This window comes from Taudactylus pleione, unplaced genomic scaffold (assembly GCF_031769625.1).
Source record: "Taudactylus pleione unplaced genomic scaffold, aTauple2 ptg000115l, whole genome shotgun sequence".
Lineage (NCBI taxonomy): Eukaryota > Metazoa > Chordata > Amphibia > Anura > Myobatrachidae > Taudactylus > Taudactylus pleione.
The window spans coordinates 3,410,071-3,482,159 of record NW_028284517.1 but is presented as its reverse complement, the minus strand read 5'-3'; the positions used below and the strand labels follow the sequence as shown (position 1 = coordinate 3,482,159).

Sequence of the window (72,089 nt, the reverse complement as noted above, 5' to 3'; positions counted from 1 at the left end):
AGCAGTTCCTCTTCTGGGGTATGTTCTCTGATATGTGCTTTTGACCTTACTTAAAACTAAATTTGTTGGCATTTGAAAAGTAGCAAACAAAAAATCTAATACAAACTATGTATAATCTATCTATAATTACAATAACATAACTTATCAAAAAAGATTTCATTAATTCAAAACAATCATTATCATTAAAGAAAGATAAAAAATAAAAAAAGTAATCATAATTTTCATCTTCCTGTGTCTCACTAGTCCCCTGTGGTTGCTAGCTGAACTACATATAGTATTTGCATTAGGGATGTGCAGACTGAGAACAGCTCAGATCCTCCCAATTTGCATATGCTGTGCTGCTGGATCTTCTCTCATATGCCAGCATCATCCCCCACAGTACATCTCCCTCCTCTTGAATACATGAGAAACAAAGTGATATCTGGATTCAATCTTAACTAACTGCTGTAATGTAGCAGAGTTAACACAAGAACTAAGTTACAGTACTTTTAAATTCCTGCTGTCTATCACCTTTTAAGTTTAATACAATATACAATAAGACCTAAAAATCCTCTCAATTGTTTAAATATCTTTAGTACAGGCACTTTTTGTACGACTTTTTCCCTCCCCCGACCTTGGGGTCCAGACATAACCTTTTGGTTAGGTTGGGTTGGAGCTTTGAACCAAAAAAATTGTTTCTGTTTATCTTACTTAATCCTAATCTTTAATATTGATCTGAGTATCTTAACCAAATCAGTTAGAAGCATACAAAAAAAAATGTCCTGGCATGTTTTAAGTAGTGTCAGTGTAATTCTAGTTACATTCCTGTAAACAAATAAAGTTTCAACATCCTGACTTTTCCAAGGGTGAAAGTACCTATTAATCCATCAATCCCTTGATCTGTGTCTATTTTAACAGTTTCACATGATATTATACAACTGAGGATAATTTCTCTTCTATAACGGGTATATTACCACATTCCCTTACACTCCAGAACTTGGAACATCTGGAGTGGATTATTGGATTTTTTTTCTTTTCATTTAAAGCTTACTTGACCTGCGCAACTGTATTGGCAATATGCATTCCTATGGCTGCCTCTGATTAATTAAGTCCAGTCATATCTAAACAACAGCCCCTATTCAACCTATATTCTTAGATTTGTAAAATTATGTTCTTGTTGGTCGTCTAAAACCATTAACACTTTAATTTGTAAGCATGCATCATTCAACAGTTTAAAGAAATCATGAACTGATAAAACATTTTGTTAGGGAAATTTTACATCACTTTTACTATTATTAATCCCTTCTGCAGCAATCAAATATAATTACTGTTTATTTTAGAATTATAATATGTCTCTGCATTCTTTTGATCTCACAAGTTACAGAAACAATATCCATTTTCCTAGAAAATAACAAATAAAGCATTTTGTTAATAATGCATTCAACATCAATCCTTTTTCCAATCTTGCAATGCACATTTTTTTATTTATGGGCGTCCCCATGAAAAAATGGCAACTCACTCGCACTATCACATTAACCCTTTCAATTCCTGCACAACTTCTCCACAATTCCCTTAGTACACCTTCACTACGCACAATCATTCACACACGTCACATCTGATCAACACAATTGTTCCAACCAACTCTACTTTCTCAAGTTCACTCAACTCTCTTTTATCACATACACATGCATATGGGCCCATCTCATTCACAAGCAAACATTCAGTTACAGCACGGCAGCCATTTTCTGTGACATCCTGCATTCCATTGTCATCAGCAAAGCACCTCTATCACAGCACACCTTCACAATACAAATTAAATATACATTTTGAGAAGAAAAGAAAAACAAAACAAACAAAACACTAGTTATATAAAACGCAACATTCCTCTTCAGTGATAATTAAGTAAGTGGGCATCTGGGGGTCATTTCTATATTCTTATTCATGTTTATTACATTTCTCAATCAGACCTTTCAGTGTGTCATCTAGGTTATATTTAATAAACCTCTGCTTCTGCTTCTCATTTTGTGAGGTTTAAACCAGTCAGTATCTGGGGTGTCAGCCTTTTTAAACATTCATCAAATATCCTGCTTTATGATTCCCATAAAGCTTTGCTAGAACATTCCTTTGTCTAGCTTAGTCAAAGTCCCTTATGACTAAAATCAGACCTAATGGTCCCCCCTCTTATTAGAGGTTACTATTCTCGTGCACAAGAATAATATCATCAAATGTTTATCTATAGGCACATCCACACACTGACTTTTCCTGCTTCAGTTATTAACACTATTGACTGGATGTAACTTTCCTCCTATTTCTGAACACACTGTCTGACAGGGTCTCTCTCCCTTTCTGTTCCTTCAGACACTAATAATTGAAAACTAATTTCTGTAAATGTATCCGATCCTTGTACCCATCTGGTGTACCTTTCTAAATCTAATGGAATTTCATGGCATTATTCTATTTCATAAACAAATTACTGTGTAGGGCTCTCTTCTAAAGTTAAATCAGTGGCTAAATCAAAGTTACTCTAAAAACACAATTAGGAAAGGTTTGGTACATAACAGACAGACAAACAAGACTTTAAACATTTACCTATCATTCACTGAACATATAACAGATTATAACATGTTTAAACTTTAAATAACAACACCTTTAGGGTGACCAATAATTACCCAAGGATTGATTCCAGCAGGACAGACCATCAACTGCAATGGGGACAGATACCAGGAGGGCACAACTTTTCTGTTTACTCACCCGGAAAATTGTCCTGGCAACTCTGTCCCCAGAGCACGATCTCACATCTGCCCTGTGGTCAACACTGCTGGGCATCTCGGTGGAAATCTCCATGTTGTCAATTCTCCTCACTAGCTATGGCCAGCAAATTAGTTCTTTATTGGTCACCCTCAGAGTCTTGTTTGCTAAAGGCTACATATGTTCATGTATGTAAGGAAGGAGACACGGACACGAACGTGTATATGTAACCACAAGCATCTCCATCTCTCCTCTGCTTTATTCAACAGACAGTCTCCTTTATAGATTCCGTCTAACACATGGTATTCATTATCTGCAGTGAGACTATAGCTCTGTTTAAACATTGGAATCGCACACCTTACCATATATGTACATATGCTTTTCTGTGCACTTATAACAGGGTCTGTACAATGAATTAACTCCATCCTGTCCTGTGCACCCACCCTTCATGCATACATGGCATACAAAATGGATTCTTATTCCAAAATGGCTTCTACAATAAATATATATATATATATACAGACTGGGACAGTTCCCGCTGGGCCGGCACATGATCATGTCCGGCAATCCCCTCAGTGGCTTACACTGTCAGCCCAACCCTCTCCCCCTTCCGGGCTGGGCTGCGCAGTGCACTACAGAGACAGCTCCCCCACCCCGATCGGGCTGTGCACTCCCTCAGTGGCTTATTACAGTACACAAACAGTCCACCTCCCAGGCCGAGCCACGCCGCGCACTACACATACAACCTCCCCCCTGGCCGGGCCATGCACTCCCTCAGTGGCTTATTACAGTACACAAACAGTCCACCTCCTGGGCCGAGCCACGCCGCGCTGCCCACTACACATACAACCTTCCCCCTGGCCAGGCCGTGCACTCACCTCAGTGGCTTATTACAGTACACAAACAGTCCACCTCCCGGGCCGAGCCACGCCGCGCTGCCCACTACACATACAACCTTCCCCCTGGCCAGGCCGTGCACTCCCTCAGTGGCTTATTACAGTACACAAACAGTCCACCTCCCGGGCCGAGCCACGGCGCGCTGCGCACTACACATACAACCTTCCCCCTGGCCGGGCCGTGCACTCACCTCAGTGGCTTGCCCAGCTTTACACAGACAGCCTCTGCCGGGCCGGGAAATAACATCCGCGATCAGAGCTCTGCTCAGCTCCGATCAGGCTGCATTGGGAGCATCTACGCATGCAGAGAATCTCTTTGTGTAGTCTGTGTAGGGGCAAACAGAGGACTGGGAGAGAGACTGTCTGGAGCCTGCATGAGATCTGGAGCCTGCATGAGAAGAGAATGACGTGGGCTGCACGGAGAGAAACAGCTACAGTAATGTGCAGAGGTAAGGAGCTCAGGGGGAATCGGAATGTAATAACGCCGGCCGCATGGCCGGCAGTTCGATTCCTGGCAGTGTCAGGCCGACAGTGGAACAGATCCCGGCAGTGGCAGCCCGACAGCGCTCGAATTCCCGATCGTCCCCAGGTAAGTATGAACTAACCTAACCACCCCCCTAACCCTAACCCTCCCTTAGGGGTGCCTAACCCTAACCTCCCCCCAAGTGCCTAACCCTAATGCCTCCCAGGGCCTGATTAACCATGGGGCGGATGGAGCTGCAGCTCCAGGCCCCACATTAAAATAGGCCAACAGACAGCCACTGCTATACTACTTTAGACAGGAGTTTTTTCCCCTCCTACAGCATGACAGCAGGCCACGGCAGCCTGAGGCCCCGCCCACTCTACCACAGCAGGCAGTCAATCCCCCTCCCCAGCGTCCCGCCACTGAAACATTGGGCACTCATGATGCTTCTATAACCTTCCTTGGCTGGCTGGCTGTACTGCGGAGCTGCTGCATAGTGAGTGACTCAGTGGCCAGCGCAGCTCCAACTGACCAGACGTCATATAGATGTCGCCCCATCCGGACTCCGCGCAAAAATAGCTAAGTGGCCCATGCTCTGTATGCACTGTGAAGGCAGCTCAGCCAGGTGACTTATCGTGCTGCTGAGTGAGTTGTCTGTAACTCTTTAAGTGCTGGGTTCAGTGTGCCATGCTGGCTGCTGCTGATGGGGTGCTGTGTGCCATGCTGGCTGCTGCTGATGGCATGCTGGCTGCTGCTGATGGGGTGCTGTATGCCATGCTGGCTGCTGCTGATGGCATGCTGTGTGCCATGCTGACTGCTGCTAATGGCATGCTGGCAGCTGCTGCTGATGGCATGCTGTGTGCCATGCTGGCTGCTGCTGCTGATGGGGTGATGTGTGCCATGCTGGCTGCTGCTGATGGGGTGCTGTGTGCCATGCTGACTGCTGCTGATGGGTGCTGTGTGCCATGCTGGCAGCTGCTGCTGATGGCATGCTGTGTGCCATGCTGGCTGCTGCTGCTGATGGCATGCTGTGTGCCATGCTGGCTGCTGCTGATGGGGTGCTGTGTGCCATACTGACTGCTGCTGCTGATGGCATGCTGTGTGCCATGCTGGCTGCTGCTGATGGGGTTCAGTGTGCCATGCTGGCTGCTGCTGATGGGCTGCTGTGTGCCATGCTGGCTGCTGGTGATGGGGTGCTGTTTGCCATGCTGGCTGCTGATGATGGGGTGCTGTGTGCCATGCTGGTTGCTGCTGATGGGGTGCTGTGTGCCATGCTGGCTGCTGCTGATGGGCTGCTGTGTGCCATGCTGGCTGCTGCTGATGGCATGCTGTGTGCCATGCTGGCTGCTGCTGATGGGGTGCTGTGTGCCATACTGGCTGCAGGCTTCAGTCTGAGCATAAAACTGCCTATGTGAAAGGTACTGCAATAACAGAGATCATACACTGTATATACTGTAGTTATTGTATGGGGCATGGGATATTTTCATCTGGTGATCTGTAAAGCTAGTGCAATCTCATGTGTAGTCAGGGATATCTGATGAACCTTCATTATTGCCAAACTGATACATGAAGAAAGATCATATCCTGGCACAGCAGCTGAATGCCATGTTATTTCATAGAGGCTAGGTTGAAATTGGATTTCTAGTGCTTTAACAACCCCCCACCCAATGTAACCTGGAAATATTGTATACAACTTAAGCTATTTCCACTTTTGTCCAAATCCCCTTTATGCAGTTGTCATATGTGTACTTGTTTGAGACCGTACCATGGATCATGCAATGCTGATATTTAATTGAGCGGTAATCTGCGTGTGCGTCTTGAGTTCCACTGCGCATGTATTAAGTTTAAGTTTTGCTGGCAGTGAGCACATATTCGCAAAGTTATTGACAAGCAGGGACTGTTTGAGTGGTGGCTTAAATGCAGGCATGACAGGACCACTTTCAGGGTGTTTCTTAGCCTGCGACTGTGATCCCATATGTACTAAAAATGGCTCCGGCATTTCAGCCATTCTGTCCGACCATAGGGTTAGTCAGAATGCTGATTTATCCACTGCTCTGTGATCAATGCTGCATCTTTGTACACAGTTACTTGGATTTACGCTGGTGAGAGACTCAATACAAATCCAGGAGGCTGCGAAATTAGCATATTTTCACACAGACTCTGCATAAGAATTTGCAGCTGTGGTGAGATTAGCGAGTGTACATCTTTGAATAAGATCCTATGGGCCTGATTCAGACCTGCTCGCGAGCGCTCGCAAGCAGGTCAATGTTGCCCAAGTGCGCATGCGCACGTCAGAGGCGGCTCCATTGTGTGCAAGCGCGAGAGCCGAATAACGAAGGGTCTTGCCCAAAGGGGGCATGCTGTCAATGGTGATTGACAGCACGCCCCCTTGGTGGGCATGCCGGGGGCGTGGCTGCCCAGACAGAGGCGTTCCCATGGGAACACCTACCGTCTGGAGCCAGCCCCACTGACATCACTAGTGATGTCAGTGGGAGTGCTTTTGGCTCTGATAGAGCCAAAAGCACTCCAGAGGCTTGCGGCAGTGAGACCCTACCGCAAGGGTCTCATCACAAGCCTGATGGTCGCGATGGTCTTGATCATCGCGACCATCATTTTGGCCGCTCGCCAAAAGGGCCTATGGCCAGTAGGCCGCTCTTAAAAAGATAAGGATGGCCCTGATTCAGAGCGAGCGCTCTGTCAGAGCGTCCGGCTCTGAATCAGGGCCTATGTGTGTAATATGTCAAAAAAAGAAGAAATCCTGTCTTTGTAATTTGGTTTAACCCCAGCTGTAGTTTCCAATTCAGGGCCGGCTCCAGGGGTCTGAGCACCCTGTGCTGGCCCGGTACGCTGCGCTCATGGCACACCTCCAAATAACATCAGGCTGGGGGTAAAGCCCAGCCTTCCGTCACTGGCTGGGCTTCCCCCAGCCCTCTCACGTAAGTGAATGGATGCCGTGTGCATGCGAGCTATATTCATTCACACTCCGGGTGTCCAGCACCACCGCACAGCTGCGGCGGTGGGGGTCCCCAACCCCCCGATTTGACCACCCGTGGGCCACTTCGGCCACGGGTGGAACAGTGGGACAGTACTGTCCTGCTGAAATCGGGATGTTGGGGAGGAGTGCGCACTGGTCGAACACCCCTAGAGCCGGCCCTGTTCCAAATACCATATAAATAACAATAATATGTGGATTCATGAATCAATCCGGAAAACCTGAACTTGCTCCTAACTCTACTTTCTCTCCAACACGGTTCAAATGCAGTAAAACAATGTGAAACCACTGTTAGGCTGTTGATTTTACTGCCTTGACACGCTGGACATAATGAAGTATACCATTATTTGAACTTTTTTTCAAATATCATGACTTAAGCACCTTTTTTGATATTTACTAATTGGTGCTGTGTCACTCCGGCATTTGAGTCCGTGTTTATCTGGATTTTTATATTTTTGAGTAAGTTCCCTCTATGAATTAAAGCTGTTTGTATGGGTGAATCTCCTTATGTTACTATGTATATTAGCTATGCCTTCCATGGTGCTAGCCACTCTCACTGGGCAGACAACACCCTCACAGCTCTGGTCATCCAACCCACATCACTAGTCACGCCCCGCAACACTGGTCACACCCCCTGCGGCGGCACACAGTAGGCCCCTTATAAATTTCAGCTCCAGGCCCATGTGGACCTTAATCTGGCACTGCTTGCTCTTGTCTGTCTGGTTATAGAGGTCCACCAAGCACAGCCGGCACTGATTCAGGTAACCTTCCAGGATAGCCAGGGCTTCTGGGTTAACCTGATGGATGGTGGGTGTGATCACACGGGACTGCGAGCTCCTCATCATGTGGCAACCGCCTGCCTCAGTTTTATATGGCTGGAAGCAGAATACTATAGTTATCTGGTAACAGGGATCATCTAGTTGAGGTATATCAGATATCACAAGTAACTGGGAATAGTAAAAAGATGTTTCAAACCAGAGCAGATGCATTCTCAGTGCAGCCAACGCAAGTTCCCTGAAAACCCTTCATTATTTAATCAGAGATTTAATCAGTAAACTGAAATGCTGCCTCTACTTGGGGTGTATGTCAGTATGAGGGGGTGCCAAAATAATTTCTGGAGGGAACGCTGATCCTTGTATTGTCATACTGGAGGATCCTGGGGTGCCACCAGGTGAGTTAGCGTTCAATATATGACCCAAAGTGGTGCTAATATTATGTAGTGTAGGAGCTGATTGGTCGGTACTTTATCTCCATCCATTTTCTCTCTCTCCAAGGCTTAGTATTTAGGGCTCAATTCAGACTTGCTTGCTAGATGCGTTCGCACGCACACAGCCTATGCAAATTCGGCACACAACCAGCAAGGCAGATGATCACACGGCAAGGCATAAGCACGCCCACTATGTCTTGGTGTGCGATTGTTTTGTGCATGCAGACGCCCACCAGCCTGTCTTAAGACACCCACTAGCGCACGACATCTCCAGGAAGCGTATGCAACCATCGGTACATCGGGTACCATCAGAAGCGAACGCAGCGCTTGAGGTTGACTATATCCTACCGCAAGCGCTGCGAGCACTTCAGTGTAAAAAACAACCAGGTGACGAGTACAATGACACTGCCTGTTAATTATGCACGCCTCTGATATGGCGTTAAGACACTCGGGCATGACTGCATTCGCACCTCCACTCCCCCATTTCTAGTGGCCAGCCCCTGTTACCACCCACAAACAGCTGCTCCTGTCACTCACTCTGCTGGGCTGTCTGCGAGTGTACGTTTCCCGATCGATTGGACTAGTTTGCGCACTGCGATGCATACACATGCGCACATTGCGAACCATCGCCAGCAACAAGCGAATGCTTCTTAGAGAGCAGGTCTGAATCAGCTCCTTAGACCCCAATTTAACTGCAATGATGCCAAGAGAAGATGAAGCAGTGTAGGTGGAACTCCAGTGCACAGAAATGGATATAGTGCTAAAGCGTGTGTGGTTGAATTGTAGTGTATTGCTATTCAGAAGATGCTTACTGCCCTTTACCATATTTAAAGTATGCCCCATTTTTAATGACTGATTTGGGTCAATAAATAAACATGTTTTACCATCCTCTACCTGTTTACACCTCCTATTAATAAATAAGAATATTGTCCTTCTGTAATAATAACATGGTCTTAGCTCTCAGTATGTAAAACACGCTTAGCAAAACCAACATGGTAGCTCCCACTGAGTGGTGGAGAAGATTCATATAAGTCAGTATAAAATACCCATGTAACACTATAAAGATTTGAATGGGCAGTTGCTGAGAGTATAAGGATAAGTGTTTCACATTTCTGGTTAAGTCCCACCTTAAGCTGCATCGGTGCTGAAGGATAAGTTTGCCTTTTGGCTTTCGATAGGACTAAAGTTGCTGAAAACTGTGATTTCTAAGTGCTGAACCCACCATTTCTTCAGTGGTTTCTAGGGACATTTGGCTTTTGAGACTTCTCTCATCCATCCTATCCTGTACCCGGGTTTCTAGGTCTGTCAGGTCCAGTTTTCCATGCAGCCATTTGTCTATGTCCCCCATACTGCCCAACTGGGTCCTGAACTTCTGTCTTTCCAGTAACCAGTCAGAAATATTCTGACCGATGTTACTAGTCTCTCCGATCTCAGCCATCCTTTCAGATTCTGACTTAATGATGCTGCCAGAAGCCACAAGCGATGGTTCCATAACCTCTACTGACCCAGATTGCAGTTTTTCCATGGGGGGAGCAATAATGCGTTGTGTCCTTGACTTTGGAGGTCCAAACATCCTGCAGGCCACCTTGAAGAAACGAGTCTGGGACAGATCTCTCTGCTTGTACCCCGTCAAGTGATTATCCATTGGTGGATGAAAGTCCTGGAACGAGACTTCTGTAGCCATTGTCACATTCAGCATAGTTTTATCCCGGATAATGTCATTGGAGCAGCTCTCGTGCATTACATGCAATGCAGCATAAAGGCAGCGGTGCCACAAATTCTCCTATTTATTCTGCTATTTCCATGGGCGACAGATCTCTGGAGCTTACACTAGGACTGGTCCTGGAATGGAGAAATATGTAAGTGGCTGAACATGTCCAGGATCATTGTTTTAGCAGTTCTGCTTCACAAAACAATATTAGACTCTAATTTGATCACAAACGCAAATTAGGTTCACTAAAAAAAATCACAAATTGCGACACACATACAAAGCAACGCCGATGACTATTTTAAGTGTGGGTATTGGACAGGAGCCTATGCACCTGATTTATGCCAGACACATATCACAGACACGTCTCACCTGCACCCATGTTGGAATCCATTTTTATAAATGTATCAACCACATTCACTATTACGCATCAAATACATTTTAAATCCTGGCGGTGACCGTTGCTACGGCATAGCCGCACGTGCAAAATCGCCTACTGCGTCCAACATCGACATTGCGTGCAATTTTGGATTAAGCCCAAGGAACAGAGGAATTGTGTAGCTGGAAGGTTATGCTGGAACTTGCAGTGCCACTACCGGCTGAACCTGGACTAGATGGCAGACATAGGCCCTGATTCAGAGCCGGACGCTCTTACCAGAGCGCTCGCTCTGAATCAGGGCCCTCCTCCATTAAAATGGAGCGTCCTCCTGGACGCTCGTATGGCTGTGGGTCACCACCCACAGCATATACGAGTGTCCAAAAAGATGGTCGCGATGGTCTTGACCATCGTGACCATCGGACTTGCGACGGAAACCCTGCGGTAGGGTTTCCCAGCCACAAGCCCTGGAGTGATTTTGGCTCTATCAGAGCCAAAATCACTCCCACTGACATCACTAGTGATGTCAGTGGGGCCGGCTTCAGACGGTAGGCATTCCCATGGGAACGCCTCCATCTGGCAGGCACGCCCCCGGCACGCCCACCAAAGGGGGCGTGCTGTCAGTCACCATCAACAGCACGCCCCCTTTGGTGCGAGACCCCGAGCGACGGATTCCCCATCGCTCGCCGGGTCTCGCGCATGCGCACGACGGAGCTCACTCCGTCGTGCGCATGCGCAGTGGGGAACATCGACCCACTTGCGAGCCTACTGCCGCTTGCGAGTGGGTCTGAATGACCCCCATAGACCACTCCTGAAAATGACCAAATAATAATAGATAATGAGAATAGCCTCTGGCTGAACAGCATGGTACCTTGCAGTAAAAAAACAGGGACAAATATATAACATTGTACCCACTGTAAAAAATTCTGATATCAGGGTTGTCACACCCCATGCATTAGTGATTATATCAATCAAGCTTCTAGGCTATAATAAGTTAACACAGGGCTAGGCAACGTCATGCACTCCAGCTCATCTGGTAGTACAAGTCCCAGCGTGCCCTGCCACAGGGTTATAATGCTCTAACAGCAAAGCTGTGGCAGGGCATGCTTGGAGGTATAGTTCCACAGCAGCTGGAGTGTCACACTTTGCCTAACCCTGCTAAAAAAAAATCTAGTGTATAAAATAAAGTACCCCTGACATGAAGGAGCAGCTCCCCAGCTATGCTCTGTAGGTGCAGGAGCCTTCCAGTCCCTCTCACATCCAAGGCTTGTTGCTTTCAAGGTACCATGGCGATGGCCTGACCCCACTCTCTGATTGGCCTGGTTAAAACATGTCCCCAAATGTCTGACAGTGGGTCTGGCGTCATCTCCATTTTCTTGAAGACCGAAGCTGTTTGATGATAAGGATGTGGGCTCAAGGAAAATGTCTCCTGTACTGGAGACAAGTTGTTTAATTAATAAAAAATAAAATAATAATAAAACAAATGTCAGAAATCAGAATTCTGTTTTGCTGCCAGTGAGTGTTTGGCTCTCTGCTGCCGGTAATATGCCTCACAAGCTAACATCTGACTTCCTGTGGAAGCAGCAGAGCAAGTTTGTGTCAAAACCGTGGTGTGTACCCCAAATGGATGAGTACTGTAAGTTGTGTTTTGTCCACTTTCTGAGGCAAAAGATCTTCTAATTGACATGATGTTAGTCCTGGTGGGATGATACTACGTGAGTTTGCATGGAATGATTTTTTTGTTATTATTGTACTGTAGGTGTAGAGGGGTGTGTATAAAAAAAGTAGGATATAAGGAGATTTTGGGGTGCTTTGAGGGTACTTAAAATAAAAATTACAAATGTATTATTTTTCAATGAAAAAACTTCTGTTATTACATTTGGGGTGAATAAACTAACAAGTTGATTTTGGGGTAATTTGAGGCACATGGGGTTCTGCAGGTTGTTCCAACATTGTATCCTTAAAACAAAGATTTTCCCTACCATGGTCAGTATTCAATTAGTTTAACGTCCACGATAAAGTTTCGCCTGCCCGACTTTCCGTCTACATCACATGTTTTGGACACGGAAACTTATTGTGTGCGCCCCCGATATTCACCCTATTCAATTCCAAACCACGCAAAAATGGCAAGCCGCGAAGTCGGAACAGGCGGCAAGTGCTGTTAGAAATGGGAAAATCAGCCTGAACCCCCCAAAAAGATGCACTAACATTGGGGATCAGTGTAGATGTGCCTGAATAGCCCTTATAAATCTATTTGGGGTACTTAAGTTGTGTTAATTGCTTCTTATTAGCGTCTTTGCACAAGTGGTGAAGAATGGCATAAAGCAGTATTTTTGGGGAAAATAAATAGTCCTGTATAAATTTGGGGTACATGAAAATGGGTGCTAGCAGGGTTTAAAGTCTCTAAAGTGAAGTTTTAAATATCGTGAAAAGCGCACCTGCTGCATGCACCTGCAATCCTAAAAAGACCTGACCCATCCTTACAGACCCCCAAAAAGTCTATTTCGCTAGTTTTTATGCTTGTCCCCCTACTTTTTACTTCGCCCCCAAAATGAAAGTACTTTTTTAGGGTGTTCTTTTTTTTCTGAATTTTTTGACACAGTTGTCCTTTGGGGGCTGTCCCAAGGGTTCTGAGTGGTTTCCCCACCTTTGCACCCCAAAATAAAAAAATTGCACTTCTTTTCTCCTGCTATACAGAGGCGCATCTTTTTCGCCTATTACATTGCATTGACTTTCCATGTACGCGAAAAGCGGCTGGAATTGAATATGGAGATAAGTTTCCGCCACGCAATAAGCCGAGATCGGCGATACTTTTCCGGAGATCTCGGCTTTTTGCGTCTAATTGAATATGGCCCCATGTCTCACCCCCAGGGAGGTGCGGATGGAAAAATTTTGAGTTTACTCTGGTGGGTTCAGTGCGATTTGCTAATTGGATTGCAACATGAATTTGCTATGTGAATTTGCAGAGAAAACATCAACTCGCACCTCACAATTCACACCGAATTGAATTCGTTCCTGTCAGTAAGTAGTGTGTATTGCAGTGTCTGTGTCAGTAAGCAGTGTGAGGCATTGTCCTTGTCAGTAAGAGGTGTGTGGCTGTGTCAGTAAGCAGTGTGTATTGCAGTGTCTGTGTCAGTAAGCAGTGTGTATTGCAGTGTCTGTGTCAGTAAGCAGTGTGAGGCATTGTCCTTGTCAGTAAGAGGTGTGTGGCTGTGTCAGTAAGCAGTGTGTATTGCAGTGTCTGTGTCAGTAAGCAGTGTGAGGCATTGTCCTATTGCAGGCGGCACCTCCCCCAATGCTCACAGCGACGCTTTTTCCTCAGTGATTCAGCGGGCTGTTCCAGCGTTCCTCACCCGGGCCCGCCCACACTGTGCGGTCATCTTTTTTGAGCTACAATGCTGGTCTCACACTGCGGTGCCTGGTTCCCCCCTGCATACCTCTCCTCCAGTAGTAAGGTCAGAGTATGCAGCACTATTCCTATTAGACATTAGGTCTTGTAGTCGATTATAGTGCTATTAGGCAGGTTATTTTTTCTGCATAGTTGGTGACTTATGCTAGCGCTGTGTCTGATTTCTTCTGTCAGCCTTTTTTTGCTATCCCTTTATCTTTCCTCCCTTCAGTCCTCTCGTTACTGTACTGTCAGGGTGGGAATTGACTCACAATCAGAAGTTCTCACTGTGTGGTGGGTCACATTATTTATCCTGTCTGGGAGCGAAGATTCAATGCTAAATAGTGCTCATCACCAAGTTGCCTGCTCCAGATGTAAAGTAGGTAGAGGAGAAGGGGATGTATGTCTGGAGGGTTTATGTACAGCTATATTATGCCCTTTCCTGTACCCCTACTGTGCCTGAAATGTCACAGGAGCCTCCATGGGCTTGCCTACACATGCTCTAAATGTCTTAGTGGATCAGTTGACTGCCCCTCCTGCGTTTCCCCCACTGGCATAATGGTGGCATAATGTCCCCCTCCACAGGTGCTTCCCCCCCCGCAAAACCTGTCTGGGTTAACACTTTGTCCACTACGGTTCAGAACCTAACGGATGGGTTGCAGGAACCTCCGTTTAGGCCTGCTAAGAGACCGTTGTTACCCCCCCATCACTCAAGTATAATGATGACATGTAGTCTGATGAGGGTGAACTCCTGCATTTATCTGATTCTGAGCCCCCTCCCAAGGGAGTTGAGTCTGAATGGTAATGCTCATCATGGACAATGGCCTTCCCATGGCTATGCCTACGTACGCTTATTTTAAGGAAATGATTTAACCACTAAGGCGCCTGGCTTATGCATACCCCTTTGCAAACAACTATTTCACTAAATGGGAGTCTCCCTCTTAGGTGGATTCTCATGTGACACGCTTGAATTCAGCTGTGTACATTATTGAGGAAGCTTTGGATTCTTACTTCAAGGATTTCTGCGGCGGCAGTGTCAGCTCGCCGCTCCTTGTTCTATGTTCTTGGAGAGCAGATGCGGAATCCAAGAAGGGATTGGAATGCTTACCTTATAATGCTCAGGTTCTGTTTGGCCCTGATTTAGTCAAAATTGTGGATACACTGGTGACAGCTAATTTTGCATGCCTGCCTTGAGCTCCTACTCCATCCTGATCTGGGAGCTCGTCTTCTTGATTCTATCGTCCCCAGGGTAAGCCTAAGGTGCAGTGCTTTCCGAGACCCTCTGGGGCCAAGAAACAGACTTGGAGCGGTAGATGTCCGGCCGCCATACCGGATGACAAACCCTCAGCCTGGCGGGTCAGGCCTCCCCTTGGGGAGCCCCAAGGTGGGGACCGACTTCTACTATTTGCCCAGGGCTGGTGTCAAACCACCGTAGACGGACTGGGTCCTTCTCACTTGGGTAAAGGAAGTGGTCTCCCACGGATATGCCCTGTCCTCCCGAGAAGACCTCCCCATCAATTTTTCACCGCAGGCCTTCCTTCAGTTTAAGAAAGGGCCCTGAAAATCCAGTAGGTGGTGCATTCTATGCTCCTGGCAGGGGTCATAGTGCCTGTCCCGTCACCCCAAAGAGGGATGGGTTATTATTCCCACCTCTTTCTGGTACAGAAAAACGTGCGGTGCATACCATCCTAGCCTCAACCTCAAGTTCCTAAACAGATTACAAAAGGGTACCTCAGTTCAGGATGGAAACTCTGCATTCCATTGTATTAGCTATGGAAGTTGGAGACATTGTGGTGTCTCTGGGCAACTAGGATGCCTACCTGCATGTACCTATTGCAAAATCTCATCAATGTTTCCTCAGATTTGCTGCACTGGATTACCATTGCAAGTTTCAGGTCTACCCTTTGGTCTCTCTATGGCACCACGGGTATTTACTAAGGTAAGGGTGGTCATGGCGGCCCTCCTGAAGTTTCAAGGTGTTCGCCTGCTTCCCTATCTGGACGACCTCCTACTGTTAGCAGGATCTCCAGAATTACTTTGCAGCCATCTGCAACTGACAATATCGGTGTTGCAGACCCTCAGCTGGCGGATGGATTGGAAGGAGTCTTCACTTATTCCATCTCAGAGGAAGTTCCATCTTGGTGCACTGTTGGACTCTCAAGAGCAGATAATCTTCTTAACAGAGGTGAAGCTCTCGGCGTTGCAGACAAGGGTACGCATTTGTCTTCAAGGTCGCCGAGTATCCATTACTGGGGTCCATGGTGTCAACATTTGACATGGTAGATTATTCCCAGTTTCACTCCAGACCTCTGCAGAGGTTGACTCTCTCCAGGTGGGATGGATTGTCCCGTCGGATAAAGTCACAAATGATGCTGCTTTCTCCGGTGGGGCTTCTGTCTCTAACTTGGTGATTACAGACGTCTCATCTCATCAAGGGATCCCGGACTGGGTCCTTCTCACGACGGGTGCCAGTCTTCGAGGCTGGGGGGCTGTGACGGGTCCACATGTTTTTTTAGGGATGGTGGGCGTCAGCGGAATTGGCCCTTCTGATGAATATCTTGGAACTTTGGGCAGTGTTCAAAGCACTACAACATGCAAGACTTATTCTGCACAGACAACCAGTGCAAATTCAGTCAAATAACGCCATTATAGTGGCTTACTTAAACTGTCAAGGGAGGAACAGGAAGTCAGACAGCCCTTAAAGAGGTATCCTACATTCTGACTTGGACGGAAGGCAATCTCCGGGCAATCTCGGCTGTGTTCATCCCAGGAGTCCTCAACTGGGAATGGTCTCCTCCCCGGGAGGTATTTCAGCTCCTAGGGGACAAATGGGGCCTTTCAGATATAGACCACATGGCCTCCAGACACAGCCGCCAGCTGCTTGTGTACAGGTCCAGAAAAAGAGATGCAGAGTTTCTCCTGGTAGACACACCGTCGGTTCTGTGGACCTTCCAGTTTGTGTACCAGTTTCCTCCGTTATCCCTTCTTCCTTGTGTGCTTCAAAAGTTCAAGCAAGAAGGGGGTACGATCCTGCTGGTGGCTCCAGCATGGCCCAGCCATCACTGGTACTCTGCGGAGTCTCTCCATCGACACTTCGTTGCTGTTGCCTCAATGTTCGGACCTGTTGTCTCAGGGTCCTTGCTTTTACTCAGATCTGGGTCGTCTGTCTTCGATGGCGTGGCTTTTGAGACATCCCTCCTATGGGCTAAGGGGTTCTCCAACTATGTGGTTAACACCATGCGCAGAACTCGGATACTCGCTTCTGCCAGGATTTACCACAGGGTGTAGTTTACCTAGTTGATGGGTGTCACCCAAGGGGTACAATTCCCAGGTATTTTGGATATCCAGGGCTCTGGCTTTCCTACAGGTGAGTTTACAAGCTGCCTTGCATCCTTGAAGGTGCATGTTTCCGCACTGTCAGTGTGGTTTCAGCATAGGATTGCTCCACTTCCTGATATCTGCACTTTTATGCAGGGTGTCCTTCGCATTCAGCCTCCTTTTGTCCCTCCAGTGGCATCTTGGGATTTGGCTGTGGTCCTTAGGGCTCTCCAAGGACCTCCATTTGTACTCCTGGGCTCAGTAGACTTCAAATGGCTTACAGCTAAGACTGTATTTCTTCTAGCTATTACTTCAGCTAGAAGGGTGTCAGATTTGGGGGCTCTTTCTTGTCGCCCTGCCTTTATAATTGTTCACAGGAACAGGGCGGTTCTTAGGACTCGCCCTGGTTTTCTTCCTAAGGTGGTGTCTGGTTTCCACATAAATGAGGAAATTATAGTATCGGCCTTTAACTCACCAGACCTTTCAGCAGGTGAGGCCTCATTGGATGTGGTACGTGCTCTCCGTAATTTACGTGGCTCATACCAGTTCCATTCAGAAGTCAGATTCCTTGTTTGTCCTCTATGGTTTCCATAAGAAGGGATGGCCTGCCAACAAACAGTCGTTGGCAGGGTGGATTCGCGTGGCAATCTTTGAGGCTTACACTTATGAGGGCATTCCAATGCTGCCCTCTTACTGCTCATTCTACTCAGTCTGTGGGTCCCTCATGGGCAGTTCACCTTGGCACCTTGGCTGTTCAGCTTTGTAAGGCGGCCAGGTGGTTTTCTGTCCATACCTTTGTATGGTATTATGCTTTTGATACCTTTTGCCTCTCAGGATGCTTTTTATTAAACTTACCTGTCCGTGTCCCGCATTGGGTGTCAGCGCTGCTCAGAAGACCTTGAAAATGGCCACTGCGACCATTTACCAACGCTCTGCACATGCGCAGTAAACTCTGGGCACACTCTAGTGCCCGGAGTGTATTACGGCTCTGGTGGCTGGCCAGCCGTGTCAGTCAGCTGCCAGCCACCAGAAAGAGAGGAGGGGGCCCCGCACGGTGAGTGCACATGGGCCCCCTCCTCTCTTAAGACGCCCCTGCCTATACCCCAAGGTATCCTGTGGAACCCTATGGACTTGGTAGAAATAGAGATAACAAAGGTAAGTTCTTACCATAACTCTTATTTTCCAGTTGCACCAGACCCCATGTATGCCCTAATATTTAGTTAGAATAAACCCCACAGATATCATTCTCTCTCAACTCGGGAAAATGGGGGTGCTACCACGGACATATTGTTAAATCAAGTAGGGGAATAAAAAAAGGGGGGAAATATCCATAGTGGTGCACTAAACAATACATAAAACATAAGTTTGAATAATTTGTATACATAATAGCAAGGCACTAAAAATGAAAATACAGTATATTTAAAAAGAATTTGGTGTGTGTAATGTAAATGAGTGTATTTAAAAAGGGGGCGTACGCTCCTGATCCACTAAATGTCCTATTATAGATGTTGAGTATAGGTCGACGTATGTGTGTGTCTATCAGTATAGACAATTCCATTTCCATATTGATCTCACATACAGGTGATGCACTAAGTGCTTCGGTTAATATATGTATAGTATGTTATATACCATAGCATATCAGGGATGTTATTCAATGGAAAAGAGGGGATAACAATTCTCCAAAATATGGTCCTATAATTATTCTTTTTAAATATACTGTATTTTCACTTTTTAGTGCCGCGCTATTATGTATACAAATTAATAAAACTTATGTTTTATGTATTGTTTAGTGCACCACTATGGATAATTCCCCCATTTTTTTCTTCCCCTACTTGATGTGATAGATATGCTAGCGGGCAGCGGCTGGCATGTGAGAACCTCTGGTTTGCAGGTGGTAACATGTGAAGGCCATGTGTAGGGCATAGGGCTCGCTGGAAGGGCGAGGGTTACATTTGAGTGTTGTGTGTAGGGCACAGGGCACACTGGAAAGCTGTGGGTGTGGTGTGGGGCACTCTGAAGACCATGGGGCACACTGGAGTTCTGTTCATGGAGCAGATAGAAACAAACTTCAGCTTCCCATCAGAAGCACATTTCCCTTCTAGCCCTAATGGAGCAGCAGCAGCAGCACTGAGGAGAGGTCAGGGGGCGCGGCGTATATCAGCATAGCTAACCTGCGTCACCTAACTCTACAGTGCGGATTCTGTACTACTACAGAGCAAACAACGCATCTGCTCCAGGCCAAGGGTGCAGCCTTTTAGGGCGCACAAGAGATGCAGCCACGTCATTGCTGCACCTTGCCAATTTAATTAAAAAAAAGATTGGACCGCTGACCTGGCTCCAGTTTTCCCGTGGGACCCTTCCCCCTCTTACTAATTTCCTGCGACACCCCTCTCCCTGCTGAGCCAACCTGTCTGCCACCTCGGAAGTCAGCAAATTTGGTACACAGGCTTATTGCAGAGTATGATGTGAATGTGCATTAATAGAGTACATGGGGCTACACTAAGTGGTAATAACTTCAGAAAGAAAACTAAGTTCATGGACTTGCCCTGATTTATCTTTGCTTATTATTACAAGGAGCTCACTATTGCCCCAGAATGACTCTCTTTGGTGTGAGAGAACTAGTGATCCGGGCAGCAGGTACAGTTCATGTGCGCAGAGAAATATGGGGCCCAGTACAGAGGAATTAGGCTGTGTTTCTGGCCACAGCGGGCCCCCAGGCAGTCTGGCCCCCTTAGTGTTGTACCCCCCATAACTCTCTGATGGAGCCCCTGCATGTGCATGATGGAGACCCTGTGTCAGATATCTGACCTGCCATGGTTATGCAAATCAGTGATGTCACAGTGGCCAGTGATGTCATAACACAGGACAGCTAGTGAGGCTCACCCTCAGCAGAGACTTGCATTATAGTTACAGAATCCTAGCAAGGTGTATTGTTTTTATTATAAAGCACATTTTCTCTAATTCTACTACTGGAGAAGCATCTGAGAGGCTGTAACTCTAAATGTGAGGCTTCATGGCCTCGTCTAGGTAAGTGACTGTCTGTGTTGTGTTTTTAAAAATAGGGATTTCCTTGTTACAAATGTAATATTTATGATCAGATTTACAATTATGTGGAACACCAATTATAGCTAATTTATATCACTAAGTACATCAATACTGTCACTAATTACACAAACATTGATAGCATCCAAAATTGATTAACTTATAATTGTGCTTCAAATTCTTTGAAACAGAAGCTGAGATACTTTAATGTTTCACTGTTTGTTTTTGTGGGGATTGTTATTATTATTATTATTATTATTATTATTATTATTATTATTATTATTATTAGCTTTTTATTAGTTTTTTTTATTGAACCACCAAAGAAAATTACAGTTACAAAATTTGTTTAAAAAAAATAGAATATCACATCAATCCATTACATAATAGCATATAATAGTATTGTTTTTATTTTTATTTTCATATGAAACCACTTGAATTCTTTTAATAGTACTAAACAAGCGTTCTCATCCTCTACACTCGGCCTAGACAACCTGTGGCTCCCCAGCTGTTGTGAAACTACAAGTCCCAGCATACCCTGCCACAGTTTCGCTATTAGGGAATTCTAAAACTGTAGCAGGGCATGCTGGGACTTGTAGTTTCACAACAGCTGGAGAGCCGCAGGTTGGCTCTACACAAACTTCTTTAATGTAGTTGTCTCTAAGATAAGTCTGGAAACACAACCAGCCCTCATCCTCCTCATTATAAACCGTCCAATCCGCTTATAAAGCTAAATTCAAAATGATCCAAGGAAACAATTGTTATGTTTTGTTATTGTCATGTTGGAATATTAGGAACAATTTTATGTTGTATCAAAATTCTGTTCTCAGGGGCCAATGTAATAGTCTTCATTCTAGCACCTTGCACCTGTCACAGCCCGTGCCGTTCCTCTTTCCTGCCTGGGGTGTCACTCTCTGCTCTGGTGCTTCTAGCACCATCAGCTGATGCAACACACTGCTGATACACAGACCAGAGTGTGCTAGAATGAAGACTAATGTAATCTGAGCTGCAGAAGTATATATGCCTTATTACTGCAAACCCATTACCAATATCACTGTAATAATGTAAATAGATAATAACAGTAACATTACTGTATATATTAGCATAAACATGCTCAAGACACATTCAGCTGATTGGACTCTGCTGCCGCCCGTTATGGGGTGTATTTTTAAAGTGAAGGCGCTCATACTGTACTTTGGTCACATTACACCGCCCCCTTACCATAAGGGGAAGTAATCCTAAAATGTGTCTCTGCCAACACAGCTGTAGATACATAAGATATTTGGTGTGCATGCAAAGCTTACAATAGTGCCTGGATTGGGGGGAAAAGGCGAGACCATCTCTACATGAGCAGACTGCAGACGGCATGGGGTGACGGTGTGCACTGACTGCAGGCGGCATTGGGGTGATGCTGTGCACTGACTGCAGATGGCATGGGATGACGCTGTGCATTGACTGCAGGCAGCATTGGGGTGACGCTGTGCGCTGACTGCAGACGGCATGGGGTGACGGTGTGCACTGACTGCAGGCGGCATTGGGGTGACGCTGTGCACTGACTGCAGACGGCATCGGGTGATGCTGTGCAAAGACTGCAGGCGGCATTGGGGTGATGCTGTGCACTGACTGCAGATGGCATGGGGTGATGCTGTGCATTGACTGCAGGCGGCATTGGGGTGACGCTGTGCGCTGACTGCAGACGGCATGGGGTGACGCTGTGCATTGACTGCAGGCGGAATTGGGGTGATGCTGTGCACTGACTGCAGACGGCATGGGGTGACACTGTGCACTGACTGCAGGCGGCATTGGGGTGATGCTGTGCTCTGACTGCAGATGGCATTGGGGTGATGCTGTACACTGACTGCAGACGGAATGGGGTGACGCTGTGCACTGACTGCAGGCGGCATTTGGGTGATGCTGTGCGCTGACTGCAGATGGCATGGGGTGATGCTGTGCCCTGTCTGCAGGCGGCATGGGGTGATGCTGTGCGCTGACTGCAGACGGCATGGGGTAACGCTGTGCGCTGACTGCAGGCAGCATGGGGTGATGCTGTGCACTGACTGCTAACGGCATGGTGTGATGCTTGTCACTTAGTGACTCCTCTCAGAGGCAGAGTCATTCGGTTGGCATTGGGCTCAGCTGCAGGGCCGCGGGGAGGGGAGGGACTTGTTTCCCCTTCATATATAACTGACAAAACTCAATACCGCCGCATTCCAGCTCACTTTAACCCCTGCTTATCTGGTCCCATAAAACTAGCCACACTGTCCACAAAGGTAATTTTATACAGCAGCAGCACCTTGAGATCCACAGAATATATTATATATCACATATACATAAAGGAGGATTATTATTTGCACTTATAATTTACAATTTTGTTTTTGCATCTCTATCTTTAGTAAGAGAAAGCGGAAGACTAATAGAGATTCGGCATCAAGCTCATTGCTAGAAGCCGATCCAGGTAAGACAGGAGCCAGAAGTCTTTATTAACCTTCAGTAATATACCTGTAATTATGAAATAGAGTAAAGCTGGGTACACACCTGCTCGAGCATCGCTCTCTCTACCCTCTGTCTCACAACTACATTCCCTCACCTATCTTGCATGTACTTGTTCTGGTTTAATGTGTGATTTGTGTTTTGTATGAAGAACACACCATACATAACGTCTTGCCTTGCTTCCACAGCATGCATTTTCTGTGGTCGTGCAGAAAATGACGTGCCCAAGTATGGAGAGCTGCTGCATAACGCCAAGGAGAAGCTGACCGTCCACCACTACTGCCTGGTAAGTATGGAAAGTAATGATGGATGAGCATCAGTTATAGCAGCTGAAAGCAGCCTGTTACACAGTAAGGTGCACATTTATCACAATCTGCAATATTTATGCAAATGTGATAATCATTTTGTCCTATGGGCCTGATTCAGCTTGGAACGCAAGTCTGCGGATGCACACGCACCCTGCCGATGTTTGTGTTCTGCGCATGCATATGCATCACAGTGTGCGAACTGGCCGCTGCGATCGCGAGGGGCAGTGGTCGAAGGAACGCAGACATGCCAGTGCGTTTGAATGCCATTACAGCGGCGTGTATAATTAAGCCCCTGCGACGGCACATGCAGCCTGAGCTCTAGGTACTGACAGGAAGTTTAGCAATTTCTGAGTCAGGTCATCTCTACCACAACTGTGCGGCTGGGTCCGATGTTACTCTATGTTACCGATGCTTTCACAGACTACCAAAGGCAGGGCTGCCATCAGAAATGGTGGGGCCCGGTACTGACAAATTAAGCAGAACCCCCCTCACCCCGGGGTATGGGGCAGAAGTGGGTGGAGCTGTGGATGTGGGTGGAGCTACTTTGGGGAGTGAGAGAGAGGGAGGGCTGGACCTATTGGGGGCACAGATTAATCATTCGTAAGTGATGTTATATTACTTGCTGTGCTGACATTTTCATTTGCATGTTTTTAATTTAATATATCTAAGCACAAGATGTTTTGTGTGTGTATATATATATATATATATATATATAAATAAATCATACATACACAAACAAAAGCCTCTGGTGCTTAACTATATTAAATTAAAAGCATGCAAATGTAAGTGTTAGCACAGCAAGTAATATAGCAGCACTTACACACATGTATGTGTATGATTATTTATTTATATATATATATATATATATATATATATATATATACACTGTATATATAATTATATATATATATATATACACTGTATATGTACTATATATATATATATATATATATATATATATACACTAGGGGTGTGCACCGGCCACTTTTCGTGTTTTGTGTTTTGGTTTTGGATCTGGATCTTTCTTCGTGTTTTGGATCTGGATTGGTTTTGCCAAAACCACCCTTCCGTGTTTTGGGTTCTGGGTTTTGTGTTTTGGATCTGTATTTTTTTGAAAAAAAGCATAAAAACAGCTAAAATCACAGAATTTGTAGGTTTTTCTGCTCCTATGCTATTATTAACCTCAATAACCTTAATTTCCACTCATTTCCAGTCTATTCTGAATACCTCACACCTCACAATAGTGTTTTTATGTCCAAAAGGTTGCACCGAGGTAGCTGGATGACTATGCTAAGCGACACGAGTGGGCGGCACAAACACGTGACCCATCTAGGCGTGAAACTGCAGTGGCAGACAGGATGGCATTGAAAAACTAGGCCCCAAACTGTACATAATGCAAAGAAAAAAAAGAGGTGCAAGATGGAATTGTCCTTGGGCCCTCCCACCCACCCTTATGTTGTATAAACAGGACATGCACACTTTAACAAACCAATCATTTCAGCGCCAGGGTCTGCCACACAACTGTGGCTGAAATGATTGGTTCGTTTGGGCCCCCACAAAACAAGCTGGCAATTAATCTGTCCCTGCACAAACTGGCTCTACGGAGGCAAGAAGTCGTCCTCATCCTCCTCATCCACAGATTCCTCACCCTCTTCAGTGTTATGTACATCCTCATCCTCACAGAGTATTAATTCATCCCTGCTGGAACCACAGGTCCCTCTGTACGTTCTGGAGGCTGGTCTCCCTGGAAGAGTTGATCATTCATTTTATGAACATCATCTTCTCCACATTTTGTGGAAGCAACCTCCTACGCCTTTCGCTAACAAGGTTCCCGGCTGCACTAAACACTCTTTCGGAGTACACACTGGAGGGGGGGCAACTCAGGTAAAATAGAGCCAGTTTGTACAGGGACCTCCAAATTGCTTCTTTTTCCTGCCAGTACAGGTACGGACTGTCTGACATGCCTACTTGGATGCTGTCACCGATGTAATCCTTTAACAGACAGACGCACGCTTGTCGCTGCTGCTTTGAGGATTCAAGTGCGGCTACAGCCCACACAATTCACAAAGACAGAAAAAAAAAAAGAATATTTTTATTCTTTGTGTAGCACACTTTGAGGGTTACACCACCCTCTAACAGACAGACGCACGCTTGTCGCTGCTGCTTTGAGGATGCAAGTGCGGCTACAGCCCACACAATTCACAAAGACAGAAAAAATTAGAATATTTTTATTCTTTGTGTAGCACACTTTGAGGGTGTCACCACCCTTTAACAGACAGACGCACGCTTGTCGCTGCTGCTTTAAGGATGCAGGTGCGGCTACAGCCCACACATTTCACAAAGACCGAAAAAAAAAGAACAATATTTTAATTGTTTGTGTAGCACACTTTGAGGGTGTCACCACCCTTTAACAGACAGACGCACGCTTGTCGCTGCTGCTTTAAGGATGCAGGTGCGGCTACAGCCCACACAATTCACAATGACAGAAAAAAGAAGAATATTTTTATTGTTTGTGTAGCACACTTTGAGGGTGTCACCACCCTTTAACAGACAGATGCACGCTTGTCGCTGCTGCTTTGAGGATGCAAGTGCGGCTACATCGCACACAAGTCACAAACACATAAAAAAAATAGTTTTTTATTTTTTGGAGCACTTTGAGAGTTACACCACCCTTTAACAGACAGACGCACGCTTGTCGCTGCTGCTTTAAGGATGCAGGTGCGGCTACAGCCCACACATTTCACAAAGACCGAAAAGAAAAAACAATATTTTAATTGTTTGTGTAGAACACTTTGAGGGTGTCACCACCCTTTAACAGACAGACGCACGCTTGTCGCTGCTGCTTTAAGGATGCAGGTGCGGCTACAGCCCACACAATTCACATAGACAGATAAAAGAAGAAGAATATTTTTATTCTTTGTGTAGCACACTTTGAGGGTGTCACCACCCTTTAACAGACAGACGCACGCTTGTCGCTGCTGCTTTAAGGATGCAGGTGCGGCTACAGCCCACACATTTCACAAAGACCGAAAAAAAAAGAACAATATTTTAATTGTTTGTGTAGCACACTTTGAGGGTGTCACCACCCTTTAACAGACAGACGCACGCTTGTCGCAGCTGCTTTAAGGATGCAGGTGCGGCTACAGCCCACACAATTCACAAAGACAGAAAAAAGAACAATATTTTAATTGTTTGTGTAGCACACTTTGAGGGTGTCACCACCCTTTAACAGACAGACGCACGCTTGTCGCTGCTGCTTTAAGGATGCAGGTGCGGCTACAGCCCACACAATTCACAGAGACAGAAAAAAGAAGAATATTTTTATTGTTTGTGTAGCACACTTTGAGGGTGTCACCACCCTTTAACAGACAGACGCACGCTTGTCGCTGCTGCTTTAAGGATGCAGGTGCGGCTACAGCCCACACAATTCACAAAGACAGAAAAAAGAAGAAGAATATTTTTATTGTTTGTGTAGCACACTTTGAGGGTGTCACCACCCTTTAACAGACAGACGCACGCTTGTCGCTGCTGCTTTGAGGATGCAAGTGTGGCTACATCGCACACAAGTCACAAACACATTAAAAAAAAATTTTTGATTTTTTGGAGCACTTTGAGAGTTACAACACCCTTTAACAGACAGACGCACGCTTGTCGCTGCTGCTTTGAGGATGCAAGTGCGGCTACAGCCCACACAATTCACAAAGACAGAAAAAAAAAGAACAATATTTTAATTGTTTGTGTAGCACACTTTGAGGGTGTCACCACCCTTTAACAGACAGATGCACGCTTGTCGCTGCTGCTTTAAGGATGCAGGTGCGGCTACAGCCCACACATTTCACAAAGACAGAAAAAAAAAGAACAATATTTTAATTGTTTGTGTAGCACACTTTGAGGGTGTCACCACCCTTTAACAGACAGACGCACGCTTGTCGCTGCTGCTTTGAGGATGCAGGTGGAATCTAGACGGGATTTGGAACCGAGGACACACTACCTCCATCAATTGTCTAAATCCCACTGCACTAATGTCGGATACCGGATGCACGTCTAACACCAACATAGCAGTCAAGGCCTCAGTTATACGTTTTGCTTCAGGATGACTGCTGTCGTACTTCATCCTCATCGCTAGGGACTGTTGGAGGGTCAATTGTTTAGTAAAAGTAGTGATGTTCCTACTTCCTCTCTGGGATGATGAACAACTCCCAGCAGCAGCAACAGCACTAGTAGGAAGTGGTTCTTGATCTTTCCCTATTTTATTTTTATCAGAGAAAGTTTGGTCCTCCATTTATGTTATATTGATATATATATAAACGTGCGGCTAAAGCGCACACAAACACAGAAAATATTTTTTTATTTTTGCTGGAGAGTAGTGCACTTTGTGGGTTACACCACCCTTTAAGAAATGAGCCAGCCGGCTCTTTACTTATGGGACACAGGCGCACGCTTGGCGCTGCTCCTTTGTTGATGCACGTGCAGCCACAGTGCACACAAGTCACAAACACAGAAAATATATATTTTTTTGGTTTGGAGTGTACTTTGGGGGTTACAGAACCCTTTAACGGTCAAGCCAGCCGGCCCTTTACTTATGACACAGGCGCACGCTTGGCACTACTTTGTTGATGCACGTGCGGCTACTGCGCACACAATTCACAAACACAGAAAATAATTTTTTTTTTGGTTTGGACTGGAGTGTACTTTCGGGGGTTACAGCACCCTTTAATGGTCAAGCCAGCCGGCCCTTTACTTATGACACAGGCGCACGCTTGGCACTACTTTGTTGATGCACGTGCGGCTACTGCGCACACAATTCACAAACACAGAAAATAAATTTTTTTTTGGTTTGGACTGGAGTGTACTTTGGGGGTTACAGCACCCTTTAACGGTCAAGCCAGCCGGCCCTTTACTTATGACACAGGCGCACGCTTGGCACTACTTTGTTGATGCACGTGCGGCTACTGCGCACACAATTCACAAACACAGAAAATAATTTTTTTTTGGTTTGGACTGGAGTGTACTTTCGGGGGTTACAGCACCCTTTAACGGTCAAGCCAGCCGGCCCTTTACTTATGACACAGGCGCACGCTTGGCACTACTTTGTTGATGCACGTGCGGCTACTGCACACACAATTCACAAACACAGAAAATATATTATTTTTTTAGCACTTGGGGGGAGCACCCCTGATGGACAGAGCACCCCCTGGACAACACTACAGCACCTCTTTAGGACTGGGACACTGCACAGGACTTTGGAGTGGACACAGCCCCTATGGAGAACTGACTGCACAACACAGTCCAGCCAGCCCCTATGGACTTTGAAGTAGTGGACACAGCCCCTATTAACAACAGCAGCACAGCACAACACAGCCAGCCCCTATGGACTTTGAAGTAGTGGACAACAGCAGCACTACACTACACTACACTACACAGCCCTAACTCCCACCCTCCCTCTTCACTGTCCACAGCCGAGTGAGAAAATGGCGCCGACGTGGGTACCTTATATAGGATCCAAAACCCGCGAGACTCGGAAGGCGGGATGATGACGTTTTGCCTCGATTTCAGATCCGAGTCAGGTGGGAAAAGTCGAGCCTGATTCGGATCGGACTCGGATCGGGGGGGCTCGGGGGGGTTCGGATTTCAGAAATCCGAACCCGCTCACCCCTAATATACACACACTATATATACTGTATATATACTATATATATATATATATATATATATGCATATTCACACTGTATATATACTATTTATATATATGTAATACATAAATTAGGCACTCCCACCCTACAACAGAGCCCAAACTTACCTGGACACTCGGCCATCTCCGTGACTCTGGGAGCTCCCACAGCGCAGAGTGATGTGAGGTACCACATGTCACTGGTGGAATGCACCGGCAGCTGCCAGAGAAGAGTCTCGGTGGCATTTAATACATGGAGCCGGTTGCAAGCCAATCACAGCTCATGGAACGGCAGCCAGCCAATCAGCAGCGGCCGCTACCCGGGCCCCCTCTCTCTCTGGGAGTCTCTCTTTGGAGTCCCGGCAGTCCCCCCCTGATGGCAGCCCTAACCAAAGGTATTGCGGAAGTGGGCAGCTTACTGAAGTGGTGGGTGTGTGAGTATACTGCTGCGATCGCAATGCATTCATAGCATATTTTCGCAGCGGCCTGGTGTGTGCGATTACAGACTTGCGATCCATCGTGAATCAGGCCCTATATTCACAAGGTAATAATGTAAATGTTTACTCAAATGTCTCAATCTCCTCTTCCCCGGAGGCCAATGCCGATAAGAGCCCAGTCACGGTAAGCCTTTGAAGCAGAGAGATGGCTTGTGAGTGTTTTGGGCAGGGATGTAAAGAGATGGGCCCAGGGAGAGGGGTGTGTCCTAATTGTGGGAGGCATGGCTATGCCCCCTTAGGTTAAAAATACCCCTTTTTGTGAGCCCCTCAGCCTAGCATAAAGCCACGGGGTTGGGGGGGCGCGATAAGTGTGATAGCTCCCCCCCACATAAAGGCAACAAATTATTCTACCAAATGAAACCATACATTTTCTGTTAATTAAAATGGTGGAAAAATGCAAAAAAACATATTTTGTTTCATTTTTAACTTTAGGCATTAAATATTATTGGAGCCCTCCCCTAAGGATATGTAGTTATCTGCACAGTTTCATTAACATGCTAAGTGCATAAAACATGATAAAACTATATTGGAGCATATGTTAGAGATATAAGTCTTCCTAATTGTTATAGATAATGCAGCAGTGGTGACAGCCATAAGTACATCTCCCCTCTCTCCTATCCAGTTACTATCCAGCGGTGTGCTGCAGAGGGGCAGTGACAGGCAAGGCTTCTATGGCTTCCTGTACCCAGATGTGCGGAAGGCAGCCAGCCGGGCGGCAGAGCAGGTGAGGAGCCGATCATGCTGATACTTTCTCATGTCATGTGAAGTCACCGGAGAACTGAATGACACATATTGGGCCTAATTGGGAGTTTATTCTATTCCCTGATAATCCACAAAGAATAAAATAAACAGCTTTGTGATGCCGCAGTGAGAACGGCTCCGCCTAGAGCCGCGGTGCAGAATGACTGTGGTACTGATGTGACCAGAAAGGTCAAAAGCCACTCAGCCAATCAGAAGTGTTTTCCCAAGGTGGTCAACAGATTCTGGGGAGTTGTATTTATATAAAATGTTTTGGTGTATGGACCTAACTCTGAGGTGAATGCATTGCAGGTGTTGGCGCAGTTGGCCACTGTGCTTTTTTTACTGTTCATGAGTCCTGATGGTTTACCGACTGTGGTTGTAGTGAGTATTTGGATGCAGAGCAGACAATGGGTGCTTGTGGAAAGAAACAGAGTGATGCCGCCTGTCAGCGGTAATGCAGATCTTTTTGCTTCCTCGAGCCAGTGTGCTGCTAAATGCACATGTGTGATCCAGCTTGCCGGTTCCTGCATGCACAGAGGACTGGAAGCTCAGACATATGCACTTGCACTTCACTAAAATAAAAAAAAGAAAGAAAAAAAGATTAACGTGCCATAGGTCTCTCTGTAGGACGGCCGATCAGCCGCAGCAGCTATGATTGGAAGCCTTAGAGGAGCTATTTTCTATCTCTCCCACTAAGGTGGTTAGCAGAGGACCTGGTTATACTTGAGTGTTATATACAGTGACTGTTCTATTATTAGGAAGTAAAGGAGTCTAGAACAAAGGTTATTTATAGTGGGGGACCTATTTACACTCATTGTTCGTGTTTTTCTCAGTATTGTCATTTGTTAATCATGTTTTGCAGCCCTGCACAGTGTGCAAGAGGATGGGCGCCTCCATACGCTGCAGCGGGAAGGCCTGCACTGAGACCGTGCACTTCCCCTGTGGCCAGGAAAAGGAATTTATATTCCAGTACTTCAAGGAGTTTCCGTGAGTAATCCATTTGCTTCTAGGTATATAGAACCCGATTCAGACCCGCTTGCTAGATGCGTTCGCACGCAGCTGGCGTATGCAAATCCGGCAAGGCAGGCGATCGTACGGCAAGGCATTAGCACGCCCACTATGTCTTGGCGTGTGATCGCGCTGTGTATGTATGTTCCGTTACAGTGGGGTTTTTGTTTGAACTTCTCACTATTTATTCTGTAATATTTGTTTCCCTGCAGATCATTTTGCCCAAGGCATCGGCCAGTTCAGAAGGCTGCGGCACAGGACGGAGTAAGTGCATGTACCATCTGCCTGGAGGAGCTGACCCCTGCCCCTGCATATGATGTGATTAAGAGCCCCTGCTGCAAAAACACTTGGTTCCACAGGACTTGCCTGCAGGTGAGCTATGGCTTTACTATTTACTCCTCACTATCGGAGTCACCGGGAGGAGGCCAACCAAGAGAGAGCTGAGGAATGACGGCCAATGGAGTGGAGGGTTTGAAGCTGATCCCGGTGCCCGCTCTCTGTATATGAAGGATTATGGCGAATGCAGCCTGACGTTAGGCTGGTCGGCTTGTCCTCGCTCGTCAGCTCTTGTGCAGGATGTTTGCTTTATGACTGTACATATATATATATTTGGTATTTCATCTGAACTTCTTACATTACAGATGCATGCATTAAACGCAGGGAAGTATTTCTTGAAGTGCCCCATATGCCAGAACATGGAGAGTTTCCAGCAGGAGATGCTGCAAATGGGAATTTACATTCCCCACAGGTATATGTAACAATTGTCTTTATCTAGAACATAGAATCCAGCTCCATCACAGAGGCATTTTAAGACTGGAGGGGGCCCATGTGAGGATTCCTGTGAGCCCCCTCCCCCTGAAAAAAAAATGACACTGGCGCATGCACAGAACATCACCAACAATCTGGAATTTACCCATAATCCCCTGTGCATATGCAGTAATCTGGTGTTATATCATACATATGATGCAGCTTATGAAATGCTATAAGCAAAATGTGTCCTATTATAATTTACAGAGATTTATCAGTTCTTTAGTAAGCAAATTGCCAAATCCAGCCATAAGACTATGGGCACTTGGCTATGGGTCTATGACCCTGATTCAGAGCCGGACACGCTGACAAAGCGCTCGCTCTGAATCAGGGCCGTCCTTCTGAATTTTTAGAGCGGCCTCCCGGCCGCTCGTATAGCTGTGGGTGACCACCCACAGCTATAGCGAGCGGCCAGGAAGATGGTCGCGATGCTCAAGACCATCGCGACCATCGGCCTTGTGACGAGACCCTTGTGGTAGGGTCTCGTTGCCGCAAGCCCTGGAGTGCTTTTAGCTCTATCAGAGCTGAAAGCACTCCCACTGACATCACTTGTGATGTCAGTGGGGCCGGCCCCAGATGGTAGGCGTTCCGATGGGAATACCTCCGTCTGGCCAGTCACGCCCCTGGCACGCCCACCAAACGGGGCGTGCTGTCACTCACCATCAACAGCACGCCCCCTTTGTAGCGAGACCCATAGTGACGGCTTGCCGGACTGGACTGCTGGACTAGATGAAACAGACAGAAGAAAGCGTTGTAATGTAACATTGATTAATTACATCAGCGATATTACCTCACATTAACCTTTCAGAGATGCATCCTGGGAACTGGAGAACAACGCCTTTGGAGAACTACTGCAGGTCCACCAACAGTGCGACGCGGATCCCTGCCGCTGCGACCATGGAAGAACTCACAGCGAGAGCGGCAGGTAAAACTTTTCGCATTTTATTTCTTAAAGGCTGCCAGTGTGCTATGGCCCAGCAGCAGCCCCTGGGAAGGTTCCCCTGCTCATTCCGCATGATTAATGCGGCCTAGACTCTGATAAATAGGACCCTACGTTTATTAGCTAAGGATCTACTGGGTGTATGCGTAATATATGTGACGGTGTATTTACTAAGAGGCTGATATCTTTCACATTTACTGTGTGCTTACTAAGAGGCCGACACCAAGAACCTGGCTACTATAATCGTTTTCTGTTATAATATATGTTATGGGATGGGTACAGGATGCGCCGGGATACTGAACGTATCCCATATCTTATATGTGTTGTGAATCTAATATGTATTCAATAAATTGTAATATTGGAATCTTTATCAGAGAGTTCCCAGTACCTTAGGTTTTCTTGATAGCGCTGCCCACTTTGTTATTGGTTTCACCCCACACTTACCTGCTCCTCCGTCTCTCTCTGCCCTATAATTCTGTTCTTCTCTTTATCATGCTTCACTGTGCTGGTTGGGTGGCTCGGAGGCTTCTCTTCCCGGCTGCTCTTCTATTCGGCACCAGAGACACATTATGATAGCCAATGCCCACAATATAAAAGAATGAGGGGAGCAGGGGGGCGTATAAACCATTGTGACGGGTGGCGTATGAACCATTGTGCCGGGTGGCGTATCAACCATTGTGTGGGTGACGTATCAGCTGTTACAGTGTCGTAGCCACTGGCACTGTAACATAGCATTTCGCATACAGATACACCCGCTGTCACACACAGAATATAGGCATGCCGCATATCATTTTAATCAGCAGAAGTTGCTTGTGCGTCCTACTCCCATCACTGTTTGATTAAGATGCATTTGAAGGTAAAAAATTTGCTGAAATGTATACATTCTTATAAGCTGCCAAATTGTTTAATCCTCTCTAGAATACAATAAAACATTTAGTATCTTAGGGCCTATTTCTTCCTGTAGCGAAATGCTCCATTGCTGAGATTTATAGCTCCAGCTGTAGATTTATCCTCTGTGTCTCCTCTTTCAGTGAATGGTGTATAATTCGGTGTCACTGCTGTGGGTCAGCAGGAACCCACCTCGCCTGCTCAGCCCTGAGATCTGCTGAGAGCACATGGACCTGTGCAGAGTGTGCCTCCATTCTGGAGAAGCCGGAGGATGTTGTTGGTAAGTACTTTCCCCTGTCATTTGTCACCTATTACTAGGTAGTACAGTATCTAACATCATAACTTATATTTCACTTACGTGGTAGAATGAGACATTAGTGAAAACTATCATTAAGTTACCAATCTTGGGTTAATGCCACTGTAGTGTAATCGATGTGTGGCCCTTTTCATGTTACAGTAGCCTTAGCCAACCTGCAACTTGTAGGACACAGAGTACGTCCATCCACATAAACATATCGCTAACAATGTTGGATCTCTTTCTGATTGCAGAGGCATCTGTGGTAATACCATCAACGAGCAGAGCAAATCCTCCGCCTGCTGTAACACCAGGAGAGACCTGCGCCCGGACGAGGGGGCATCTTTCAGTAACACCAGGAGAGACCTGCGCCCGGGTGAGGGGTTACAAAATAATAACATCCAGGAGGACCAGAAAATCACCATTGTAGGGTGCTAAACCCAGAACCTGGGGGCCCAGGTGGAGACAAGATGCCTCATGATCTGCTACCTACCTGTCGTACACATCCTGCAGGAACAGAGAACTGTGTGGATCCGTGCAGTGTCTCTCACTCTCGTCCCCATATTCACATCAGTGGAATTAGAGCAATTAAATATCTTTTGCTTTCCAAACCAAGTAAAGAGAAAATTCTTCTTTTATAAAATATTTTAGCAGGGGATTACAAATCAGTAATATTGATATTAGGCATGCCTAAGGCTTCAATCCAAAGGCTCCATTCATATGGCTTCAGTGCATAACGGTGTGTTTCGTTCTGATCGAAGTGAATGGTTATACCACATAACCAACTGAGTGAGTACAAATTAACACACTTTATTTATAAGTAACAAACATACAAAGTATACAGTATACTTTTGTCTATGTGTTCAGATGACACCAGTCATTCATTATCTTCAACATAAGATGTAGTTCATGTTAATCTGGGGAGCCCTCATTTCACAATGCCCAGGTCTTTCAATTCACATTGCAGACACTCTACTGCAGTCTCAGGTCCATGCACGAGCCAAAGAGCCTTTGTCTAGGTCTTGATTTATATACCATAGTCTGGGTGTTTGGCTTTCCAGATATTAAGCCTATATTAGTTACATACTGGGTATCAAGCACTGATTGGTACAACATAACATGGACCATTCTTATCTCTTGCACATGCTCAGTAAGCACTAAGATATACTCAGGACAAAGAAATACTGTTATGGCGTGTCCTAGAATGTCTGGAGTTACACTATCTCAAAGCCCCTCTTTGTCTAAAGAATATAGGGCCTCATTCAGACCCACTCGCGAGTGGCTGTCCGCTCGCAAGTGGGTCAATGGTGTGCACTGCACATGCGCACGACGGAGGGAGCTCCGTCGTGCACATGCGTGAGACGCGACGAGCGAAGGACTTTCCTTCGCTCGTTGTGTCTGATCAAAGGGGGCGTGCTGTCGATGTTGATTGGAGGCATTCAGATGGAGGCATTCCCAATGGAACACCTACCGTCAGAAGCCGGCCCCACTGACATCACTAGTGATGTCAGTGGGAGTGATTTTGGCTCTGATAGAGCCAAAATCACTCCTGGCCTTGCAGTTGAGAAACTCAACCGCAGGCTTCTGGTCGCACTGGCGATGGTCGCGATGGTCAAAACCATCGTGACCATCATCCTGCACGCTCGTATAGGCTGTGGGTGGTGACCCACAGCTATACGAGCGTCCAGGAGGACGCTCCATATTTATGGAGGTGGGCCCTGATTCAGAGCGAGCGCTCTGGTCAGAGCGTCCAGCTCTGAATCAGGGCCATGGACATCACTTTCAGTAACCCATAATGCTTAGCATCTCTATACATCTTACAATGGTTATTCTATTGCAATGTGGCTAACTTTCTACAACTAACACCATATAAGGTCTTAAAGGCTTATTATACATTTCTGTTAATGACAGGTACAAGTATAGGCCCCCCAATATATGTCTTGTCTGACCCCAAAGGTGAATCTGACCAGTCTAGGCATAGACTAGAACTACATGAATACAAACTCTTTTCAAACCTCAATGCGGCCTAGCACAGTTGTGTATTACAACTTATATACCTATGTAGAAATTATTTAACCCACTGGTTACACTTCAGTCCTGCTATTTATCCTGTGCTTTTGTGCCTATCAATTACATATTCAAATGAGTTCTAATTAAAGACTGTTGCTTTTAATCAGATATTATAAATATAAGTGGTTGGCACGGTTCCTGGCATCCTCCCATCAGTTATGGGTTGGTTGATGGATCCCTGCAGTGTTCTGGAAATCAATTCATCAGTGAATGTTATTAAAGGGGGATGGTGTTAATCTGTGCTGCTGCCACCTTTATGTGGACTTTCTCCAAGTTATCTGAGAGCACAATCACTGGTGACAGATGGACCTTAATATCTCTAGCCTGCGATCTTCATATAGCAAGGTGGACAGTATATTTTAGCATAGTCCTCTATGATCCGCCATCTCAGGAAGCATCTGTGAGCCTATAGATTACACTCGGCCCAAAATAAGAAACAACATGTTATATAACGCGACCTCTTGGCATTCTGACATCTTCGATAAGTTAGACACATATATATTCCTATAATCGTGCATTTTCTATATGCAAGCTTATATTAATTTTACACTTGTTACTTCTTATTTCTAGTTCAGATATATTTATAATATATATAATTATTGCTGATCAATATGTTATCACTTATAAACATTCCAAGGTTAATAGCTCAATTAACTTCACACTAATATCTTTATTCTTAATATAAGGGAAGATTATAGTCCTTCTGTAACACTCTGCTATTTTCATTGGAGTTTGACAGGGAGAGACATGCGGTGAGGTATTGATAGGTTATCCTCCCCTCTGACAATCAGAAACTGCCTAAAGCATAGGGGGGGCTGTTCCGCAGACAATAATACTGCACAGAAAAAAAACAGGGTCACCCCCTTCTCAGTGAGAGATGTGATAGCTCTGATGGACAACTCTGATGATCAGGCGACCTATCCAGAGGGTTCTGACAGCACACTGCCACTGCCATAATGCTCCTGTGCCATCTATAGCCAGCATCTACTTCACCTACCACTTGCTAATGAGAGTTGAGCTGCTATTTTCATTGGAGTATGACAGGGAGTGGTGAGGCAGCAACAAGGTCAGCCTCCCCTCTGACTATCAGAAACTGCCTGGAGCACAGGGCAGGCCGTACCACAGGCAAAAATACTGCACTGAAAAAGGTGGGTGGCAGCTCAGTTCTGCAGTAAACCGTTGGTGAGTCAGCAGAATTTGTAGAATCAAATGGAGACAGAACAAGGGCCTGATAGTATAACGGAAAAGCTAATTTCACATCAGAATGAGCATAATTCCAAATGATATTATATTGGTAATAACATGTATTTTTCCCTCTTCTACAGTTGTATGTAACAATCCTTTGTATAGCGTTATTCTAGAGTCTGTGTACTCTAATCAGCATGAGGTCTGGTGTGTGGAAAGGTGACAAAACCCCTCTTGACTAGTCCCCTGTGAAGCTGGGCAAGTGAGGATGTAAGAAGGTCTGTCTTCCTAAAACAATCATTACGAGCCCTGTGTTCTGTTTGGGGACAGTGATCAAAAGAATGGATGGACCAGGGAGACATTCGGTCTCCAGAGGTGTGTATCTCCTCACCTAGTCACTGGGTATGTTTATTGACCCAGGCCTGTTCCCCAAACTTGAAATATAGCTGAGTGTGTAATTAAAGAACCCCTGCTCAGGTGGCCAGGAAAACTTGAGCTTCAGCCAGCTAAACAATCCACTCTGAGCTGAAAAGGGTAAAATCATCCCCATGGAGGGGGTGAGGGGAGTGCCTGGAAAAAGCAGGCCTAAATATGTGAGTCAACCCTGACCCATTGGTTCATCCTACATGAGGCTATCGAAGGATACAGATGATCCCGAGTTCATCACTGGGAAGGCCTCGTCCCAGAACCATTTAATCCGCCTTCACTCAAATGGTTTGTTTCCCCATTTATTATTTTATTTTCTGGAAAGTGTGAGTAACTGTGTGATTTTTTTATTATATTCTTTGTAAACTTTTGTACATAAGCTTTGAAGACATTCTTCAATTAAACATTAATTCTAGTTCTGGATCTTTGTTTTTATGACCCAAGTCCTCATATGACTCGTTACCTATTTTTCTAAGTATTGATAAATGTGTGTGCAGGTAAGAGCATAAGCTTACTTTATGCTTTAACATTATATTCTTCTGCTGGTGGCAGTTACTAGGTTTAGTTAACCACACATGCTGAGGGTTACCTGTAAAAGTCACGGGCGGCGATTCTCAGATTGGTGTATCTGGAGGGTCGGCCCGCAGGACCGTGACAGATAATGTAATATTGTGGTTGAAAATCCTTTGATAATATGCTTACCAAATGTACACTTGTTCAAAAGCGTAACTGCAGGAGTTTAAATTTGCATGTTCGGTACTCCTCCCAGAAGAGAATACTTCACTTATGAGAAGCCTCATGTATCAATAAAAGATATCTCCACAGCATATATGTACATTTCAAAAGTGAGAACAATACATACAGCATACAAGCTATATCATACAGAATAAAATAGCTTATCTGTGAATGAAGATGTGAGGGCATGGATGCCATCCAATAGGTGATGTCTTTTTGAGAAGCAAAAGTTCAGAAGATGAGGCAAACAAGGGGGTAGATCCTAAAAACAAAGATATATTCAGCTTGTCATCCCACTATTTATCACAATCTGAAGTATCAATACTCAGTAAAGGATTGATGTTTGCCCTCACACAGAAACACAATACATTTAAAATGTTTATCGATTTGAACACATATGCCGGGAAACTAACACTTACAAGGCATTTTGCAAAGAAGTAAACAGCCATAATAACTAATTATAACAACGTCTCTAAATTAGGATACTCAGACACTGGCCTCGTCACTCCGAGAAAACGGGGCTGATGCCCTAACGTGCGAACCATGGCAATCGTGCAGCAGCTTAGGGGGCACTTGATCTGCACATGCATAGTTTGTAACATGGACGTGTGAAGATCTCGCTTCATAGGAGTTGTACATAAATCCAATGAATTGGGTCCATAGTATCCTATACAAGTTTGACAGAAATATAAAATTTTTCTAGCAGTTTCTTTTTTTACATAAAAAAAGACATTTATAGGATGTTTGTCTCCAGCTGTTCAGTTCTACATCACATTGTTCAGTATGGTAATAAATGTAATTCATTAAAGTAAGATGATCTTGCTCTACTCAGTTCTTCCCAAAAAAAAATATACATCCTTGCTCTACTTATTTCTTAAAAAAGAGCACTGTAATATGTTCTGTCCTGGCCTTGCTATCGATCTCCCAGATAACAAGGTCAGTAATAGATGTATTAGCATGCTTCCTGCTGGACATTTGCACAGTGGTCTGTGTTTACCTACTAAAGCATGGCAGTAATATAAAAATGTATAGAATACATGTGTATTTGTTTTTAAATATAAGGTGCGGCTTTGTGGAATTGCATTATCCAGAAAAAGGAGATTTATGTTCTTACCTGTTAAATCCTTTTCTTTGACTCCATAGGGGGTACAGGGATCACTCTAGCTATAGCCTGGAGAGAGGAGAGCCTGGGCACCAAATAGTTAACATTTATTTCCCAGCAGCCCTGGCTCCCTTTCCTTTGTACCCCGACCCCAACCACCGGCAGCCAGTTAAGTTAGCAAGCCATGGCAAGGAGCGAGGAGAAGGAAGACAGGCAGACACTCTGAATCACACACATAGGCAAGGTGAACAGAACCGATACTCAGGCAAGAAGATCCACGTATCACTCCTGCTGTGGCCACACTGGAGCCATAAGGATCACTGTGCCTCCCTCCAGCGTTAACCTGCGAAAGACCTGCGGGATCTTTGAGATTGGAGGAAAGATGTATATTAGCAGAAACATCCATGGTACCTATAGAGTGTCCACCAGGAGAGCTGCGGGCTTTCTGGTGTGGGAACTGCATCACTGCAACTGATGATTGTGTTGAGATGCCATCATATCTATGTCTGGTAGGTCCCAATGGTGGACTAGTAGAGTCTTGATGTAGAGCCTACTCGCCCAAGTGATAATCCTGGAGGTTTAGGGAGTCCGCATCCCCATTCTGGACTCCAGGGAGGAAGGCTGCTGATAGTGCAGATGGATACCACTCTGCTCAGTGGAGAATGCAGTTGACTCCATCATGGCTTTGCAACTGTGAGTGCCACCCTGGTAGTTTATATAGGTGACATCAGTTGACCGGATAACCCAGGAGGAGTGACTGTGCCTGGCAAAATGCGCTGTGTACTGCGTGGAGCTCCAGGACATTGATGGACAGTCTGCTTTCCTGAGTCGTCCATAGACCCTGGAAGGTCTGAAAACACATCATCATCCACCACCCCCCCCGAAGACCTGCGTCGGAGTTGAGTAGGACCCAGTCTGGGATCTGAAGAAGATGGTCCCTGTCCATGTGTGGGGCTGGTGGAGCCACCATAACTGTCCCAAGGGAGAATGAGCGTCTGCACCCTGAGGTGCAAAAGGGACTTGTTCCACCATGCTAGAATTTCCAACTGAGGAGGACAGGAGAGGAACTAGACTTACACCACTATGTTGAAGATGGAGACCATAGAACCCAAGATCTGCATGCAGCTGTGGAGCCAAACCTGATGGTTGCTCAGGAATTCACAAATCCTGGACTGCAGAGCTAAAATGTTATCTGCAGGATGGAAGACCTGTCGAACCCTGGAATTGAGTAAAGAGCCTAAGTGTAGCATCTACTGAGAAGGTGTCAGAATGGATTTCCTCTAATTGACTATCCACCCGAGTGACTGCAGTTCTTCCACTATTTACAAAGTCTCACTGTCCCAAAAATGACAGAGAAATTACACTCCTCAATTTTGAGTGGCAGCTCCAAAAGTCTCCAGAAAAGGACTATTGGTCCATAGGTCCAAATAGGTCCAAATAGAAAGACTGTTCAGCAATTGTGACACATCAGCGCTATCTAGTGTATAGAGTCCAAAAGACCTCCTGTGTTTTCTTCCAATTTTAAGTTTCTTTCATTTAAGGCTCCAGAATTGTTTTTTCCACATCCATAAAGGAAACAAAGAATTAAAGTGCATTAGTTATGTACCAAAAAAATCTCTCTTTTTACATACATTAACTGCCACCTCTGTAGGGGTAAATTTAATATTCTTTTGTATTAGAATTTTTTCTGCCCCTCATACACAATATAGATTATACCAATGCAAAAAAACACAGCAAAGTAAACAAAGTGCCAGTGTTATGTCACACACCCTACAAATATCTGAAAAACCACTATGCATGGTACGGTCAGATCCAGGGGAGTGGGAGCGATCAGTACGATTCCTTCCCCACACACCTTGCAGGCAGAGAGAGCCTCCAAAGCCCAGCACACAGCAGCTGGGCTGGGGAGAGAGGCTACTGCCAAAAACAGTTAAGCAGTGTTATGGGGGGAACCAGACCTCCAATAAGCCCAGGCCTGGGTAATTAATAACCCCCTCTCTCTGCACCCCTGGAAACATTCTCTTCTGACTAAACAGCTGCTGTAATGTCTATACACAGATTGCAGGTCTACATAGTGTAGCAGAATATTTTAGTCGGAAAGGGAAAACAGGAAAATGTGTCTCCCTTTCTACGTCTGAGCTATTTCTGCACATTTGCTCCAATTTATTTGGTTTAAAGTAGGGGTGTGCACCGGCACACAGCACTACACAGCACTACAGCCAGCCAGCCAGCCAGCCCCTATGGACAGGACAACAGCCAGCCCCTATATAGACAACAGTAGCCAGCAAGCCCCTATGTATATGGACAACAGTAGCCAGCCAGCCAGCATCAGTAACAGCTCCCAGCTTCCTCCTCTTCACAGTAGCCAGCCAGCCCAGTATTGTAATGTATATATAAGTACTACTAAGTTTATTTTTTATTATCACAACAGTACAGTAGCCAACAGCTCCCAGCTCCCTCCCTCTGCCAGCCCCTATGGACAGGACAACAGCCAGCCCCTATATGGACAAAAGTAGCCACCCAGCCCCTATGTATGGACAACAGTAGCCAGCCAGTGTCAGCAACAGCTCCCAGCTCCCCCCCTCCACACTAGCCAACAGTTCCCAACTGCCTCCCTCTGCACGCACGCTCCACAGCCAGAATGAAACATGGCAACGATCGTGGGACCTTTATAGAATCAAAACCTGCGAGAATTCGACAGCGGGATAATGACGTTTTGCCTTGATTTCAGTTCCGAGCCAGGCAGGAAAACCAGAGCCTGACTCGGTTCCCAGCTCAGATCAGGGGGGGGCTAGAGGTGGTTCGGATTTCAGAAATCCGAACCCAGTCATCCCTTGTATACACTAGTAGCAACCCACCCAGGTTTCGTACCAGAGCAATTTTGAATTTACATTTTTTAACCGAGGTCTTATAAGATTGCCTTGTAAGATGACATTAGTAATTTTTCCTTTATGACGTCAACACAAAAAGATTTCGTTTTGATGTGATACGCAAAAGAGCCACGTAAAGTTGTCCCTTAGAAAAACAGTCTCCACTAAGGTCAGCTCCAGCCACGTTACGTGTCTGTCCCTGAGCTTTATTTATTGTCATACCAAAGCAGACTCTTACCGGGAATTGGACTCGTTTGACATTAAAGAATCGTTTTTTACATAAATTAAACAGGAACGGTAAAAAAAAAAAAGGGAGAACTTAATTTTTGTATCAGTAAATATAAATTTTTCTGGAGAAACCGGATAATATGTATCAGTCTCCACATGGTATAAAATAAAGTCCATTGTTGTGCTATACTGTATCTTTAATGGTTTAGGCAGTGTAAGCCAAGAAAACGCACGGACGTAAGTATTTTCATTGACTTTCTTCACTAAAATCGTCACTGCCCGGCTCCCTTCTGTCACACATTAATATTTCCTACACCTAAACCTTCCTCTGCAAATGCTCCATAGAATGGTGCAAATTGCATCAAATTCCATTAAGTGGTTCTCGAGATTAGCCTGAACTAACAGAAAGACTTTATTTTATATATATATATATGATAATAAATCAGACTTATGATGCTTGTTCAATAAATTAGAGTATATCGTAGATATTAAGTGACTAGAACTAGCAGACTGCAATAAGGTTTTAATGGGAAACTCCTGTAACGACAGAGGAACTTTAGAGAACTGAGCATTAACAGCATGTCTAAGCTGAAGATACCTATAGAAGAAGTGGTTGGGGACGTCAAACTCTAGCCGCAGTTGATGGAAGGTCTTTAGAGTGTCTGCCTGAATTATCTGACCAATAGACACTACACCCCACTGACCCCAGGCTTCTCTGACCTGAAGAGCTTAGAGCTCCCTAAAGCAATTAGCATGAGCAAAAGGTGGATCTGGATCAATGCCCTCCGCTTGTAATAGAAGTGAGACAAGTCTCCAAATCGTGAGGGCCTGCCTAATTACGGGCATCCTAAATATAGGTAGATTATCACTCAATATTAGTCGTAATGGTGACAAGCCTGTCTTAGAATAAGCCATGACCTGGGCATGCAAGGAATTATCAGTTTGATCATTAATCCATTCCCATATATGTGTTAATTGTGCAGCAAAATAATAAAATTAAAACAGGGGTAATGCCAAGCCTCCAACATCACGAGGTCTAGTTAAAGTATACAATTTGATCCTGACCCTTTTGCTGGCCCAGATCAGTGAAGATAAGAGGCCATCAATCTGTTTAACAAATTTCTGTGGGATATAGACCGGAGAATGATAGAAAGTATACAGGAGTTTAGGTTGGAGAACCATTTTAACAAGATTTACTCTTCCCGTTACCGTTAGTGGCAGTTTACTCCAAATTGGGACACGGGACTTAAGATATTCAATTTGTGGCAACATATTCAGTGGCAGATAATGTTGAGGGATATTGGAGATCCATATTCCTAAATATTTAAATGAGTTCACCCATTTTAGAGGAAGATTAATAATAGGAATAGTGGGACAAGTCCCCCTGAAGGGTAAAATACATGATCTATCCCAGTTAATCAATAAACCGGAGTATTTCCCAAATAAATCAATAACCTCAAGAGCCTTAGGCATAGAAGTAACATATTGCATGATAAATAATAGTATGTTATCCACATACAGCACAATCTTATCTACCCTTGATCCTAGCTGAAACCAATGAATGTTAGAATGAGCTCTAATCATGCAAGCTACGGGCTCGATGGCCATAGCAAAGAGAATGGGTGACGGGACATCTCTGCCTCGTTTCCCTATGGTGTGAAAATTATGTGGAAATAAATCCATTCACTGACACTCTCGCCACAGGGTCCGTATATAACAGCTTTACCCACTTAATATATCCCGGGCCACTACCAAATCGTTCCATGGTCTCCCAAAGAAATATCCACTCGATTGAATTGAACGCCTTAGTGGCATCTAATGACACAATAATAAAGATTTGTGGATCCCCACGTTGTATCTGTAAGTGTGTGAATAACCGCCGTAGATTTACTGCCATGGATTTACCGGGCATAAAGCCTGTCTAATCAGGATGAATCAGTTGGGTTATGACCCGGTTAATCCTGGAGGCCAATATTTTAGCCAGGACTTTTATATCTGTAGGGGGAAGTGATATAGGTCTATATGAGTCAGTCATAGTGGTATCTTTGCCTGATTTAGGTAAGACAATTATCAGTGCCTCAGACATAGAATTTGGCAGCGTATTGTTTATGTAAATTTGATTAAAGAGCTCTAGTAATTGAGGAGCAAATATGTTTTTTGTAAACCTCAAGGGGGATCCCATCTAAGCCAGGGGCTTTACCATTTGGAAATGAGTTTAGGGCCACCTCTATTTCCTCCATTGACAGTGGAGAGTCAAGTGAGTCCCTTGCCTCCGAGGAGAGTGTCGGGAGTGATACAGTAGACAAAAATTCACACACCTCCGGTTGGGTATAAACCAACCTAGATTAGTATAGGTCATGGTAATATTTAACGAATTGGCCCACAATATCTGGGTTATGCACATATACAACGCTGCCTGACCCAACTAATTTTACCACTGTATTGGATGACTTTTGCTCGATGCGAGCCAAGTTAGCAAGATAAGAACCAGGTCTATCACCTGATGCATATTGCAAATATGAGTTAAACAGAATCTTGTATTATGCCTTGTCCATCAGAAATCATTCCATAATTTTTGGGCACCCCACCATGCTTTTTTATTTAAATCTGACTCGTTAGCGAAATATAGGCTAACTCAAAAGACTTACAAGAAGCCTCCAGATCCATTTCAGCTTTTCTATATGAAGATTTCAACCCAGCCACCCTACGAATTAAAGAACCTCTTAAAAATGACTTAAAGGCATCTCATATAAGTGCAACAGAAGCAGTACCACTGTTCAATTCAAAAAATTCTTTCCACTCCACTTCCAACTCTGCTCCTGAACCCATGTGTGATAACCAGAACTGGTTGAATTTCCAAAAGTATTGACCCCTCTCCCTCTAAATCTACACTAATTGACATTGGGGAGTGGTCAGAGATTCCCCTAGTCTCATATGTTATCTTGTGTATTCTAGGTATTAAATCCGGTATAGCTAAGGCCATATCTATCCTGGAAAAAGAGGAATGTGTGTAAGAGAAAAAGGAATATTGTCTCACAGAGGGATACCTCAACCTCCAGGCATCAACCAGGCCCATTACCCTAATCATACTCGAAAATCCAGTTTCCCTACCCTGTGTTACTGATGCAGTCATTCTATGTCTATCTAGTATAGGGTCTAATATGTGATTAAAATCCCCCATGCATAGAGTGGGTATACCCGGAAAAAGGGCCAAAAATTCAGCGACCTTCTTAAGAACATTGTGGGAGTACGGTGGTGGAATATAGACTGCCAATAGTAATAAGGACATAGAATTAATTTTACATTTTAAGAATACATATCTACCCCAAGCATCACACGGCACCCTTTCCAATGAGAACTGGACAGATTTACGCACTAAAATAGATACACCCCTTGATGCTGAGATATGTGAAGAGTGATATGTCCATCCTATCCATGGCTTCCTCAGCGACAATAATTTCCCACCAGTCAAGTGAGCCTCCATTAGACAAATTATATCTGAAGTAGGGATGTGCAGGCTCGGATAGGTTCGAGTTTGCACATTGAGTTCGAATTTTTCCCTCCAAAAAAACGGAACTCAGAAAGAGGCAAAACGTCATCTTACATGGACGAACATCATCATTCCTGGACTTTTTTCTTTAGATATGTAACATTAGCAACAACACGCCCCTATTTGTATATACTGATGCATCTACACAAGAACAATACCGATCTAGCAGAGAACGAAACGCCATAACGGAAATACATTATACAGTATTCTTGCAACTACATATGATTGATATATCTCAAGCAAAAAGAAGAAAAAAAAAAAAACAGGATATCAATCATTAACCAGTGGTTCCCTTGCTGGTCTGCGGCAGTCCAGCCACAGTGCCGCTTCCATCGGAGTCGTGAAGAATTCGGTCTCCCCATCAGCAATAACACGAAGCTTGGATGGGTGTAACATGGCGTATGAAATATTTAGATCACGCAGACGTCTTTTAATCGGGAGAAATTGAGCCCTATCTTTTTGTTTTTCCATTGCGAAATACGGAAATACGGAGACAATAGTCCCGTTCCATTGTAATGGACCGTTCGTACAGGCCAGTCTGAGGATAGAGGGCCTGATTCACAACCGGGTCGATGCCGGCTCCGTCGTGCACATGATCGAAACCCCAGATAGCGATGGGCGCTCCATCGCTCTGGGTTTCGTACCAAAGGGGGCATGCTGTCGATGATGAGTGACAGCACGCCCCATTTGGTGGGCGAGCCGGGGGCATGGCTGCCCAGATGGAGGTGTTCCCATGGGAACGCTTACCATCTGGGGCCAGCCCCACTGACATCACAAGGGTCTCGTCGCAAGCCCGATGGTCGCGATGGTCTTGACCAACACGACCATCTTCCTGGCCGCACTAAAAAACAAGAAGGCCGGCCCTGATTCAGAGCGAGCGCTCTGTCAGAGCGTCCGGCTCTGGATCAGGCCCAGAGTCCCGATCACGGAAATGTAAGAACTTCACTATGAGAGTACGTGGTGGTGCCCCAGGTGGTAGGGGTCTAGAAGGCACCCGATGAGCTCTCTCAATTGTAAAATAAGATGAGAAAGAGGTAGAATCGAACGTGTTGCACAACCATTTTTCCAGGAATTTTTCAGGATTGGTTCCCTCCTCCTTCTCTGGGAACCCCACGAATTGAACATTATTGCGCCTTAGGCGTCCCTCCATGTCAGACATTTTCCTCGTATGGAGATAATCTGGGAATCCATAGAGTTAACATGGACACTTAAAGGAGTAATCTTATCCTCCAAAGTGGAAGTCCGCATCTTCACCTCACCAACTATCTCACGCACACACTGTAGGTCATGGTGTATAATTGAAAGATCGGACTGTACTTTCCCAATCTTCTCTGACAACCTAGCCTCACAAGTTGTCACTGCCTCAAGGACACATTGAAGCGCAGTGTCAGAGGACTGAGCCAAGGTTAGTGACTCCACAGGGGATGTAGGAGGGGAATCGCCCCCTGTGCCGCAGAAGTGGACTGGGCCAGAGGTATTCTGCAGAACTTCTCCAGTTTAGCTGTTGCAGCTGAATTCTTCCCCATCATGAGGGTGAAATGGGAGGTTCTGTCTGGTTATCGCTGACTATAGCAGAATATATAATTATATAGGAATAAATATAAGTGAAAGTGACACCTCTTTCTTCATGGTAGTATTGCACAAATGACACATAGAGAGGCACTTTAATAGTAAAAGCTGCTGCAGGTGATTACATGCAGAGGAGGCTGTAGCTGCAAATATAGCACCATGAGAGTCACAGCCCTGTAGTGCAGAATGGAGAATGGAGCCCACTCACATGCCCAGGGTGTACACTCTCGCCGTCAGCCACTCTGGAAGGCCACAGGGTATGCCTCAGCTCCGCTTCAGCCACCAGGGAGTATCACCTCCTGTCTCTCAGGAGCCGCTGCAGGACTCTGCCCAGTTAGGAAGATGGCACCAATGGCACACGTGATCTGGTCGCGTCTCTCTCAAACAGCCTGCTGCTGGGTGAGTCAGCCCTCGTTTTCACACCAACGCTGTACAGTGCAGTCACCGCACATTCCGCCAGACATACACCGGTTTTGGGTCCCGGGGGAGAGGTCAGGATGGGCAAGCAGGATAGTAGGGTCCGGAGAGCGCACCAATACGTGAGCTACAGCATGCTCTCCGTGGCCATGCCCCCTTCTTGTTTGCTTTTTTATTTGACCATGGGACTGTGGGTCTCGATTTCCCTTCCCGACCAAGCAGCGGCAGCCTGTGTCTCGTGCGGAGCTGACTGCAGCGCACAGCTGAGTGTCGTCTGTTTTTTATTTTACCCCTTTGCCTGTGTTTGCTGAGGTTTCAGTTTTACAGGTTGTAAAGAAATCCACTGTCGTGTTCCAACTCACAAACCCAGGTAGTGCAGTGGAGAACCCCCCCATCACCTGTCAAGACCGCCCCAGGGGACCCTGTGGATGGATGCGTCTGGCTTGCAGCGGGGCTATGGCATACATGCCTACCCTCCCGGTTTTCGCGGGAGGCTCCCGATTTTTCGGGTAACCCCCCGCACCCCCGGAAGGGTAGGCATTTTCCCCACATTCTGCCCACTTCCTAGTGAAGTTGGCAGAATTAGGAGAATACCCGCGGCAATCGCGGGTCTCTGTGAAGGGGGCGGGGCTTAAGCTGTGATTCTGCATGAATCACAGCATTTGGCCCTGCCCCCTATGTAAATTGTGCCCAATCGCAGCAATTTTACCACGAGGGGGTGGGGCTTAATGACGCGAATCGTCAAGCCCTGCCCCCGTCGGCCCCCTTCTGCTTCTCTTACCCGGGCTTCTCCCGGGAAGAGAATATTAAAGGTAGGCAACCCTGGGCTATGGGCCTGAGGAAACCAAGAATCCAGGTAAGAACTGGCTGTCTGCGAACCACAATTCCCATGCCTGTCCTTTCCCAAAGTCCAGTTCCATTGTCCAGCAACGTTTCTTTGCCGCAGCTGAGCGCATTGTTAGTCAAGGCCCCATCAGAGGGAAAGGAAAGAGGGACAGTAGTGCTTACCTTTCATCTATTTCTTGTTTGCTTTTTTTTTTCTGAATCCAATAATTTTTTATTGAGTTTTTAAAATATGCAATAAATTTACATTATACAATAATATAAACATTACAATAATAAAAACAAAAAATAGTACATAAAGCAAAAAATAAATAAAAAAATCTTGTGCGTGGTTTCACTTTTTATTATCCAAATAGCATGTGTACGGTATATCATTCATCACATGCATGTCAAACAATAAATAAGGTATTTGGGTACATATATACATGGTAAAGACAGTTTGCACAGCATTATACAAATATTATTATTGTTATTTAAATATAGAAGCTTGGGACAAGATAGTAAACAGGCTGGGTGCCATCAACCTTGAACGACTATATGGAGAATCGAGCCATCTTTCCCAAGTATCATAATACTTCCACACCGAGCCTCTAGCGGTATGAACATACTTTTCATGTGCAGCAACCACACGATCCAAAGATAACCAGGTTTCCATATTTGGCACAGTGATTGCCATCCAATCCCTTGCTATGCAGACTTTGGCCAGCGTACAGGGCTGGCCCTAGCCAAAATTTTTTGGTAAGCAAGTATATTTTTTGATGCCCCCTTATGCAGTGCCCCTTTTACAGTGCCCCCAGTAGTAAACCCCTTATATAGTGCCCCCAGTAGTAGCCCCCCCATGCAGTACCCCCAATAGTGGTACCCCCTATGCAGTGCCCCTTATATAGTGCCCCCAGTTGTAATCCCCCCATGTAGTGCCCCCAAAAGTGGTACCCCTTATGCAGTGCCGTTTAAACAGTGGCCCCAGTTGTATTTCCCCCCTATGCAGTACCCCAAGTATTACCCTTTAAATAGTGCCCCTAGTAGTAGTCCCCCATCTTGTAGTGCCCCTAGTAGTAATCCTTCCTTGTAGTAGTCACCCCATTGTTGTGCCCCCAGTGGAAGTTCCCCCCTTGTGCAGTGGCCACAGTAGTAGCCCCCCCTTGTAGTGCCCCCAGTAGTAATCCCCCCTTGTAGTAGTCCCCCCTTGTAGTGCCTCTAGTAGTAGTCCCCCCTTGTAGTGCCCCCAGTAGTAGCCCCCCCTTTTAGTGCCCCCAGTAGTAGTCCCTCTTACAGTGCCCCAGGAGTAGCCCCCCTTGTAGTGCCCCTAGTAGTAGCCCCCCCTTGTAGTTCCCCCAGTAGTAGACCCCCTTTGAAGTGCCCCCAGTAGTAGCCCCCCTTGTAGTGCTCCCAGTAGTAGCCCCCCCTTGTAGTGCCCCCAGTAGTAGTCCCCCCTTGTAGCCCCCTTGTAGTGCCCCCAGTAGTAGTCCCGCCTTTTAGTGCCCCCAGTAGTAGCCCCCCTTTTAGTGCCCCCAGCTCCTCCATCCATCCTCCCGGGCTGGGCCGCTTTGCATCATGGGAGAGACGTCATGACGTCTCTTCCATTACCCACTGCAGAAGATAGCTCTGGCAGTGGGTGCACAGGATGCTAATCACAACAAACACACAGCTGCCGGTGCCGGCGGCTGTGTGTTTGACACTGTGTAGAGCTCCGTCCGGTCAGCGCTCCGTCCGATCAGCGCTACACACGAAGTGCAGCTGTGTCACAAAGACACAGTTGGCCTGCATGGTACGCAGCTGAGGCTCCCTCCACTATGTGGCACCCTACTCAGCTGCGTACCATGCGTAATGGTAGAACTGGCCCTGCCTCTCACACCAATGCCAATGTGTGTCCTGTGCACAGACTGATATGTAGCCTATCCTATTCACCCACCACTCACACCAATGTCACTGTGTGCCCTGTGCACAGACTGCTATGTAGCCTCTCCTATTCACCCACCACTCACACCTATGTCTCTGTGTGTCCTGTGCACAGACTGATATGTAGCCCATCCGAAAAACCCACCACTCACACCTATGTCTCTGTGTACCCTGTGCACAGACTGCTATGTAACCTCTCCTATTCACCAACCACTCACACCTATGTCACTGTGTGCCCTGTGCACAGACTGCTAATGTAGCCTATCCTATTCACCCACCACTCACACCAATGTCACGGTATGCCTTGTGCAGACTGCTATGTAGCCTATCCTATTCACCCACCACTCACACCTATGTCACTGTGTGCCCTGTGCACAGACTGCTATGTAGCCTATCCTATTCACCCACCACTCACACCAATGTCACTGTGTGCCTTGTGCACAGACTGCTATGTAGCCTATCCTATTCACCCACCACTCACACCAATGTCACTGTGTGCCCTATGCTCAGACTGCTATGTAGCCTATCATATTCACCCACCACTCACACCAATGTCACTGTGTATCCTGTGCACAGACTGCTATGTAGCCTCTCCTATTCACCCACCACTCACACCAATGTCTCTGTGGGACCTGTTCACAGACTGCTATGTAGCCTATCCTATTCACCCACCTATTCACACCAATGTCACTGTGTGCCCTGATATGTAGCCTATCCTATTCACCCACCACTCACACCAATGTCACTGTGTGCCTTGTGCACAAACTGCTATATAGCCTATCCTATTCACCCACCACTCACACCAATGTCACTGTGTGCCCTGTGCACAGACTGCTATGTAGCCTATCCTATTCACCCACCACTCACACCTATGTCACTGTGTGCCCGATGCACAGACTGCTATGTAGCCTCTCCTATTCACCCACCACTCACACCAATGTCTCTGTGAACCCTGTGCACAGACTGCTGTGTAACCTATCCTATTCACCCACCACTCACAACTATGTCACTGTGTGCCCTGTGCACAGATTGCTATGTTACCTCTCCTATTCACCCACCACTCACAACAATGTCATTGTGTGCCCTGTGCACAGACTGCTATGTAACCTCTCCTATTCACCCACCACTCACACCAATGTCACTGTGGGCCCTGTGCACAGACTGCATGTAACCTCTCCTACTCACCCACCACTCACACCAATGTCACTGTGTGCTCTGTACACAGACTGCTATGTAACCTCTCCTATTCATCCACCACTCACACCAATGTCACTCTGTGCCCTGTGCACAGACTGCTATGTAACCTCTCCTACTCACCCCCCGCTCACACCAATGTCACTGTGTGCTCTGTACACAGACTGCTATGTGACCTCTCCTATTCATCCGCCACTCACACCAATGTCACTTTGTGCCCTGTGCACAGACTGCTATGTTGCCTATCCTATTCACCCACCACTCACACCAATGTATCTGTGCCCTGTGCACAGACTGCTATGTAACCTATCCTATTTACCCACCTCTCACACCTATGTCACTGTGTGCCCTATGCACAGACTGCTATGTAACCTATCCTATTCACCCACCACTCACACCAATATCACTGTGTGCCCTGTGCACAGACTGCTATGTAGCCTATCCTATTCACCCACCACTCACACTTATGTCACTGTGTGCCCTGTGCACAGACTGCTATGTAACCTATCCTATTCACCCACCTCTCACACCTATGTCACTGTGTGTCCTGTGCACAGACTGATATGTAACCTATCCTATTCACCCACCTCTCACACCTATGTCACTGTGTGCCCTGTGCACAGACTGCTATGTTGCCTATCCTATTCACCCACCACTCACACCAATGTATCTGTGCCCTGTGCACAGACTGCTATGTAACCTATCCTATTTACCCACCTCTCACACCTATGTCACTGTGTGCCCTATGCACAGACTGCTATGTAACCTATCCTATTCACCCACCACTCACACCAATGTCACTATGTGCCCTGTGCACAGACTGCTATGTAACCTATCCTATCACCCACCACTCACACCAATGTCACTGTGTGCCCTGTGCACAGACTGCTATGTAACTTCTCCTATTCACCCACCACTCACACCAATGTCACTGTGCCCTGTGCACAGACTGCTGTGTAACCTCTCCTATTCACCCACCACTCACAACTATGTCACTGTGTGCCCTGTGCACAGACTGCTATGTAACCTATCCTATTCACCCACCACTCACATCAATGTCACTGTGGGCCCTGTGCACAGACTGCTTTGTAGCCTCTCCTATTCACCCACCACTCACACCAATGTCACTGTGCCCTGTGCACAGACTGCATGTAACCTCTCCTACTCACCCACCGCTCACATCAATGTCACTGTGTGCCCTGTGCACAGACTGATATGTAACCTATCCTATTCACCCACCACTCACACCAATGTCACTGTGTGCCCTGTGCACAGACTGCTATGTAGCCTATCCTATTCACCCACCACTCACACCAATGTCACTGTGTGCCCTGTGCACAGACTGCTATGTAGCCTATCCTATTCAAGTGACCGCAGGCATAAAGCAGCTCTCCCCCCACCCCTTACCAGCCGCACGCTTGGTAACACACTTCTTTCTTACATTGAATATGTCAAATAATTTTGTTTATGTTATTGCTCAACTTTAACTTGACGGATGAAGATGAAACAAAGTGCAGGTTATTTCTAGGAATTTCCACTACAAATTGATGCAGTTCATGAAAATCAGTTCAGTAGTTTTTGCGCCAACTTGGAACATATAGACAGACACAACATTCTTATATTAGTAAAGATACAATTTCTCCAAGTGACAGTAATCACCCAGCTTGTGGCTGTAGATGGACCCAATCGAGAAAGTACAATTAAGTCACAGAAAAGTATCAACATAATCAATACCAGGCTGAACAGCTGTAAAGGAAACCTGACTGCTGGGAAACATAGTTGCAAAGAAGATTATTAGAGCCAATTGAACTATTTTGGCCTATAAAGGGTTACTCCTTTTATCTACCTATTAAAGTCAATGGGTGCCCTGTTTTGGTGGGGAAACAGATGTTTTGGTGGGAAAATGGTGTCGGGTGTCGCCATGGGTCTGAGGCATCTAAAGGTTGGAAATCACCTCCCTGGAGCATAGGGTGCAGGGCAAAAATTTATTAAGAATCCTAGTACTCTGCCCACCAAACAGGCCAGCACTAGTGCAGAGCCCTAGTGGGTAAATACTCATGGGTGCTTCACAGCCCTTCACGGGCATGTACAACATTTTGGCTTGGGACTTTTGCCCAATATGTGGATGCATTGAAGGGGGAGTTAGGCCTAGAGCAAGAGCCGTCCACTGGCCAGGACTTCAGGACTTCTTCAGCTTCACCCACAGTCTCCTGGCCTCTTCCAGTCAATGGTGTTGTCTTTGATTGTTGCTTTGGATGGCTCCTCTTTGCTTGATCTTGACAGCTCTTCTCTCTTCTTCCTGACATCTTCTCCCTTGCCGTCTGCCTCTACTCCTTTTCAGAACTTCTTCTTTTCTTCAAGAACACTCTCCAGGAGGTATTTGTATATGTGTCAAAGTCAACAATCAAGAGAAGACTTCACAAGAGTGAATATAGAGGGTTCACCACAAGATGTAAACCATTGGTGAGCCTCAAAAACAGGAAGACCAGATTAGAGTTTGCCAAACAACATCTAAAAAAGCCATTACAGTTCTGGAACAACATCCTATGGACAGATGAGACAAAGATCAACTTGTACCAGAGTGATGGGAAGAGAAGAGTATGGAGATGGAAAGGAATTGCTCATGATCCAAAACATACCACCTCATCAGTGAAGCATGGTGGTGGTAGTGTCATGGCGTGGGCATGTATGGCTGCCAATGGAACTGGTTCCCTTGTATTTATTGATGATGTGACTGTTGACAAAGGCAGCAGAATGAATTCTGAAGTGTTTCGGGCAATATTATATGCTCATATTCAGTCAAATGCTTCAGAACTCATTGGACGGCGCTTCACAGTGCAGATGGACAGTGACCCGAAGCATACTGCAAAAGCAACCAAAGAGTTTTTTAAGGCTAAAAAGTGGAATGTTATGCAATGGCCAAGTCAATCCCCTGACCTGAATCCGATTGAGCATGCATTTCACTTGATGAAGACAAAACTGAAGGAAAAATGTCCCAAGAACAAGCAGGAACTGAAGACATTTGCAGTAGAGGCCTGGCAGAGCATCACCAGGGATGAAACCCAGCATCTGGTGATGTCTATGCATTCCAGACTTCAGGCTGTAATTGCCTGCAAAGAATTTGCAACAATGTATTAAAAAGTGAAAGTTAGATTTAGGATTGTTTAGTTTGTCCCATTACTTTTGGCCCCTTAAAAAGTGGGAGGCACATATAGAAACCGTTGTAATTCCTACACCGTTCACCTGATTTGGATGTAATTACTCTCAAATTAAATCTGAAGTCTGCAGTTAAAGCACATCTTGTTTGTTTAATTTCAAAGCCATTGTGGTGGTGAATAGAGGACAAAATATGAAAACTCTGTCAATGTCCCAATATTTATGCACCTGACTCTATATTATAAATTGGGCAAATGACTGCATACTTGGTGTGAAAAATGCACACATGCAAACAAAAAAAATAAGTGAATGCTAATGTCCTTATGTAGATTTGATATTTGCACCTCCTTACGCTTGGAGAGATGGATTGTTGAAGGGAATGGAAGTGCAAAAAGTCCAATTAAACACAATCATCCGATGTATTCAAAAATATTAAATTAGAATCTGCTCCCTGAAATTGCAAATATCTAATAGATAATACAAATAGATAGCAACAGCCACAACATTAAATTAAGAGTATCAGTGTAAGGGATCATGGAAGACACACTTAGCCAATCGGAAGTGTCTGCTGATTGTCATCATTATCATCAAGGCAATATATATATATATATATATTTTATATACAGTATATTAGAGATGTGTGCATGCTCCCGCATTTTGGTTTTCGATCCGGATTCATCTTTGTGTTTTGGTTTTGATTTTGGATGTGTATTTTAAGGAAAAAATAATTAAAAACACAGCTAAAATGACGTAATTTTCCCCTATTAGCATGCACTCCAAAACCCAAGTTTGGTTTTAAAATCCGAGCTACAAAATGTGGGAAGATCCGAACCGGGACTCAGTACCCCTAAATTCGGTTGTTGTCGGTTCTCTGGGAAGTGGACCTGCACATCTCTAATACATATATATATATTGCACGCCTCCTCCCTCCTCCTTTGCACCTCTGAAAGCATAAGGACGCGTCAGTGCAAAATCCAACCGAATCGACATATGCCCAGTACAAAAAACATGCAACGTGTTCAAAAAATAAAACACACTTACGTCAGTATCGTGGTCATTTGCTTCATTTTCTAATAAAATAATTAAGTTAATTAATATATTAATGTTTATTAGATAGATAAAAGTAAACCTTAAAGGAATTGTGTATGTAACAAATAATATATATATATCTGTGTGTGTGTGTAACCTAGGACCCCACACAGGTCACGTTATGCAGGTCACCCAGCATGTACACAGGTGTAGTCATTACTTATTGTCGCATTTTAAAAGATCCACAGGTGGAGATAATTATTTCACTATTGATTTTGAGGAGACCTGGAAAACATGCACTGTTTGGGGTCCTGAGGACCGAGTTTGAGAAAGTGAGCAATAGACAATTGGTGGGTAAATATGGTCTTAAAATAACTCCAAACACTTTTGTCAGGCGCGTTTATCAGTAATTAAAACATGACTGAAGAAATCATGATCATCCTCAGAATAACAAAATACTTGATAACAATTCCATATTTGATTGCCTTTGTTATAGGAATAAACTGCCCCATTACAGTCCAGGTTTTAAGCATATACATGCTTGCGCATAGGCGACTTAATTAGTACCTCAGTCAATTTGGACTCGTCATTTGGACTTGTAGATATCCTTAAAGCCTGGACTGTAATGGCGGGGTTTGGGAAACTCTGATATATGGTTTATTAAATGTTATCTTCTTTATAGCTGTAACCCCCTCAGCTTTCCTTAGACCAGGGGTAGGCGACATGTGCTGTGGAACTACACATCCCAGCATGCCCTGCCACAGTTTTGCTGTTAGGCCAAAGGCATGCTAAAACTTTGGCAAGGCATGCTGGGATGTCTGGTTCCACTGCAGCTGGAGTGCCACACGTCGCCTACCCCTGCAAACACATTCCACCATCGTTTCATAGGTACTGAGGCTGATTGGCGCATAATCTCCAACCTTATATACATTGTGTAGGTCAGAAGTTCCCAAACTCCACCATTACATTGCAGGTTTTAGGGATATCCATGCTTGAGCCCAGATAGTTAAATCAAATTGACTGAGGTACTAATTAAGTTACCTGTGCTCAAGCATGGTTATCCTTAACACATACTTGCCTACCCTCCTGATTTGGTCGGGAGCCTCCCAAAAATTGCCTCCCGGCCTCCCAGGAAGGCAGGCAAGCCTCCCGCAAGCTGCTGACCCCTCCTGCCACCCCCCCTGCGATTACATGAAAATCCCTGGTGGGGGCCTGTGACGCGATTCATGCCGAATCACGTCATTTTGGCCCCGCCCCCTGCTTTACAGTGTCAGGATTATCGGCATTGTGTAGCGGGGGCAAAATGACGTGAGCACATGGCCACGCCCCCGCTCCGCCCACAGCAGCCGACGACTCCCCCCGATTTTGCTGATCTGGCTGCCCCCTCCCGGAAGGGGCAGCCAGAATGTCTGCATCTCTGCCTTAAAACCTGGACTGTAATGGCGGATTTTGGGAACCTTTAGTGTAAAGGTGCGTACAGACAGGGCGATTAAAGTGGACGACTGAACGATAATGTATCGTTCAGTCGTCCACTTTATCATCCATTTTTAACACCAAAATGATGAACGATAATGATGATGCGCGTTCCTGTGGGTCGTTCGTCATTATCGTTCATCGAGTAAACATGCAAGCCAACCTGACGATGTCGTCAGGTTGCTGTATGTTGGGGAATGGGGGAGAGAGCCCGGCGCTGAATGATATTGTTAAAGATATCGTTCAGCGGGTGTGCTCAATGTCATGAACGACATAGAGCACACCCTGCCGGGGATACACTACACATCGCTCAGGGAGCATATCGTCTAGTGTGTACGCTCCATAAAAGTGTTGATCCAGAAAAAAGAAGGGATTTCCAGTGTGGCAGCTACTTATTTCCCATCAAAGGGGAAAGACTCTCCTCCCTGACCGCACACAGCAATACGATGCTTTCCCTGGGTCACACTGTGCCATGTTCTCATTAGCACTATAGATACCTTTTCCCGAATGAGCCAAGTCACTTGTGAGAACCTATTCCCATCTGTCCTGTATGTTTTCCATTTATAATAACTGGGACTGCATTTAATTCAGGCCAGGTTAGTGCATTTGTAAAAATATTGTCTAATGCTGAGATGGTCAATGTTGTCTTCCAATTTTTATACAGTTCATAGTTACCCAGGAAACCTAATTACAAATGTTTTATGGGCATTTATAAGCTAGAGACTGAGGTCCTCATTCAGAGGCGGTCGGAGGATGCAAGCGGTCGCTCAGAAAATGGGCGGCCGCTTGCATCCTGACCGCCCACCTCTGTTTCGGTCGTTAGCCTGTGGGTTTACACCCACAGCTCTAATGACCACTAGGGTGATGGTCACGATGGTCATAGACCATCGCGACCATCAGGGCTTACGACGAGACCCTAGGGTAGGGTCTCACTTGTCGTAAGCCCCGGAGAGCTTCTGGCTTTGTCAGAGCCGGAAGCTCTGGGGCCTCCCCCAAATGGTAGGCGTTCCCATGGGAATGCCTCCATTTGGGCTGCCACCCCCCCGGCCCGCCTTCCAAATGTGGTGAGCTGTCAATCAACATCGACAGCTCGCCCTCTTTGGAAAGAGACCCGCTATGACCGGCGCTGTCGGTCGTAGCGGGTCTCACGCATGCGCACGAAGGAGCCGGCTCCCTCGTGTGAATGCGCACTAGACAAACATCGAGGCAGCCGTGCGGTCGTACACATAAAGCTGAGGTAGTGCCACATATAATAGCTTCATAATCATAACCGGTACATGTGATTGGATATTCCTTGCGGCAGTTGCTATTACACATACTGAGGGGCGTTTATGAAATCTGACGCATAGATAATTGGGTAGAAAATGTGCTATAACCTATAGCAACCAATCAAAGCCAGAGGGCGCCCTGGGTTATGTGCCGTCTCTGTCATTCAATTAACTCATTACATTCCTTATTTAATAACTAATACCCAACATCGCCTTAGATTTCGTAGGCCCTCCACCTCCCGCACCATAAACAGTGACGAAAATAACAAATGTAACTTCTGATTTTATTACATTTAGACAACACAGACGTTTCAGAGAGGTCTTATAGGGGGGATCCACTAAGCGATTTAAGCAAGCAATTGCACGATAATGATGTCATTATCGTGCAATCGCTTGTAAATCGCGCATGCATCGGGGATGTTTTGGACGGAAGTGACCCGCGATGCGCGTGCCCGCGGGTCGCTTCCAACATCCGACATCGCCCGTACATGCAGGTCAACCTGACGATCACGTCAGGTTCTGCATGTGTGGGGATGAGGAATGTGCCAGGACTGAACGAGTGAACATTCAGTCTAGGCACATCACTAGCTATACAAACGACAGCACGATTGCAATGTCGCAATCGTGCTGTCATTTGTATGTTGCTAAGTGGATACCCCCCATTAGCCTCTGTGATTGATTTGGTTCCTAGTCAGTGATGGGTTTGAGCCTCTCTCAGCAGCTTTCAGCAGATAGATGTCCTGTCAAGGTGTCCTGGCCAAAACGCATTGTCATCCGATGTAAGAACCGCCGCTTCAGGTTTCTAAACATAATAAAGAATAAAGGGGGATAATAGTATTATATATTCCACATATTGAGATGTTTTGAGAACGTTTTTTAGTAAAGATACCGCCAAGGTCATGTTGGAGATGGGCGGGGCCTCTTTCTTCCGCACATACATAGCTCGGGGTTATAGGGAAGGATTGCATTTAGTAGAACATAACTAGAAACTGTCGGTGATCTAACCAATAGGCTCACTTCATGCTATTTATAGTCCATAAATTATTTTCAAATTTGTATTCAGTTTCTTATTCTAATCCAATCAAAACTAAACAATCTGAAAAAAATATATATATTTTTTTAATATGTTATAGAAGATGGTGAACTGCACCATCACCCCCATGCGTGGGGTCTATATGAAAAGTAAAAAAGTACTGTCACGATTTGAGGGGAAAGTCCCTATGTCAGACTTGCCTACCCTCCCGATTCGGCCAGAAGCTTCCTGAAAATCCAGTGCCGCGTCCGGCCCCCCAGAAAGGCAGGAAAGTCTCCCGGCGGCCGCCTACCCCTCCCCCCGTGGGCCCTGATGACGCGATTTGAGCTGAATCGTGTCATTGTGGCCCCACCACCGTCAATTTCAGCACTGTGAAGAGGGGGCGGGCGCCATGTTGACGCGATTGCGGTCACGTCCCTATGCTCCACCCCCAATAGAGTATCATCCACGCATCACGCCCTCTTTCAGATGGGATACCCCTCCCCGCTGTGGAAGCCTGACAACTCCCTCCCGGAAGGAGGGAGCTGAAAGTAGGCAAGTACGCCCTCTGCGGGCAGTTGGGAGGTATAACACCACCATGGTACCTCTGTTACCAGCAGCAACTGAAGGGACGCCGAGGGGTGTTTGGTTCCCTTTTTGAATGTGCTTGGGAATCGTGCGCTAGATTTGTCTTGGTAAAAGTGTCGCTATATATGGAGGGCAGGTGTATTCTGGCCAGTGGCCGTGCTGAATGACATGTACGGATCAGTCTTTGTACCAGGACTCTGAACCCCTTTGTCCTCCCACAACTCACCCAATCATTTCCTGAAACTGCTCATACGTCATCCAACATCTCAGAGTTTCTAACCTCACTCTTTTCTTGCCCCTCACTTTAGTCCTGACCCATTTGACGTAGGTTTCCCGAGGATACGGGCCATCGCTAGGAAATACAAAACAGAATGGAGGAAGTATTGAATAAGAAGAATACAAGTAACATAAAACCCTGAAACAAAACTTCCATTCAAGAAATGACAAACAATCTCCCCCAATCTTATTTGGGTCAAGTCAATTTGATAAAGATGATTGTGTTCTCTAACTTATAACAGCCACTCCAGGTCTCGCCAATTTTATTACATCTGGGGCTATGGGTTTGCTCACCCGGGAATTCCCATGTTTTATTTGGCAAAACTAACAGTAACGCATAGCCCTGTTGAAGCTTAAGCAAAGTATGTCTGAGAGTGGTATAACTTTCTTAAACGTAAAGCTACAACTAATATCCCTCTCACACCGAGGCAAGGACCCGGGGAAAAAAAACAGGTCATGTGTCAGTGTGAATAGTTCAACCTGGGTTATGTGACCCAGGTCCGTGGCCGTGGTCATGACCAGGGATTTTCCCGGGTCTAAGCCAGGTACGCTGTGGTCAGAAAGGGTTTTCCTGGGTTACCCTACTAAGCTCATTGGCGGATCGGAAGAGGTCAGTGATGATATTGTCTACAAGCTGCAGAAGAACAGCAATGGTGACTTGGCAGGTGAAAGAGCTTCTGTCTATTCCAGGGGAAGAAGAGATAAAAAGTTTATTATACCCATTTCAGACATAAGCCCGGGCTCCAACATGGCTCCAACCCGTGATTTTGAACACGGCTTCAACCTGTGCCCCAGCTAGGGTTCCCTTTCCACAATAATGACTTGGATCAAGTATTGGTTCATCCCTTATGGGACAACAGAGCTATCTCCACTAACTGTAGACTTCTTAGGTGGTTTTCTGATTTCTGGAAAGTCAGGGTGGGACTCTCGCATTGGCTGGACATGTTCCCCAAATGTCATACTGTTGTTGAAACTTTAATTGAAACATTGCCATACTCCTGTGCTATGTTTAAGGCATGTACATATACAGAATGTTTCTGAATATATTTCACCGAGGGTATTTGTCTCCATATAATAGCAGGGGGTGAAGGTGCTTTGTGGCCAACATATGGATGGGGGTCACCTGGTCATGTTAAATTTTAGCATGACGTATATTTGTGGGGGGCATTTCACCCTTCCCTAGTGGGAAGAGGTATAGATTGTTTGCGCCATTTATACATTATGTCTATGTGTCCCCTTTGCCAAAGAGCATAGTGCCAGCATCCTGAGTATCACATGACCTGACACAGTACGGCAACTCACCTGCTCCCAGGAGATCTAACCGTGTGCACCTTCTCTGTCCCCTGGGGATCATTCGCTGATACACTGCTCTTTCTCATGGACCTATCCTTGGGCCTCATTGCTGTTCCTGGCTGTCAATGTGGCACTGTCCCGCTCTCCTGGGCATCACTCCCTGATGCTCCGCTCTTTCCCTTGAATTTATCCTTGGACATGGTTACTGTTCCGGGCTGGCGAAGCGGCAGCTGGTGCCCTGGTCCGCAGGTGATCAGTTTGTCCCCGGGATATAATAATGCTGTTTATAGAGGCACAGACAATATGGAGAGATTTATAGGCTGTGTTACAGTATTACCTACATCTTACCATGCAGACACAATTGTATGTCCCACGCTAACCTCCAGTAAGGTCTGATTAGTATGATTCCACACTCACCTCCAGTGAGGTCTGATTAGTATGGTTCCACGCTCACCTCCAGTGAGGTCTGGTTAGTATGGTTCCACGCTCACCTCCAGTGAGGTCTGATTAGTATGGTTCCACTCTCACCATTAATGAGGTCTGATTAGTATGGTTCCACGCTCACCACCAGTGAGGTCTGATTAGAATGGTTCCATGCTCACCTCCAGTGAGGTCTGATTAGTTTGGTTCCATGGTCACCTCCAGTGAGGTCTGATTAGTATGATTCCACACTCACCTCCAATGAGGTCTGATTAGTTTGGTTCCATGGTCACCTCCAGTAAGGACTGATTAATATGGCTCCATGCTCACCTCCAGTGAGGTCTGATTAGTATGGTTCCACGTTCACCTCCAGTGAGGTCTGATTAGAATGGTTCCACGCTCACCACCAGTGAGATCTGATTAGTAGATACAGAAGAGTTTCTAATTTTGAATTTTGAAAATTTGATCTAGAAACATTCCTATGTCCACTGAGTGGTTTGTACTTGTGTTCCAGTGACTGCAATGATGGGGTAATGAAATAACCAGCCCAGAGCCTGCGCAGCATACAGGGGCCCCTAGGGCTGCTGGGACCTATTGCAGTTTGTAAAAGTAATTTATTTGCTCATGATAGCACACGCTGTTATGTAATGGGTGGTGCCTGGATTACCGTGTTACCCTATAACACAGGGGTTCCCTACCACGGTCCTCAAGGCACACTAACAGTCCAGGTTTTAAGGATAACCATACTTGAGCACAAAGAACTTAGGGCTTGATTCAGAGCCGGATGCTATTTGCGAACGGTCATTCAGAAAAAGGGGTGGGCTATTTAAATTGAGCGCTCGCTCTTTGCGGTCTGTTGACGCCTCAATGTCTGAGCGGGTGAACGAAACATGTGCTCGTTATTTTGTAAAGACGCCCCCTGGCCGTTTGCATCATACGTCATCTCCGCTATTTATTAGATTAATCGAGTACATCGAAAGGCGTCTGAACTGCTCGCAGTGCTTGTGGTAGGTTTTACTTCCCGCAATCACTGCAAGCAGTTCAGGCTAAAAGACAACCAAGTGATGTGGTCGATGACGCTGCTTTGTTAATTATGCACACCCATTAAACGCCCATTTTGACATTTTGGCACGCCTGCGTTCGGATATCCACTCCCCGTTTTCAAGCACCTTCCCCTTTTACCACCCACAAACGCCTCATTCTGTCACTCAAATTAGCAGGCCTTCGCTGTTTTGAGAGCGCATGATTTCCAACCGCAATGACAGGGTGGCGCATGCGCATTACGACCCATACGCATGCGCAGATGTGCGAACATTGCTCGGAGCGAACGTGCGGCCGCTTACGAGCGGCTCTGAATCAGGCCCTTAATTAGTACCTTATTTTGATTAAACCATTTGTGCTTTAGCATAGATATCACCAAAACCAGGACTGTTAGTGTGCCTTGAGGACCGAGGTTGGGAATCACTGCTATATCATACAGATGACCATGTATACTGGTGCACTTTCAAATTAATTTGCAAATATGAAAAGTCTGTCTTTAATTCATAGTTAAATGGACTGTTAAAGTTATATTTGTCTCAATTTAATTATTTCAGTACATTGAGTGATAGATATGTTTGCATGGATACTATAATATTTTAGTATTTGATTGACTGAAATAAAAAAAGTGATTCCCCTATTTACGTAGTACATTATATAGCTTTCCCAGTTATGTTACAGAATATAGTGTCCCTACTATATACATTTCATCCTCCCCTCAGCTACAATCAGATGCTGCTTCCCCTATTTAGGCACCTCTCAGCCTTCCCTGTCTAAAGCTGAATCGGACCCTGGCACCAGGAATATCCCCAATTCAAGATGAAAGTCTCTAGAGCACACATTATAAAATTGGTTCCTCACCTCGTTCCAGCAGCTTCTCAGTGAGAGGAACCTCATAGGCCTGGCACAGTCTCAGGATCTTGTAATACTGCTGCAGCCCCTGTCTCCGGAACTGTTCCACCAGCTCTACTGTTTCCCCTTCCCGTGTAGAAGGCAGGGAATGAGCATCCACGGCAGCATTGCCAGTGCGCACCAAATGGCACTGCTCTAACTGTGCTGTCGCAAGGTTCCCTAAGCCTGACACTAAGGGCCTGATCCTGAACCATGCACAGGTTCGTAGGCGGCCGCATCTAGTGATTTTTTGCAGACCGCGCAGGCGTTGCGGGTTGCACATGCATCTATGCGAATATACGCACTATTCATAGTGGTACGCCATTTTGAGTACGGATACTAAATGGATGGCAACAATATGGATGCGCATTTTGTGGATGTTTCATGGGTTTGCTGTGTTGCGTTCTATTATGAGTTGTGTGAATGCACAGTAGATGCCAATTTCAGACGCATCCCCTGCACCCAATATAGGGTAAGGGTAAGTGCCGCTGACAGTGATGACTGCTATTCCTGTACGAAGTATAACTCTCTGGCAAAGGATGCTGAGACTTGTAGTTCAGTAACAACAGGAGTGGTGGCAATGCCTTCGTCTCTCCATCTTTGGTATCCTCACCTTTACTCTGCGCTTCCTCTCTCTGTAGTTCTTCCCAATGTCCTCCATGTCCTCATAGCTGAGGAGTCTTCTTTCCTCCAAACTCACCGGGGGCACCTGCAGAAACTGTGACCCGCTCCCCCCGCTTTGCACACTGTGGACAGGCCAAGATTCTGTTCTTGTGCTTCCTAGGCCATCCAGCATCCCAGAGAGGGTCACCACAGGCTGAGAATTGCCTCCCTCAGTGTTGTGGTCGCTGGGAGGCTGGAAATACATCACTGCATCTGCAAGGACAGAGGAAACTTATGTTTAACATGATCGTGGCCAGCGGAGACACAAAATACGCAGCATCGCAGCTCACGTTACACCCAAACAAAAACAGTACTTATGCTTTTTTGTAGTGAAGGAGCAATCTGTTCTCTGTACCCACAAAGGATGACGTTACCACAGGCATAATGGTCCATGCCATGGGCAGTGTAAGTATGGTCACACCATGTTTTCTACCATGTTATCACTATCCACTCATTTCATTGAAAATTTCCCATTAACACCACCTAAAAACTAACAGCCGTGATGTATAGATGTATGACGTAGCCACCACACTTATCATGCTCTCAGCTTTGTCTCTCATTCATTAGATAGAAAACCAAGCTTACAATCTATAGGGAAATAGGCATTGATACACAAGAATAGGTGCTATATATTGCATTTTGGTCCAGCCAGAAGGCACAGTTGCATGACCCATTTACACCGGAATGTCGGCCAAATGTCATGAGGATGTGAGAGAAAGACGATGTGTGAGGTTGTGTGGGGACTGTGAATGGGGATGTAATTACATATGGAGGCTATGAAGGTTATGTGGGTGGTTCTGGGTTCTGATAAGCTTGCCTGAAGAGGTGAGTTTTAAGGGATCGCTTGCAGGATTGGAGACTAGAGGAAAGTCGTATTGTGTGAGTTAAGGCATTCCATAGAGTGGGTGCAGCCCGAAGAAAGTCCTGTAACCGTGAATGGGAGCAAGTAATGCATGGGGATGAGAGATGCAGATCTTGTACTGAGCGGAGAGGTCGGGTAGGGAGATATTTAGAAATGAGTGAAGAGATGTATGTTGGTGTGGTTTGGTTAATAGCCTTATGTGTAAGTAAGAGTATTTTGTATTGAATACGGTAGAAAACCGGCAACCAGTGGAGGGACTGACAGAGCGGGGTAGCAGACGATGAACGTTTGGCAAGGAAGATAAGCCTTGCAGTTGCATTCATAATTGATTGTAATGGAGATAGCCTGTTTTTGGGAAGACCAGTAAGGAGGCTATTGCAATAGTCAATACGGGAAATAATAAGTGCATGGATTAGAGTTTTTGCAGTGTCTTGTGTGAGATATGGTCGAATTTTGGATATGTTTTTTAGATGTATGTAACATGATTTTGAGACAGATTGAATGTGGGGAACAAAGGACAGTTCAGAGTCAAGGATGACACCCAAGGCAGCGAGCTTGTGGGGCAGGGTGGATTGTCGAGTTGTCAACAGTGATAGAGAGATCAGTTTGGTAACCATTATTGGCTGGTGGAAATATAATTAATTCTGTTTTAGAAATATTAAGTTTCAGGTGGCGAAATGACATCCAAGATGAAATTGCAGAAAGACATTCAGTGACACGGACCAGTACAGATGGTGATAAATCTGGGGAAGATACATAGATTTGAGTATCATATGCATACAGATGGTGCTGAAATCCAAAAGAGCTGATTAGTTTGCCAAGAGAGGAGGTATAGATTGAGAATAACAGAGGCCCTAATACAGAGCCTTGCGGTACTCCAACTGATAGAGTTAGTGAAGAGGAGGCAGAGTCAGAAAAACGAACAGTAAAAGAGCGATCAGATAGGTGGGAAGAGAACCAAGAAGGAGCTGTGTCCTTAAGACCTAGGGATTGTAGTGTGTATATGAGAAGAGAGTGGTCAACAGTGTCAAAAGCAGCAGAGAGATCTAGAAGAATTAGGAGTGAGTAATGGCCTTTAGCCTTGGCAGTGACCAGATCATTTACTACCTTAGTCAGTGCTGTCTCTGTGGAGTGTTGGGAACGGAAGCCGGACTGAAGTGGGTCCAATAAGTTATGTGAGTTAAGAAAGTGTGTGAGGCGGGTGTAGACAAATCTCTCAATTAGCTTGGAGGGGCATGGGAACTGGGAGATAGGACGGTAATTTGAGAGAGTGTTGGGGTCAGAGTTTTGTTTTTTCAGAATAGGAGTAATCACTGCATGCTTGAACAGTGATGGAAAGTTGCCAGTAGAGAGAGAGATTACAGATTTTAGTTAGGGTTGGGATAAGCACAGGAGACAGAGCTTTACTGATTTGTGAGGGTAAAGGATCTAGAGTAGAGGTAATACAGTAGGAGGAAGAGAAGAGGGAAGATACTTCATCTTCGTTTGTGAGATCAAATGAAGAGAATGTGCCAGAGGATTCAGGTAGGCAATCTAACTTCCATGTTCTTCTTCCTCTAGGAATAATGTCCCACTGACAGCTCCTTGTAGTTGATTTGATTTTTGCTGCTTATTGCTGAGTGAGATCACCAGGTCATCAAACTGCAAGTCACTGATGGGAAAATTAGCCTAGGAAAGAGCAGGGCTTGCGTTACAGTCCAGCGATCAGTTCAATAAACCTCTCAACTATCCAAGGTTGAATGCAGGAACTGAGGAGCCTATTACATGAGGGCCAGCACCACTGGATACACTTTTTCTATACGATAGCTATATTAGGAAGGTTTTTTAAATATAGTATGTATTTATATATACAAGTAATAAATAAGAGAAAATAAGAACTTAGGAGAGAGTTATCCTTTGACCAAACAACCCAACCACCATTCTTAAATCTTCACCTCTTTTCTCACAGTCTTCAGGTCATGGCTGGAGATTTGCTTCCTCTTGCTCTTGTCTGTCTGGTTATAGAGGTCCACCAAGCGCAGCCGGCACTGATTCAGGTAACCTTCCAGGATAGCCAGGGCTTCTGGGTTAGCCTGCTGGATGGTGGGTGTGATCACACGGGACTGCGAGCTCCTCATCATGCGGTGACCGCCTGCCTCAGTTTTATATGGCTGGAAGCAAAATACTATAGTTATCTGGTAACAGGGATCATCTAGTTGAGGTATATCAGATATCACAAGTATCTGGGAAAAGTGAAAAGATGTTTCAAACCAGAGCAGATGCATTCTCAGTGCAGCCAATGCAAGTTCCCTGAAAACCCATAATTATTTAATCAAAGATTTAATCAGTAAACTGAAATGCTGCCTCTACTTGGGGTGTATGTTAGTATGAGGGGGTGCCAAAATAATTTCTGGAGGGAATGCTGATCCTTGTATTGTCATACTGGAGGATCCTGGGGTGCCACCAGGTGAGTTAGCGTTCAATATATGACCCAAAGTGGTGCTAATATTATGTAGTGAAGGAGCTGATTGGTCGGTACTTTATCTCCATCCATTTTCTCTCTCTCCAAGGCTTAGTACTTAGGGCTCAATTCAGACTCGCTCGCTAGATGCGTTCGCACGCACACAGCCTATGCAAATTCGGCACACAACCAGCAAGGCAGACGATTGCACGGCAAGGCATAAGCACGCCCACTATGTCTTGGCGTGCAATCGTTTTGTGTATGCAGACGCCCACCAGCCTGTCTTAAGACACCCAGTAGCGCACGACATCTCCAGGAAGCGTATGCAACCATCGGTACATCGGGTACCATCGGAAGGGAAAGCAACACTTGAGGTTGACTATACCCTACTGCAAGCGCTGCGAGCACTTCAGTGTAAAAAACAACCAGGTGACGAGTACAATGACACTGCCTGTTAATTATGCACGCCTCTGATACGGCGTTAAGACACTCGGGCATGACTGCATTCGCACCTCCACTCCCCCATTTCTAGTGGCCAGCCCCTGTTACCACCCACAAACAGCTGCTCCTGTCACTCACGCTGCTGGGCTGTCTGCGAGTGTATGCTTCCCGATCGATCGGACTAGTTTGCGCACTGTGATGCATACGCATGCGCACATTGCGAACCATCGCCATCAACGAGCGAATGCTTCTTAGAGAGCGGGTCTGAATCAGCTCCTTAGACCCCAATTTAACTGCAATGATGCCAGGAGAAGATGAAGCAGTGTAGGTGGAACTCCAGTGCACAGAAATGGATATAGTGCTAAAGCGTGTGTGGTTAAATTATAGTGTATTGCTTACTGCCCTTTACCATATTTAAAGTATACCCCACATTTTTAATGACTGATTTGGGTCAATAAATAAACATTATGTTTTACCATCCTCTACCTGTTTACACCTCCTATTAATAAATAAGAATATTGTCCTTCTGTAATAATAACATGGTCTTAGCTCTCAGTATGTAAAACACGCTTAGCAAAACCAACATGGCAGCTCCCACTGAGTGGTGGAGAAGATTCATATGTCAGTTTAAAATACCCATGTAACACTATAAAGATTTGAATGGGCAGTTACATAGAGTATAAGGATAAGTGTTTCACATTTCTGGTTAAGTCCCACCTTAAGCTGCACCGGTGATGAAGGATAAGTTTGCCTTTTGGCTGTCGATTGGACTAAAGTTGCTGAAAACTGTGATTTCTAAGTGCTGAACCCACCGTTTCTTCAGTGGTTTCTAGGGACATTCGGCTTTTGAGACTTCTCTCATCCATCCTATCCTGTACCCTGGTTTCTAGGTCTGTCAGGTCCAGTTTTCCAGGCAGCCATTTGTCTATGCCCCCCATACTGTCCAACTGGGTCCTGAACTTCTGTCTTTCCAGTAACCAGTCAGAAATGTTCTGACCGATGTTACTAGTCTCTCCAATCTCAGCCATCCTTTCAGATTCTGACTTAATGATGCTGCCAGAAGCCACAAGCGATGGTTCCGTAACCTTTACTGACCCAGATTGCAGTTTTTCCATGGGGGGAGCAATGATGCGTCGTGTCCTTGACTTTGGAGGTCCAAACGTCCTGCAGGCCACCTTGAAGAAACGAGTCTGGGACAGATCTCTCTGCTTATACCCCGTCAAGTGATTATCCATTGGTGGATGAAAGTCCTGGAATGAGACTTCTGTAGCCATTGTCACATTCAGCATAGTTTCATCCCGGATAATGTCATTGGAGCAGCTAACATGCGTTACGTGCGCTGCAGCATAAAGGCAGCGGTGCCACAAATTCTCCTACTTATTCTTCTATTTCCATGGGTGACTGATCTCTGGAGCTTACACTAGGGCTGGTCCTGGAATGGAGAAATATGTAAGCGGCTGAACATGTCCAGGATCATTGTTTTAGCGGTTCTGCTTCACAAAACAACATTAGACTCTAATTTGATCACAAACGCAAATTAGGTTCACTAAAAAAAATCACAAATTGCAACACACATACAAAGCAACACCGATGACTATTTTAAGTGTGGGTATTGGACAGGAGCCTATGCGCCTGATTTATGCCAGACACATATCACAGACACGTCTCACCTGCACCCATGTTGGAAACCATTTTTATAAATGTAACAACCACATTCACTATTACGCATCAATTACATTTTGAATCCTGGCGGTGACCATCGCTACGGCATAGCCGCACATGCAAAATCGCCTACTGCGTCCAACATCGACATTGCGTGCAATTTTGGATTAAGCCCAAGGAACAGAGGAATTGTGTAGCTGGAAGGTTATGCTGGAACTTGCAGTGCCACTACCGGCTGAACCTGGACTTGATGGCAGACATAAACCACTCCTGAAAATGACCAAATAATAATAGATAATGAGAATAGCCTCCGGCTGGACAGCATGGTACCTTGCAGTAAAAAAACAGGGACAAATATATAACATTGTACCCACTGTAGAAAAATCTGATATCAGGGTTGTCACACGCATTAGTGATTATATCAATCAGGCTTCTAGGCTATAATAAGTTAACACAGGGCTAGGCAACGTCACGCACTCCAGCTCATCTGGTACTACAAGTCCCAGCGTGCCCTGCCACAGGGTTATAATGCTCTAACAGCAAAGCTGTGGCAGGGCATGCTGGGAGGTATAGTTCCACAGCAGCTGGAGTGTCACACTTTGCCTAACCCTGCTAAAAAAAAAAACTAGTGTATAAAATAAAGTACCCCTGACATGAAGGAGCAGCTCCCCAGCTATGCTCTGTAGGTGCAGGAACCTTCAAGTCCCTCTTACATCCAAGGCTTGTTGCTTTCAAGGTACCATGGTGATGGCCCGACCCCACTCTCTGATTGACCTGGTTAAAACATGTCCCCAAATGTCTGACAATGGGTCTGGCGTCGTCTCCATTTTCTTGAAGACCGAAGCTGGTTGATGATAAGGATGTGGGCTCAAGGAAAATGTCTCCAGTACTGGAGACAAGTTGTTTAATTAATAAAAACTAAAATAATAATAAAACAAATGTCAGAAATCAGAATTCTGTTTTGCTGCCAGTGAGTGTTTGGCTCTCTGCTGCCGGTAATATGCCTCACAAGCTAACATCTGATTTCCTGTGGAAGCAGCAGAGCAAGTTTGTGTCAGAACCGTGGTGTGTACCCCAAATGGACGAGTAAGTTGTGTTTTGTCCACTTTCTGAGGCAAAAGATCTTCTAATTGACATGATGTTAGTCCTGGTGGGATGATACTACGTGAGTTTGCATGGAATGATTTTTTTGTTATTATTGTACTGTAGGTGTAGAGGGGTGTGTATAAAAAAAAGTAGGATATAAGGAGATTTTGGGGTGCTTTGAGGGTATTTAAAAAAAATTACAAATGTATTATTTTTCAATGAGAAAACTACTGTAATTACATTTGGGGTGATTAAACTAACAAGTTGATTTTGTGGTAATTTGAGGCACATGGGGTTCTGCAGGTTGTTCCAACATTGTATCCTTAAAACAAAGATTTTCCCTACCATGGTCGGTATTCAATTAGTTTAACGTCCGAGATAAAGTTCGCCTGCCCGACTTTCCGTCTACATCACGTGTTTTGGACATGGAAACTTATTGTGTGCGCCCCCGATATTCACCCTATTCAATTCCAAACCACGCAAAAACGGCAAGCTGCGAATTTGGAACAGGCGGAAAGTGCTGTCAGAAATGGGAAAGATCAGCCTGAACCCCCCAAAAGGATGCACTAACATTGGGGATCAGTGTAGATGTGCCTGAATAGCCCTTATAAATCTATTTGGGGTACTTAAGTTGTGTTAATTGC

General features: G+C 45.6%; 1 protein-coding gene and 1 pseudogene across 1 annotated transcript; one reads left to right on the top strand and one right to left on the bottom strand.

Annotated features, from left to right (window-relative positions):
* The first annotated feature begins 15,846 nt into the window (after positions 1-15,846).
* Positions 15,847-45,389, top strand: LOC148524887 (G2/M phase-specific E3 ubiquitin-protein ligase-like). The gene is made up of 7 exons (XM_088471600.1): positions 15,847-15,969; positions 30,684-30,808; positions 31,042-31,201; positions 31,471-31,577; positions 32,445-32,561; positions 33,608-33,744; positions 45,331-45,389. The coding sequence occupies exons 1-7, from the start codon at positions 15,847-15,849 to the stop codon at positions 45,387-45,389; spliced, it is 828 nt and encodes a 275-aa protein (XP_088327726.1).
* Positions 45,390-59,435: 14,046 nt separating this feature from the next.
* LOC148524886 (EF-hand calcium-binding domain-containing protein 12-like) lies at positions 59,436-69,986 on the bottom strand (annotated as a pseudogene).
* Between the last annotated feature and the right edge of the window lie 2,103 nt (positions 69,987-72,089).

Excerpts from the sequence above, each read along its gene's own strand:
- LOC148524887 (XM_088471600.1), top strand. The coding sequence starts at position 15,847 with ATGGATTGGAAGGAGTCTTCACTTATTCCATCTCAGAGGAAGTTCCAT. Across the intron at positions 30,809-31,041 it reads CAGTACTTCAAGGAGTTTCC|ATCATTTTGCCCAAGGCATC; the intron begins GTGAGTAATCCA and ends GTTTCCCTGCAG. Across the intron at positions 33,745-45,330 it reads GAAGCCGGAGGATGTTGTTG|GTATTAAATCCGGTATAGCT; the intron begins GTAAGTACTTTC and ends TGTGTATTCTAG.